Source organism: Sturnira hondurensis, unplaced genomic scaffold (genome assembly GCF_014824575.4).
Source record: "Sturnira hondurensis isolate 20B ecotype Veracruz unplaced genomic scaffold, ASM1482457v3 Scaffold0020489, whole genome shotgun sequence".
NCBI lineage: Eukaryota > Metazoa > Chordata > Mammalia > Chiroptera > Phyllostomidae > Sturnira > Sturnira hondurensis.
The window spans coordinates 7,154,293-7,226,381 of NW_028093120.1; the positions used below are offsets into that span (position 1 = coordinate 7,154,293).

The window sequence follows — 72,089 nt, forward strand, 5'->3', positions numbered from 1 at the left end:
AATTGCCTTGGCTCACTTATCAAAATCAGGTGGCTATTGATGAAAGAAACTGAGTAAAAAAAGATGTCCTTTGCTCGGAATAATTAATATTGGTAAAATGACCATGTTGGGAACCACTCTGCCTGGTTTCAGGAGTTGTAACTACCCCCCATGGCTAAGGCTGAGTGAACAACCTCTGGATTATGAGCCACAGGGAAACAAAAGCTTGTCTCTGGTAGCAAATGCTGCCTCTACTTACTCCCCTGCCCCGAATGCATGGTCAGATAGTCAGAGACTGGTATGACTCCTCAGAGGAGGGGCAACCTAAGCCAGACCATGGAAGGACTCACTTGGGGGCCTGTAACAAAGAGGGAGTGATGGGCCCTCACCCCCTGGCTATTCTGACATAGCCCGAGTCCCCATGTCCTCTGGGAGAAGCACTCCCTGGCTCTAATCCACTTAAGCCTGAAAACCTGTGATGGGGAAGGCGGTGGAGCCCCTTGCCGGTCAGAGCGGGATGCTAGAGTGGGATCTGGGGTAATCAGGCATAAGAAAGAATTCCTAAAAGTCCTGTGAAGCCTGCTTTGCTAAGAGTGTTTTCATTCATATGTTAAGGGTCCGAGCAGGAAATGAGTATGTTTCCCAAAGTTTCTGCAAACCCCCTTTCCTGACAGACACTGACTCAGACTAAGCCCTCAGATTTCTTTGAAATGTTATCTACTGTTTGATCCTTACTGCCTGTATTCCTGTGTATTACAACCCAATAAAAGCCATTGAGGAAGGGGCTCCTGGCCTTTTTCCTTTGAGAAATCGGCCACCTCTCCCCCAAGGAGATTATGTCGTGGTAGTGTTACTTTCATCCGTGGCGGACGGGGTTGGGGGACTTGCGGGCAAAGTTGCCCCCATATGACCATACTACCCAAAGCAGTATGCATAGATTCAATGCAGTCCCTAGCAAAATTTAATAGCATTTTTCACAGAAATAGAAAAAACATTCTAAAATTTGTATGGAACCACAAAAGACCTCTAATTGCCAAATCAATTTTGAGAAAGAACAGATTGGAGGCATCACACTTCTGATTTCAAATTATATCACAAAGCTATAGTAAAATAATATGGTAGTGGTGTGAAAAACACATAGATCAGTGGAACAGAATAGAGAACCTAGAAATAAACCCAAGCATATATGGTCAACTAATTTTCAAGAAGGGTATCAAGAATACATAATGGGCCCTGGCTGGTGTGGCTCGGTGGATTGAGCACGGGCCTGTGAACCAGAGGATCGAGGTTCGATTCCCAGTCAGGACACATGCCTGGGTTGCAGGCCAGTTCCCGGTAGAGGACACAGGATACATTGTGTGTCCTTGGCAGAGGCAACCATACATGGATATTTCTCTCCCTCCTTCCCTTCCCCTCTAAAAGATAAATAAATAAAATATTTTTAAAAAGAAAGAATACATAATGGGAAAAGGATAGTCTCTTCAATAAATAGTGTTGAGAAAACTGGACAGCCAACATGCAAAAAATGAAACTGAACCCTTATCATACACCATATATAAAAATTGCTCAAAATGGATTGAAGACTTAAATGTAAGACCTGAAATCATAAACCTAAAGGAAAAAAAACATGGGAAAAGCTCTGCAACACTGGCCTTGGCTATGATTTTTTTGGATATGACACACAAAGCTCAGGTAACAAGCAAAAATAAACAAGTGGGACAACATCAAACTAAAAAGCTTCTGTAGAGAAAAAAATAAATAAAATGACAACTTACAGAATGGGAACATTTGCAAACAATATATCTGATGAGGTTAATATGGAAAAAATGTAAGGAACTCACCATACACTTCAATAGCAAAACAAACGAACAACAGAAAATTCCCCAAACAACCCAATCAAAAAATGGGCAGAGGACCTGGAAAAACATTTTTCAAGATGACATATAAATAACAGAAATTATAAAAAGGTACTCAACATCACTAATCAAAGAAATTCAAATCAAAATCACAATGAGATACTACCTCACACGTGTTAAGATAGCTATTATCAAAAAGACAAGAGGTAAAACAAGTGTGGGAGAGGATATGGTGGAAAGGGTGGGGTTGGAAACTGGTATAACAATACCCAGAGGGATTGCTGAATCACATGGTAGTCTTCATACCGTTTTTCATAATTGTTATACCAATTTATACCCATATACCAATTTTTATTCCAAAGGATTTGAGATCAGTACCTTAAAGATACTGTGTTCCCCCATTTTTACAGCATTATTAACAATACGTAAGATATGGAAACTATGCAGTTGGAGAATGATTAAAAAACACGTATCTGTGTGTGTGTGTGTATGTACACACAAGTATATCTATATCTGTATCGTATGTGAGTACTTAGTCTTGGGGAAAAGAAAAGAAATCCTGCCAATCTGACATGTATGAACTTGGAGGACATTAAGCTAAGTGAAATAAGCCAGATGCAGAACGAAAAAACAAAAAGCATGCTCTCACTTTTATGTGGAATTTAAAAGAATAAAATATATAGAAGTAGAGAATAGAACTTAACCAATTAAGAAATTGGTTAAAATGACTATGATATTTTGTTAGTAATAATAGGAAAGGTCTTTGAGTAGTTGGAAATGATAAATTTAGACACTTGGGGGCAGAATCCCATCTCTCCCTCAAATGCTAGGCAAAGGGTGAGGATGGGTAAGTGTGTGTAGAGTGTGGTGCTGGTGCAGGAAAAGGGTCAGGATGCTGAGTACTTTCTGTTCACAGTAGAAATCTTCCAGGACCTAACTGGAGCTCTCCAATTAATTTATTTCTTAGTTGTTAGCTATTAAAATCCAGAGGTGTCTACTAAATTGTATTCTTTCCTTTAGTATCAACCTACTTGAGATCATGTAAGAGCAGAGCACATATAAAATGTTTGTATTTTATCAAATGTTTCTTATTATGTGTATTTCTTAGATTAATGTAGTCTGTTTTGTTGCTTGAGTTTTAGGTGTCATACCCAAAAATTCATTGCCAAGACCCATTGTCAAGTTTTCCTGTTTTCCTCTAGAAGTTTTATGGTGGCTAGTCTTACATTTAAGTCTTGAATCCATTTAGAGTTTTTTGTGAGTGGTATAAGATAGGGGCCTAGTTTCATTATTTTATATGTGATTATCCAGTTTTCCCAGCACCATTTACTGAGGAGACTGTCTTTTCTCCACTAAGCACTGATTGACTCACTTGTCAGATGTTAGTCACTGGTTATATGCATTGGTTGATTTCTGGGCTCTTGATTCCTTTCCACTGGTCTCTTTTTATGCTAGTACCATAGTGTTCTGATTACTGTAGCTTTTACTTTATTTAAATTGATTTTCCCCATCTTCCCACCATCGGCAATCACATGAAGCTTTATATTACAGCTTGAAGTCAGAAAGTGTAACGCCTCCCACTGTTCTTTTTTTTAAAAATATATTTTATTGATTATACCATTACAGTTGTTCTATTCCCCCCCTTCATTCCCCTCCACCCACACACTCCCTCCCCCACCATTCTCCCCCCTCTTAGTTTATAACCATGTGTCTCAAGTTTAGATTCTATATTTCCCCCGCTATTCTTGCCCTCCCCCCTATTTTCTACCTACCCTCTATGCTATTTTTCTGTGCCTTCTCCCACCTTCTCCTCCTCCCACTCCTGTTGCTAACCCTCCATGTGTTCTTCATTTCTGTGGTTCCACTCCTGTTCTAGCTGTCCTCTTGGTTTGCCTTTGTTTCAGGTGTGGTTGTTAATAACTGTGAGTTTGCTGTCCTTTCACTGTTCATATTTTTACCTTCTTTTTCTTAGATAAGTTCCTTTAACATTTCATATAATAAGGGCTTGGTGATGATGAACTCCTTGAATTTGACCTTATCTGAGAAGCACTTTATCTGTCCTTCCATTCTAAATGAAAGTTTTGCTGGATAGAGCAATCTTGGCTGTAGGTCTTTGGATTTCATGACTTGGAATACTTCTTTCCAGCCCCTTCTTGCCTCTAAGGTCTCTTTTGAGAAATCTCCTGACAGTCTGATGGGCACTCCTTTGTAGGTGCTGTCCCCTTCTCTCTTGCTGCTTCTAGGATTCTCTCCTTCATTTTAATCTTGGCTAATGTAATTATGATGTGCCTTGGTGTGTCCCTTCTTGGGTCCAACTTCTTTGGGACTCTCTGAGCTTCTTGGATTTCCTGGAAGTCTATTTCCTTTACCAGACTGGGGAAGTTCTCCTTTATTATTTGTTCAAATAATCTTTTCACTCGTGGCTGTTTCTTTCCCCCTTCTGGTACCCCTGTAATTCGGATGTTGGAACGTTTAAAGATGCCCTGAAGGTTCCTAAGCCTCTCCTCATTTTTTTGAATTCTCATTTCTTCATTCCTTTCTGGTGGGATGTTTTGTTCTTCCTTCTGGCCCACTCCATTGATTTGAGTCCGTTTCCTTTCCATCACTATTGGTTTCCTGGACATCTCCCTTCATTTCAATTAGTTTAGCCTTCATATGTTCCTCTAATTTGTGACTATAATCAACCAGTTCTGTTAGCATCCTGATAAACAGTATATCTTGAATTGTGCTTCTGGGAGGCTGGCAATTTCTCGGTCACTTAGAGTTATCGGCTCTGGGACTTTGAGTTCTTCTTGTGCCATCTTTTGGGCTGTTCGTGCCTGTTCCGTAGCAAGATCGGAAGTTGCTCTCGACTTAGCCCAGAGCAACTAAGTCGCTGGGTTGTGACGCTGTATGTGGGGGGGGGTCAAAGAGGAACAATGGCGTGCCTCCTGCCACCTGGGCCCCCACCGGTGCCGCAGCTGCTGCCGTCACTGGGCCCAGGCGTTTCGTCCCACTGCACTCAAGTGTGTCACCGCTGTCAGCCCTCGCCCCCTGGGGCCTGCATGGTCCGTCTCACTGGGCGCGAATGTGCGACCACGGTCAGTCTGCCCCACACCCTGAGTCCGGGCCACTTGCACACCTAGGTCTGGGGACCTGTCCTGCCCGACTCTGCTGGCTCCGCCCCTCTTACCTTCCCCGTTGAACGGTTAGATGTAGTCGGACTTCCATATAATTCAATTTTCTGTCCTTTGGCTGTGTCTTTGTTTCTCCAAATCTTTGTTGTATTCAAACTTGGTTGTTGGAGAAGGCACAGTGTTTCCACCTATGCCTCCATCTTGGCGGAAGTCCCCCGCCTCCCACTGTTCTTCTGAAAATTGCTTTGGCTATTTGGGGTATGCTGTGGTTCCATATAAATTTTAGTTTTTTCTACTTCTGTAAAAAAAATGCCCTTGGAATCTTGACAGAGATTGCATTGAGTCTGTAGGTAACTTTTGGTAGTACTGACATTTTAACAAAATTAATTATTCTACTCCATGAACTTGGGATATCTTTCCATTTGTATGATTTCGCTTTCATTAGTCTCTTGTAGGTTTCAGAATAGAGTTCACCTTCTATGTATTCCTATGCATTTTGTTTTTGATGCTATTATAAATGGAACTGTTTTTTTCAGGTAATTCTTTAGTGTATAGAAATGCTATTGCTTTTCGTACATTTTGTATCTTGACGCTTTACTGAATGTTATTACAGTACTTTTGTGGAATCTTTAAGATTTTCTATATGTACAATCATGTCATCTCCAAAGAGACAATTTTACTTTTTCCTTTCCAATGCTGATGACTTTTATTTCTCCCTGCTCGATTGCTCTTACTTCAATACATCTTCAATACTATGTTGAATAGGATGAGACTGGGCACCCTTGTGAGGGGAAGCAAAGTCAGGAAGGACCCATGTTTTATCTTAGTGATGTCATTCTCATTTTTTTGAGTATGCATAATGTACTTTAATTTAAAAAATAATTAGCTGAAACTTACACAGTTTCTGGACAGACGTGCTGTTTATTACAGGTACTCTCCTATACCATTAGGTCAAAAGCGAGACACGTGCCATACCCAGAGTGAAGCCGAGGAAGGGTGGGGAGGGAGAAAGAACTGGGTACAAACACTGTAACAGGGCACTTCATTACAGAGAGGATTTCCTGCGGACCGCACCCTACTGATTACCTTATATACAAATGTCTGTTACTCTCAGTTAAGTTATATCCAGTTTTAAAGAATAGAAATCCTTGAATACTATATCTTAATGCACCTGCAGTTGATTTATCATGGTAGTTTTTTTATTTCTACTGTGAATGTACCTATTTTTAAAAATTTACCCAGCAGAATTAAGTGGCTTCAAATGAAAATTTTCTGACCAGTGCTTCTCAAACTTTGGTATTCGTCAGAATCACCTGGTAGGATTGTTAAAACATTTGATTGCTGGGCTCCACCCCAGAGTTTCAGTGGGTCTTGGGTGGGAGACTCAAGAATTTGCACTCCTAGCCCTGGCTGGCGTAGCTCAGTGGATTGAGCATGGGTCTGTGAACCACACGATCACAGTTCGATTCCCAGTCAGGGCACATGCCTGGGTTGCAGACCACTTCCCAGCAGGGGACTCACGAGAGGCAACCATACATTGATACTTCTCTCCTTCCCTTCCCCTCTAAAAATAAATAATTTTTTTTAAAAATTTAAAAAAAAAAAGAATTTGCACTCCTAACAAGTTTCCAGGGGATGCTACTGGTGGCTCAGATAACAATGCTTACAGTGTCAACAATCTGACATTTTATTTTGGGGTTTTCCTATTTTGTTAATTTCTCATGAGTTTGATGAAATGAAGCAAAACCACACACATAAAACTCTTGGCGAACAAAAATTTTATTCTAAAAATAGATCTTAGATTTTAGTTAACAATGAAATATCCAAAGCTGGTCATTATAATAAAAAGAAAAAACAGGATTCACTTTAAATTTTTTTCTGAAAAATACAAAATTATCACTGTAATATACTGCCAACTGTCATGTATCTGTATTTGAATTATTTATTTTACGAATTATTCAAGGAAATTTTAAAATCACCAATTGGACTGTACCTGATAATATACATCTGAATTGCTTTTATCTTCAAGTAAATACATTCTCAAGGAATGCAAACAAAATGGAATGTTTGCTTTAAGTCAATATAATTAGGAAAAAATTAGAAAATATGCTCCAAGGCAAAATATTGGTTTGCCTCCCTGGGTCCCTCAATTTTTGCACATAACCAAAAATACCTGACTGTATAGAAATACTGGTACTTAAAAGTAGCAAATTATACAACTTATATACAGAGAAAAGACATAACTAAATTATTTCAAACCCAAAGCACAGAAAACTTTAAAGGCATATGATGACATTTAGTATTTAAAAGTGGTTTTTTACCTTCAAAGTGCTAAAGAAAGAAGTACGCAAGAAAATTTCAGGCCTGTCTACAAAGTTCTGACTTATTTGAGGTACTGAAACAGCAAGAATGTAGGGTACAAAACAACTTAAATATCAAAGACCCCATGGCTATAAAAGACTGGTTTTATAATATTTTCTCCACACAGTATGTGTCGCATCCGTTCCGTCATGTCCGTATCTGGGATAACTTCTATCATCCATGTGCATCCCATCACTGGCCACAATGCACAGTGAGTAGAAATGATTCTTTTAAATCAAACTGCTTGATGTAGTCTCCATTAACCAAAAGCTGATCACAAACGTTACATTTAATTCCTATTAAGGTAGCTGCATGTTTACTAGAATGTCTTAGCTCATTTTTAGACTATTCGAAATATGGTGTGATTTACTCTGACTAATCTAAGACAGAAATACCATCTCAGTATGATGCAATACCTCTTTTGTCAAAACTTGACCCTGAGTTTTGAGTGCTGGGATATAAACTGTGAAACTGAAAACACTCCAAAATGTGTTGGCTAATATCACTGTCCCTGTAAGTACTATGCTTTTTCTCTCTGCTAACCACACATGTGAAAGTACCTCCTCTTCAGCAAGAGAGGAATGGTGGGAAGAATACCCAGATAAGGAACTCTTGTCCTAAATCTTCGTAAGAATTTATTTCAAAATATGCTGGTATCTTATAAATGCTGCTTCCCCACCTTTTGGGTAAAATCAACAGTGCAGAGAAATGCAGTATTTGCACCTTGTGGGTCTAGCAGCATGAGGGGAGTGCTGCAGTCCGTGGCTGGAGGAACAGAGCATTCCTCCACAGTTCTGACTGTACAGAGTCCTGAACGTTGTGCTGGAAGTCAAGTAAGGGGCTTTTTTAAAAGTTAGTTGTGTTTACGCTGCATTCAACATTTCTATATACTGAAAGCAGCTCTACATCTCTTAAAACATTCACTAAACAAGATAATAGCTGAATATGAAACAAAGCAATTTCCAGTGGTGACGATATTCTCACAGTAGCATATAATCTAACTTCTTATTTAACACTAAAAACTAAGTCTTTAAAACACTATCCTGTTAGACACTGCCATTTACTGAAATTACAGAGGGAAGAAAAGATAATTATATCTACTGCCATTAAAGCTCAAAGGAAGTTATTAATAAAAATACAGGCTCTCACAGGGCTCAACTCCAGTATTGTTTCTGCTTTTATTTGTTTTTTTGTTTGTTTTGTTTGGGGAGGAGGGGATGCATGTTGTTTCTAAACCTAGTACTAAAACATAAAATATTCATGCTTTCTGAAGACACACTTAAACTAAAATTATGCTTAAGGTCTGGTTTACTCATCAAATCCCTGCCATGTGACATCAGTAAACCAGCACACACCCAGCTCTGTGCAGCACTAAGTTCTCTGCATGAGCAGGAAAGACAACCCACATCCTGAGTGCGGTGATGAGCTCCCTATTTGTCCAGATGGCAGTGTGCCCTTCCGAGATGATGTCTTCCAATCACTGGCCCTATGTGACCAATGCCACGAGAAAATGGGACAGGACTTGCCTCACCATCTATTTCCTAATAGTGAATATAACTACTGCATTAACTGTACGTCCCAAATGAAACCCCAAAAACCCCTTTTACCTTTAGTAATCATGAGAAGTCTTTACATATTTATATGATGTATTGTACATTATATGCACGGCCTGTTTACACTGTTTTCAAAAAGAGAGGATGGTCTTAAACTAATCGATAGGGGTGCATCGATCTTCTTTCCAATGGTCCTCATATTTCCTTAAATGATGGCATCATGTTCATCACTGTAATATATCAAAGGTTAAAATTACTTCGTTTTGTATTTGTATCAAGCCTACTTATATATTCATGTTTTAAAGTAACAAATAATTTCAAGTTTCAGAATTAAGTGGTTAAGGATTGGAACGATGGTTCAGGCTGTCAAACCTAGACTGAAATCTCTGCTCTGCCTCTCGGGGCTGCTGTGTGACTCTTCACAATTAGCGATTATAACCCTCTTTAAAAAAGAAAACTACCACCATTTCTTGAGTGTTGACTATGTGTCGGATGTTATACTCCAGACTTTACACCCAGAACTCATGTAATCACCACAGTCACCCCGTGCAGAGGACACTTTCATTTACTTGATTTATTCATTCTCCCATTTGCACAGGATCTGAAGCTAAGCAAGCATGTGAACTCCCATCCTGACCACTGGGCACTACGTTGCCTCGTTTACATAAGCATGGGAAGGCACTCTGCTAGTCAGCAGTCAAGCAGGCCTAACACTATTGGGTTGGCCAAAAAAGTCCATCTAGGTTTATTTTCACCAATACCTTCATTGATCTGGATCTTTTGGCTATGTCTTGCTATTGGCTTCTAGTGGATAGAGGCCAGGGGTGCTGCTGAACCTCTTCCAATGCATAAGACAGCCCCACAGCAAAGAATTATTTGGTTAAAATGTCAATAGTACCAAGAAACTTCACAAACCACTTGACAAGTTCGGTCAGTGACAGCACCTTCTCCATACACTGCACAAATCTTTTTGGCATTTCAGGTGCGTTTTTACCTCTCTTGAAATAATAAAGCAAAATATGCAGAAAATGTTGCATATTTTCTTCCATCTTCAATATTAAAAGTTTTGATAACAAAACCAGTTTTGGTAAGTTTTTAAAATGTGCATGCTCTTATGACAGCTGTCACAACACAATCTAACAAAACTATTTCAAATGAAGTTAAAGCCAACTAAGCACAAGAGCCATCATAGAGAAAAAAACAAACTTCCCAGCCAACCCAATAAGTCTGCCCCAAGCCCTATGTCTTTAGGGACTTCCCCAAACCCTATGTCTTAGCCATTTAATTCCACTGTCTCTCCATGTAACTCTAAGAAACATAGGAGCTAACATTTTAATCAGTATTTTAATCAGTTAATATCCAACAAGTGAAAACTAGAAATGTTCATTGTTACTGGATATAGAGGGTTCTCAGTTTCTTTCTTTTTTAATTTTTTTAAAAAGATTTTTTATTTATTTCCAGAGAGAGGGGAAGGGAGAAAGAAACATCAATGTGCAAGAGATACATTGATTATTTGCCTCTCACATGCCCCCAAACAGGGACCTGGCCCACAACCCGGGCATGTGCCCTGACTGGGAAGTGAACTGACGACCCTTTGGTTCAGAGGCTGGCACTCAATCCACTGAGCCACAGCAGCCAGAATGAAGGTCTCAGTTTCTTTACTGGGACAAACATTAAGTCCTTACTTATGGAACACCATTTTTTATAATTTCAAAGGAACTACTGGCTTTAAAATGCACATTTTTAAAAATATAGCACTAAGAAAAGTACAGCCAATTAAACTAAAACACAGTGCTTTCACATCCCACGGACTGTAAGATATATCCTAATTTCAGAGGTGTTAAAACATGGAAAAAACCAAAAATGTTTACTTAGACTCAACTAAATAGGGTATTTTTACCACCTACTGTTTCCTACATGAAAATAAAACTCCTTTTAGAGTCGAAGTGCTCCTGCCACCAGTTTCCTCCCATCAAGGGGGAGTCTGGACCCTGACTCCACAGGGCATGCGGCACTGTGCGGTCATGTATGTCTAAGGGAAAAATTAGCCCAGAAGCTGAGATTGCATACTTCCTGGTTAAGGCAGTTTAAAAGGAAAATGCATATTTTAATTTAACTGCTACGCTATTTTATAGCCTCAACTCTATGAATACATATTGACATTTGAAATGAATACTTATAGATATGTGAAATACAACTGGCATTTAATTTACTATAATCAAAATGTGCCTTCTGTTTAACTGATTAAATTTACTAAGGAAACAGATGATAAATATTTCTAGAGAGAGTGATTTTTAAAAATTACTGCAAATTTTAAAGGCTCAATCAGTATTCCTCAAATGTTTCTTACATGGGAAGTCTGTGTGGGATGTGTATGTTTAAAACCACTTACAACAAACAAGTTTTGGAGAACGATCATCTACTCTATGGTATTATACATGAACATCAAAAGAAGGAATTGGTACGTGTACATATAAGACCCAAATCTAACAGGATTCTGTTGGTGTAACAAAAGCTGGGAGGTGCTACCTCCAGAAATCGTGAGGCCTGTACAATTTATGAAGGGGGAACATGGTTTGGTGATCAGGACTTGACGTAAAGCTCATCTAAAAAGTAGTGTTACTACAGATAAAATGATAATGTATATTATACTAACAAGTCATCTGATATAGTAAATTATCAGGGAAAACGTGGCTGTCAGAAGAATTTCTTTGGTAGCTTTGCCTTCGCCATAGGAAGCAAAAACCATGTTTTTACCAAGGATGTTATTTTAGTGCTACCGATCAACACAAGACGTGCTAGGCCACACGAAGCCTGATCCCGTGTTCCTCATGATTAATTACAGCTACAGGCAAGTAAAAAGGGTTGGCTTAACTTGGGCCTGCGGTAAAAAATGGGTAACATTAAAAAATACAAACACATTTACATACCTCTATTTCTCTTTGTCAATATTTGTAATCAGACGTTGTACATAAATAATTTACTTTGGGCATAGAAGATTAATGGGAACATAACTCATAAATCTATAAATTACTCATCTCTGAGAAGAATATCGCCCCCACTACTCTGATATTTTGTCATGATATTTAAATAAAGAAATACAGAAATAGTTAAAATTAAAGTCCTGGGCAACCAAAACTCACATGGTTCTGTACTGAATGCCTCTTCTTGAATAATATACTTTGCATCCAATGTAAAGAATAGATAAAATTCCCAGTGTTAATGCAATACCACCAACAAAGCTGCCAATATCAAATTTTGAGCCTTTGTTTTCTTTAGAATTTATAGTTGCTGTGACTGAAAGAAAACAAAACAAAACAGGGTTTAGTACTTTTTAAAACCATTGTAATAACCTAACATTTTCTGAATCTCTATATAAATGAACATGGAACTGGGACAAGGGGGCCTGTAAACATACAAAGGTGCTCTCCAGCATTGCCAGAGACTTGCCTGGATCTAGTTTTCTTCAGCTTATCCAACACCTCTCTCACCGGAAAACCCCTAGTGCCTGCAGCCCCAGGATCTGAAGGTGTCTGATGGTGCTGGACTTTGACAGTCTCTTACCAAAACCTCAGAGGCAGCAAGACTTCATGTTGGTTTTTTTTTTTCCTTATAAATCCTCTTAAGATTTTATGCCTTAACAAAAGAAGTCTGGGTAACACAACTATTATGTTGAAATTGGGTCCAATTTGAATAAATGTTTCCAACGGAAATTTCTCCTTTTGAATAATTTGGAGATCTAAACTATTTTGGTTTGAATCATGGCAAAAGCCCCTGAGACATTATGTTTCATTTCAATAAATAAATTCTAGTGATAAAGAAACTAAACTAGATGGAGTAAAATATATAAAAACACACAAAAGAAACCATAAAGTCTGCTATCTGTTCTCATGAATGTACTAGCTCTTAAAAAGAACACCAATGTCGGATAACTTGATCTTCTTAAGGGTTTTTAAACTCATGGTTTCACAAACATCGTGTTTTTAAAAATGCAAAAAGAGTGCTGAGACTCTGAAACTACATACATGATCATATCTAATACAATTTTAAAATATCTTTATGGCACAAATGAATGAAAATCAAAGTTGACTGTGATTTTTGCTTTGGAAATCATGTAGACTGAGCCTTCGTAATTCCTTCCTACAATGAGGAAAAGCATTAAAGGTATGACAAATTTTCAAACCATAAAATAAAGTCCCCTGTTAGGATAAGTTACTTATTCTCAAATGGGTCTTATATAGTCATTATTTGGTATGATTCAGTTGGAAAACCACTTTTTTTAAAGGGACAAGAACACTAAGTCAATCAGCTCTTTTCCTGATTTCTACAACAAATTTATTTAATAGGAAATCACTGCCTAAATTTCTGTTATTTATTTTTGCAGAATGGAATGATCATCTAAATGTGGCACTTAAATTAACAACTATTTTCAGCATAGGAAAAGTAGATAATTTTTAATACATACTTGTTACTGATGAAGAAACAGATGTCACCGAGCTGTTGTGGCTCGTGGCCATCGTGGTTGTTGACACCTGTGATGCGTTTTGTGAAACACTTGTTATTTTGGGTGTAGACTTTAAGGTGGTAGACGTTGTATGTGTTGAGACCCCTGGTGTTGTTGTCACTTGGGAAGTTGTTGTGGATTTCAAGGTGGTTACTGTCACACTTTTTGTGGTTGTAGTAACTGAAGTTGTTGGTGGTTTCACTGTGGATTTCAAGGTGCTGACTGACGCTGCAAAAACTGAAGTTGTAGGTGGTTTCATGGTTGTGCTGGAAGATCCATTCCTATTGTTAGCAGGTACAGGTGGGACACTCCCTGTAAGGACATCAAAAAACATTAAAACTGGACTTCCAGCCAAGATGGAGGTGTAGGTAGATAAACTTTGCTTCCTTGTACAATGAAAAAGGACAACAAATTTATAAACAAAAAATAACCAAAACTGACAGAAAATCAAACTGTATGGGAGTCCGACAACCAAAGAGTTAAAGAACATTCATCCAGACCAGTAGGAGGGTTGGAGACAGGCAGTGAGGGTGGAGAGGACACACAGCAAGGCAGTGGCTGGAGGACTGGGCGGGTGAGGCAGTGGCTGGTGGTCCCACATGTGTGTGCAGATAAACAGGGAGGAACAACTGGGGAGTGAAACAGACTGCATAAGCCAGGGTTCCAGTGCAGAGAAATAAAGCCTCACAACCTCTAGCTGTAAAAATCTGTAGAGGTTGTAGTGGCAGGAGAAACCCCCAGCCTCATAAGAGTTCATTGGAGAGATCCACAGGGTTCTAGAACATACACAAACCCACCCACCTGCGAATCGGCACAAAAGGGCCCTATTTGCTTGTGGGTAGTGAGGGAAGTGAATGAAAGCTAGTAGACAGCCGAGCAAATGGCATTGTTCCCTCTAGGATACCTCCCCCACAAACAGCAATGCAATGAAGCAATGTGAATTCCCAGACCCTGGTGAATACCTAAGGCTCTACACTTTACAATGTAACAGGTGTGCTGAGAAAAAGACATATGGCCCAAATGAAAGAACAGATCAAAAATCTAGAAAAACGAAGCAATGAAGAGATAGCCAACCTATTAGATGCACAGTTCAAAAACACTGGCAATGAGGATGCTCCCAGAAATGGTTGAGTATGGTCACGAAATAAGAGGAAAAAGTGAAGGCTATGCCAAATGAAATAAAGAAAAATATCCAAGGAACCAACAGTGAAGGAAAGGAAACCAGGACCCAAATCAACAATTTAGAGAAGGAAGAAATAACAGAACAGAATGAAGAAACAGGAATTCAAAAAAAAATGAGGAGAGGCTGAAGAATGTCCGGGGCAACTTTAAATGTTCCAACATCTGAATCATTGGGGTGCCAGAAGAAGAGCAATAAATTGAAAACTTACTTAAAAAAATAACAGAGGAGAACTTTCCCAATCTGGCGAAGGAAACAGACTTCCAGGAAGTCTAGGAAGCCCAGAGAGTCCCAAAGAAGTTGGACCCAAGGAAGTACACACCAAGGCAGATCATAATTACACTACCCAAGATTAAAAATAAGGAGAGAATTTTAGAAGCAGCAAGAGAAAAGGAGACAGTCACCTACAAAGGAGTTCCCATCAGACTGTCAGCTGATTTCTCAAAAGAAACATTACAAGCAAGAAGGGGCTGGAAAGAAGCATTCCAAGTGATGAAAGGCAAGGACCTACATCCATGATTACTCTATCCAGCAAAGCTTTCATTCAGAATGGAAAGGCAGATAAAGTGCTTCCCAGATAAGGTCAAGTTAAAGGAGTTCATCATCACCAAGCTCTTATTATATAAAACGTTAAAGGGACTTATCTAAGAGACAGATGATCAAAAACTATGAACAGTAAAATGACCACAAACTCACAACTGTCAACCACTGACCCAAACCGCGCCCCTCCCCAACTAAGCAAACAACTAGACCAGGAACAGAATTACAGAAATGAAGATCACTGGAGGGTTATCAGCAGGGCGGGGGGGGGGGGGCAGAGGGGGAAAAGGTACAGAGAATAAGTAGCGTAGATGGTAGGTACAAAATAGACAGGGGGAGGTTAAGACTAGTATAGGAAGTAGAGAAGCAAAGAACTTATATGTACGACTCATGGATGTGAACTAAGGGGGAGGAATGCTGGTGGGAAGGATGTGCAGGGGAATAAAGGGGAGAATAAAAATTGGACAACTACAATAGCATAATCAATAAAATATGCTTAAAAGAACCTTTAAAACTGGAGCTATGACCCGGGGAAACTAAGACCCCCACGTCACTATGACTTTCATGGTTCCACAGAAACAGGTCTAACAAGTACGGCAGTGTGAGAGATACTTAGTCCACTAATAAATACTCAACAGAAACCAAGCCTACATTTAAGAATTTCTGTGAAGATATGAAAAAAAGGACTGAGTCCCTTCAATACAGGGACAATGTCTTAACCATTTCTAACTGAGGATCTTACCATACTTCCTGTCACAAATATTAGTTGAATAGATGAGTAAATTAATAGATATGAGAAGGGTTTTTAAAATTAAAAGTTTAATGTTTCTCTGCCACATCCTTCCAATGAGCTTCGAGGACGGTCAGTAGTTGCATGTTTCAAATTCCTCTTACGTTTTCTCCACTTTGGGTCTCTGTGTGTGTTGTCTTCCACTGAGTATGATCTAATATTTTTTAAAGGCCTAAGAAATTACTTTTGTGCCAAAAATACCACTAAGTTATAATGTTCTAGCATACGATACAAATGCTATGAACTTAAACTAATCTTTTACTATTAAATTCTGAATACTTTATATAGATAAAATATGATTTAACATTGAAATAATCACATTTTATTTTAAACTAGTGGGTGAATTCTATTGCAGTGAAATTAAATACAGCAAATAACTAGCATTCATATCATATCTTTAGAACAAAATGATCTTTGCAGAGTAAATCAATTAAAACAGTGCTGCTTTTGGATTCAACACACAAACACAGCCCAATCCCCACTCCCTGCCAAAATAAAAAATTTATGCAAAGTCACACGGGCAAAAATAGGGACCTACTTTAAGTTCTACACTAAGAAAATCCAAATGTGTTGAAGAAACAACTAAGCAGCCAAAACTGCAAATTGACAAAACAGGCAAGTATGTTTTGTATCAAACTGTGTTTCATGATTAAATGTGCAAACTGCAATGCTCGGATTTGCTCCTCAAGGTTGGAACTCATATCCAGTATTCCTTCTCCCCTGTCTGTAATATAAGTAAGTGCTCCACTACGAATGACCCTATGCCACCAAGGAAGTCTGGATGTCTTCCCTTTCCCTTAACTGTCCAGCTACTGACCAGCACCTCCAGGGGGTGGCTGAGTTAGCACCTGCAGAGACACCTACAGAGGAGACCGCCCAGGGCTTGCAGAGGATTAGGTCCTATCCAACTTTGCCAGTCTTAGCCATTCAGTCTCCTGCAGCCTCTGAGAAGCACAAGCTGTAAAGGCTTTTGGGGTGAGGGTTGAGCAAAGAGATGAAGGGGTTCAAAAGGTATAGACTTCCAGTTATAAAATAAATAAGTCATAGAAATATAATGTACAGATGGCGACTATAATTGATGATACTATATTGTATGTTTGAAAGTTGCTAAGAGAGTAGATCTTCCAAGTTTTCATCACAAGGAAGAAAGTTTGTAACTGTGTATGGTGATGGATTTTAACTAAACTTAACTGTGGTTGATCATTTTGCAAATCACTAGGTTGTACACCTGAATCTAATATGTTATATGTCAATTATACCTTAATAAAGTTAAAAAGTACTAAAAACAAAATAAATACAAAAAAAAAAAAAACAAAAGAAGGTAAGTTATTGGAGGGCGTCCCTGTGCTATGTGTCTCCCCCCACCTCTGCCCCTGGAGAGAAAAAGGAGGACGCTACCCTTCGTCTCAAACAACACTGGAAAGGCAGTCAACTCTTTGACACTGATTGGTCTTAGTTTCTTCNAGTTAAAAAGTACTAAAAACAAAATAAATACAAAAAAAAAAAAAAAAACAAAAGAAGGTAAGTTATTGGAGGGCGTCCCTGTGCTATGTGTCTCCCCCCACCTCTGCCCCTGGAGAGAAAAAGGAGGACGCTACCCTTCGTCTCAAACAACACTGGAAAGGCAGTCAACTCTTTGACACTGATTGGTCTTAGTTTCTTCCTGGATAGGTCTCCTTGGGCAAGGGCAACAAAAGAAAAAAAAACAAATAAATGGGGCTACATCAAAGTAAAGAGCTTTTGCACAGTGAAGGACACCAACAACAAAAATCTCAGAAACTGTGGACACTTCCTGCACATCCCCCCAGACTCCTCCCTTCCTCATCCCACCAGCTCTCTGACCTGAGGAAGAACCCTTACGAATTGTATCCATAGGCTACCTTACCACCTATGCCTCCGGTTTGGTTCAGCCAAAGAGAAAGCATCATTTGTTAATGCTTTACAGTCTGCCTTGTTTTTATTAGCTTGTATAACCGATGTGACTGAAAACACAGTGTCCTTTACTGCTTGGGACTAGATCCAACCAGGAACAGGCTGGTTAACCTGGAACCAGGAACAGCGTTAAGCCCAGTTCTGTGTGCCCTAAAGCTATCTGTCTGTCCACATGTACTGGGCTGGCCAAAAGTCCAGTATGTCTTTTTCTGTGTGATGGCTCTAGTATTGCTCATTTGTCTTCAACTTTATTCCAAACAATTTCATTAGATTGTATTGTGACAGCTGTCATAGTAGCATGCATTTAAAAAAAAACAACTTATCAAAATCAGTGAATTTTTGCATAGCCATTTTAATATTGAAAATGGAAGAAAATACACAACATTTTTGGCATATTAAGCTTTATTATTTTGAGGAAGGTAAAAATTCAACTGAAATGCAAAAAGAAAAAGATCTGTGCAGTGTATGGAGAAGGTGCTGCGACTGGATCAAATGTGTCAAAAGTGGTTTGCGAAGTTTCTTGGTACCCATGACATTTTGGCCCAATAATTCTTTGCTGTGGGGCTGTTTCATGCCTTAGAAGATGTTTAGCAGCAACCCTGCCTCTACCCACTGGAAGCCAATAGCAGGAGATAGCTTACATACTCAAAATATCCAAATCAATCAAGTTACTGGTAAAAATGAAAAATGTGCGATTTTTTGGCCAACCCAATATTTACTTAATGAATACTTAAACAGTATTCATTCTGAACCAGACACAACTGTAAATACTTTCAAAATATGACAATCTTCATAATTACCCAGGAGGTAATGTGATGGTCAGTGATCCCCATTTTACAGATGAAACTGAGGTAGAGAGGTTGAGTAACTTGAGCACAAAGCAGTAAGGGGAGCTGCCAAGATCTGAATTTAGGTGGTCTGGTTCAAGAGTCGCTGTTCTTGATCACTATGTTAAGTCACAGAAAGCAGTGCCATCCAGGGGAAAAGCTTTGGTTGGGGTGGGTGACTGTGTTACTGCCCCTCTGCTGACCTTCAACATTCTAAGTAGAAGCTAATAATAGATTTTAGGCAGAAAAAAATCACAATATAAACATTCTCACAATAACTCTAAGTAATTAATAAGCCTCAGCAGGGTATGTAGCAAATACTCTTGACGTTACGTGTTCTACAAACCTACATACGGAAAACACTACCTTCCGGTCTGTCTGCATTGTAAAACACCCATAAAACAGCAACAACTTCTCATCCCCTGACGCATTTCACTGTCCTGACAGGGCTAAGACGTGTGGGAAAATAGGTCTGAAATATTTCGAAATAACATTAGAACTACAGTTGCCACCTCAAAAGGCTGTGCAGGTGATGCTGTCACTCAGCTGCAGGAGATCTATGGCCTCCACACGGAGAATAAGCACGTGTCAGGTGCAGCTGCCACATAAGAATTTGGTCATTAACAGCACAAAGCACCACAACAAAGAAATTTTCAGTCAGCAGAAAAGGTCTGCTCCAATGTCAGCAAAAAGAAATCCCTAGAGATGACAACTGTACAGCTTCGTATCCACCAGTGAATAATTTTAATTCATTGTGTAAAGACATTAGAAAATCTGACATTCAATACTGAACAATTTTCTTGCACAACAACATCAAAAAGGCAAAACTTGGCAATTACTAAAAAACACATACTTGCTTAAATGCTAGAAATGGTACCAGAGTCAAGAGTGGGTCTGCTCCCTGTGACATACAGATAAGAAAACTGTGACTCGGAAGCTTAAGTAAATTCCCTAAATCGCTCACTGTCAGATGAGGTGGTGAACACAGGTCATCTCCTCTGGGCCCGCTGAACTTTTCGAGGGTTTCCTCATTATTCCTGCTGAAAATCCACCTGAATTCCAGAGCCTGCTGTATCTATTTTAGGTACTAGTTTTATCATTGACTGTCTTCACTGCACTAAAAGCACCTTCAATAAACAAATGTATACACTTACACAAAACTTTGCCAGTTAAGAAACCCCCAAAAGGTGTGTCCCTCCTCAACTGCAATTCTGTCAGAAGAACCACTATCCTGAGTCTATTTACATTTCTTTATCTTTTTACTTCACACTATTTCTAAGCAATATAGTACTGTTTTTCACGTTTAAATTTTGTATAACTAGCATAATGTTAAATGTAATTTTCTGTTCTTGCTTTTTTGTACTCAACATAATGTTAATTAATTTCATTCATGTTAACATTGACTCCTCTGGTTCATTTATTTCTCATAGTATAAATATTTAAATTTTTTTATACTCAGAATTATGTTTTGAGATGTTTTCTGTTTCTATGAGACTGATGATACAACTAACTCAAATACCTTTCTGAATAATCTACCCAAAACACAAATGAAAGGCAAAACGTGTTTGTGTACAATCAGGCTCTTCAGATAAAAGAGATCTATCCCCTGAGCCCTCACTCAAACCCCGACCACTACTGACCCAACAATCCCACTTCTAAGAATCTAGCTAAATCCTAGCTCAAGCCTGTACAAGGACACTTGTGTGTTCACTGTAGCACTGTTTAGGAGAGTGACAACATCCACAAACTGGGGCACAGTCAAGGAAATTATGGGGCATCTGTATTATAAAACATAGCAAACATCAAAATCCATCAGACAGAGCTATACATACTGTGGTGGTTTTAAAATACGCCCACAGATTCTTTGATATTCCTCACTTCAAAAGGTGAAGCCTAATTCCACTTCCCTTGTACGTGGACCTCACTTAAGAGTCTTGCTTTTAACAAAGGAAATGGTGGAAATTATGCTATGTGACTTCTGAGGCTAGGTCCAAAAAAGAGAGAAATAGCTTCCATCTGGCTTTCTCTAGGACCTAGGAACCTCTAGGGTTGCTCACTCTTGGGGAATTCCGCATTCCACCACAGTGAAGATACTCAACCAGCCCTATCCTACAAAAGGAGAAGAAGTGAGGCCTGCTGACAGCCAGCCTATAACTTAGTTCACCTCAAAAGTGAGTCCTTTGTGACTGCAACCTCAAATCTGACCCCAGCTAAACGTGTAGCTAAATCACTACTTAACTCCTAGCCCAGAGGAAGCGTGAAATAATAAATATAATAAACCACTAAGAAGCCCTGGCTGGCATAGCTCAGTGGATCGAGCGCGGGCCTGCGAACCAGACGATTCGCGGTTCGATTCCCAGTCAGGGCACATTCCTGGGTTGCAGGCTGGTTCCTTGCAGGCTAACTACCAGCAGGGGGCGCACAAAAGGCAACCATACATTGATGTTTCTTTCCCTCTCTCCTTCCCCTCTAAAGATAAATAAATAAATAAAATCTTAAAAAAACAAAAACACTAAGTTCTGGGGTTCTGTTATGTAGCAATAACCAGTAATATAATAATACAAAAATATCAGTATTTCACAGTTGAGTCAAAAATCAACTTGCAGAATGTTATGTACATGCCTATTTTGTATATTCATAGCAGCAAACAGTGATTAATCTAGGGAGTTCCTGGGAAGGAAAAGGGAGGGAGGGACCAGATTCTTACTCTGTATGCTTTTGCATTGCTTAAAAGATTAAGTGCATGCATTATTAACCTCTACAATTTTTAGACTATAAAGATTGAAATAATACAAAAGAATTCTAAACCAATAAAGATTAAAAACTCTCCCCCTTTGTACAAGAAAAGAGCAAATTACCTTAATTTCAGACACACTGCTAACAAATTCTATTTTGTGGTTTCCTAATCGACTGCTGATTAAAAGCAGCAAATTGGGGGAGAAGTGGGCCAATAAAGGGAGGGAAGACATAACGCCAATACAAAGACATGACGGTTGGGTTCGTTAGAAAAAGGAGTCAAGATAAAATAAGCCATCTGAAACCACTCAAATGTAGAAACAAAGACCCTTATTTATCTAGAAGCCTTCCAGGATGTATCTCACAAGACTATAATCATAAAAACAATATTTATATATCAGTAAATAGTTTATAAAGTATGCCACATACAGAATTTTGTTTTCTCCCATAGTAAGCCTTGAGACACACAGAAGCGTTTTTACTGCCATTTTACTGATTTGGAAACAAACCCAGGGAGCAAGTGGAGTCAAGGCACAGAGCACCCTGAATTTCATGCTAGAAGTTCAAACTTGATCATATAGACAATACCATTTATCTCATACTGAAAACAGAGAGCCAAGATTACAGATGTGGGTCCTCTCGCCACTACAGCCAGGATGAGCGTTCCTCCTCGCCACTCAACTCTGCACAACTATGGGCTCAGAAGCAACCTTTTCAGAAACAGTCTTGGTGCAAGACAAACAGCTGTTCTTACCAGGGGTTTCTGGGAGATATTGGAGGCGGCAGGAATTCTTTGTTGAAAATGTAGAAGTGAGAATGCCGAAAATTCTAATTTGTATCAGTTTCTAGTCTCCAGATAATAGCGTATGTGTCTAATAACCTCACTTGAGTGCAATCACTTGCGTTTCTGAAGAGGCAGCCAAGTGTATTAGCAAGAAAGGGAGGGTCAACCACTCCTGTGCTTAAATGGCTACAAAGTCACTTTCTGTCTGTACGACTTTTCCTCATCTCTAAAAAAGGGAAAACAATAATTAACTCGTTTGGTTATTTTGTGGAATTAAAAACCAAGGGTGAAATACCTAAGTAATGTTTGTCAAAGGCATTATGTTCAACAAGGGTTATCATCAGTATCATTACCCCCACCCCCACCCCCACCATCATTTTACAATAGGGCAAACTTGCAAATAGAGATGCCTGGGCTTTCTGCACAGCACACACCATCTCCTTCCCCCACACCTCCCCTCATGCTGTGTCTGCCAATGGTTTCCTTCATTCCACCTCTGAATGCCACATCAACTCAGACCTGGTTCACGCTATTTCCTCTCAGATTTTTCCCAAGTGAAAAGTGATCTCTCCTTCTCGAGTGCTCATTTGTTTTTTTGCACATTTATTACTATACTTAGCATATGGATCTTTTACTACAGCTATTTTTATTCTTTTCAATTAAATCATAAGCATCCTAAGGGCAGTATCTATGTGCAATTAATTCTCTGTAGGTCCCACAGTACCTGGCATACTCCCAAAACATACTGGGTTCAAAATGAACATCTGTTGAGTGAATACAACACAGGAATATCAGAGGCTTATATAGCAGAATTATCACTAAACTCCTATAGGAAGATCAGCAGGATATTTGTAGCTTTGAATCTAAATAACTATAGTAACCTATTACAACTCTGACTTCTCCACTCTTGACCACTATACTTGGATCATCATTAACAGTAATTGCTAACACATACATAGCACTTATTATGTGCCAGGCACTAAGTGCTTTACATATATGTACTTACTTCATCCTTACGCAACACTATAAAGTAGTACTAGAAGGAAACTAAGGCACAGATTTTAAGTGCCTCTTTTCCTCTAACTGTATAAGAGAAAGGAGGGCTAATGAGGCTAATGCAAACACAAATTAGTCAAAATAGAAGTCAACAATTTTTAAAGCTATAATGGCCAAAAAGAACTTATTAAGCATTGGAACACTCTATAGTTTACTTCAATCAGTCTTGAAAAACCCTGTGGATTGGAATCAGATGTGTTTTATTTTCCATTCTTTCCCTATTCATATTTCAATGCTTATTAATGACTGCTTTTTTCTCAAGTAAAATAAGGTTCTACTATTTATTGTCTATAATCAATTTCCACTGATCTGCAGGAACACTTTTAGTTACCTCTATCTAACTAGTATAAAAGTCAAGGAGAATAATCTCTAGGCCCTGGACTTCCACAGAAACTTACCTTGCCTGAGGTCAACCGCTTTGCAACTATTTAGTACATTGACAAAACATGTATAAGATATTTGTAAAAGTAAAACAAAAAAAAGCTAAACAAACCCTTATCTTGAGTGCAAAATTACCTAGGATAAGTTTCATTACAATAATTCACCTCTCTGTAATGAGGGTGCTATTTAAGTTTTAGCTATCTCCAGGAAGCTATAAAAATTGTCTTTGACTTCATAATAGAAAAACTCAGAAAGTTTACAATCAAACAGGTGTGCAAAGTTCTCCAGTATCCCTTTTGTTGCTGTTGTTTAATAGTGAAAACAAATTTACTTACTAGAATATGAAGATAATGATTGAATAAGCATGTGGCTTATGTTTAAAAAGGCTGTTTTATTCCCCGCTTACTGATCAAATCCATGACTGCCTAGTACTTTCACAATGAGAAGATTTCTACTTGATTTGATGGCACCCTGACTACTATAGGACATCAAAATAACTAACTGATGTATGCGCCCAGACACGAACCTTTTTATTTACTGAATAGCCTGTTATGGATAAACTTTGGGGTCTGGGCATATACCAGATTTTTCGGAAGATAAGACACAACCCCCATTTGGGAGGAAAGTGGGGTCCGTTGGTGGCCTAAGTTATTTATGTTATTAAATATTTTACCACATTTTTTGCTTCAAAAATTTCCCCCTATTTCCCCCCTCTAAAACCTAGGTGCATCTCATGGTCCTAAAAATATAGGACATCAGTTATTGTACTCAAGAGAGGTCCCTACTTTAATAGGCACTTTAAATTAAAAGCTAGATACGATTAAGCTTAATGAAGAAGGCATGTCAAAGTGGAGAAAGGCCCAAAACTAGTAGGCCTCTTGCAGCAAGCTTGCAGTCAGCCAAGTTGTAAATGCGAAGGAAATTAAAGTGCTATTCCAGTGAACACACAAATGATAAGAAAGTAAAACCACCTTATTGTTGATCTGGATAAATTTCTAGTGGTCTGAATAGAAGATCAAATCAGTCACAACATTCCCTTAAGCCAAAGCCCAATCCAGAGCAACTCCCTAACTCTCTTCAGGTCTACGAAGGCTGAGAGGGGAGAGGAAACTGCAGAGAAAAAGTTTGAAACTGGAAGTTGGTTCATGAGTTTTAAGAAAAGAAGCCTTCTCCAAAACAAAAGTGCAAGGTGAAGCAACAAGTGCTGCTATAGAAGCTGCAATGAGTTACCCAAAAGATCTATTAATGAAAGTGGCTACATTAAACAATACATATTCAGTGTAGATGAAACAGCCTCACACTGGAAGATGCCATATACACAGGACTTTCATAGCAAGAGAGGAGAAGTCAATGTCTGGCTCCAAAGTTTTCAAAGACAGGCTGACTGACTCTCTCTACTCTGTCTGCGCTTTATAAATGGAACAACGAAGCCTGAATAACAGCACATCTGTTTACAACATGGTTTGCTGAAAATTTTAAGTCCGCTGTTGAAACCTACTGGTCAGAAAAAAATCCTTTCAAAAATATTACTGTTCTCTGACAAAGCGCAGGGCCACCTGAGAGCTCTGATGGAGATGTACAGTGAGATTAATGTTGTTTTCATACCTGCTAACACCACATCCATCTTGTAGCCCATGGATCAAGAGGTAATTTTGACTTTCAGGTTTTATTATTTAAGAAATACACTACCTAAGACTACAGCTGCCATGACAGTGACTCCTCTGACGCATCTGGGCAAAGCAAATCGAAAACCTTCTGAAAGGGTTCACCATCCTAGGCATAATTAAGCACTGTGAATGTAAACTGTCACGACAGTCACTCACCTCATGGGAACTGAAATGAAGCCAGGAGGTAACGAAGAGGTTGTCTTATGCTCACCCTACCTGTGAATTTTTGAGACCACATCCTGAACTTCACTTACACTTCACCATGGCAACGGGACTACCCTGAAAGGAGCCAATGCAGCTCACCAGTCTGTACCTTTCATTTGCATAGAGGATCTAAATGAGGTTTGAATTCTTGGACTTGCCTGCTTACCACAGAGCAGTGATTTTTCAACCAGGGTGCCCCAAGACTTTTTAAAACATGTGATATCTGACTATTTAGTCACAGGCGTTGACCACTTTTCCCTTCTGTGAAATAAAAAAAATGACAACGGGCAACACAATAGCTATCTGGTGTAAATGAATCAAAATGACACTTATTTTTTGTAGCAGTAGTTAAAAAATACATTGTTAGGTGTGCCGGAGAATTTTAGTAATTGGTTTGTGTGCCATGAGATAAAAAAGGTTGCAAATCGCTGCCCAAGCGGCCAGTCCTGGAAGCAGCTTACCCCAGAATCTCACCACCTGGACGCCCCCTATCCTTTTCAACTCGTCATCACACCGTGTCAGACAGCCAGCAGGAAAGCTGCCTCTGTTACAAACGTGTGGGTTTTGCCTTTATCAACCCTGTCTTTGTTCTCTCTGGAGTTCCGTTTGGGTTGCTACCTAAATCTGTGCCTCCTGGATGGCAATTCTTTTTACTCAGTTAAAGCTTTTGCTCTTCATTATGGCCTAAACTTAGTCTTCGGTTAACACTTCTTATAGATGGACAAAGAGAGTGGTTTCTTCAGAGGAAATCTACTCCTGGTGAAGAAGCTGTGAAGACTGTTGAAATGACAAAGGATTTATATACCATGTACATTTAGTGGACAAGGCGGTGGCAGGGTGTGAGAGGATTGACTCCAACTTTCAAAAAAGTTCTACTGCAGATGAAATGTTATCAAACAGCATCTCATACTACAGTGAAGTTGTTTGTGAAAGAAAGTGTAATCCAGTGTGGCAAATTTCATTACTGTCTTATTTTAAGAAATTGCCACAGCCACCTGAGCCTTCAGCAACCACCACCCTATCAGTCAGCAGCGGTCAACATCAAGGCAGGACCCTCCACCTGCAAAAGTGCTAGGATTTCCTGAAGGCTCAGATGATGGTTAGCCTTTCTTAAGCAATAAATTATTTTAAAATTAAGGTATGTACTTTTTTTTAGACAATGCTATTACACATTTAATAGACCGCGGCATAGTATAAAGACTTTTATATGCACTTGGAAACCAAAAAATTCGTGACTCACTCTTTCATGGTGGTCTGGAACTGAACCCACAGTACCTCCAAGGTATGCCTGTATATGTTGATGAAAAATAATTCAAAAAGCAGTGACTGCGCATTTGCATATATTAAGAAGTTATGGGACTGATCTCACCAACATGGTGACATACGGCATTCCTGACTTTGTTCCCCCACAAGATCAATTAACAAGTATTCATGGATGAGACATCACTGAAAGAATCCTAGAACACAGGCGTGCAGTGGGGATGGTGTGGGTGGTGTGTATGTGTGACTGTCCGTCTGTCTGACCTACTCCTTGCACCAGAGACCAAGACAGACCGCATTAGAAGAGTAGTAAGCTACATGTTGGCTGCATGCCCCACCCCCAGTATGGCACAGAGCCAGGCTGAGAGGTCTCCCCTGTACCCATGGTTCATTCAACAGGAAAAGAGAGTCCAGGGTGGACGTTCAGCTCCCCCAGCACTGTGGGTTGCATCTTGGGAGCCCTACTTTTGTCCTGCCCCATGGGGATTTCCCAGGAATCTGTGGAGCTCAACCACTGGAAATCTGATTGGATGGGGGAGGGGGTGGGGCTTGCAATGACTAGCACTTGGATCTTGGCAGACAGAGTTCCTACCTGCAGTATCCAAGTAGTAATCCAAACAAGCAGCTTTGCTCATTTGCAGAAACAAGTCAGTGTGGTACTGCCTTACTAGGGAACTGAACAGGGTGCATGTCTACCTGATTCAGGTCTTAAAATGAAGGATTTCCTAGTCCTGGAGCCTAATCTGCCTTGCCGAGGGCAGGGGAGCTGAGTCATAGCCCTTCCCACTGCTGAGTGAAACTTCCCACCCTGCCCGACCAGAAAGAAGGGCAAGAACACCTACAAGCTGGACAGCCAGCAATGCTTCAGCAGAGTCCAAAAGGCAGAGCTGACAGTCTGCAGAGTAAAGCCAGTGGCCCTAACTGGCCAGTGAGGTTGGGACACTAGTTGGCTAGAGTCTTACTCGCCTTGGAGTTGGTTCTCCCACTTCGACTTACAGGGAAACTAATTCATGGCCCTGCCCATAGACCCTCAGCCCACCCAACCAGGGAACCTAAACTGAGCACATGCAAAGCTGTGTAACCATCTGACAGCCAGGCTTACATCGACTCTTGAACAGAGAGCACAGTTGGTGGCTTTCACTGTTTGTGGAGCAAAAGCAGTGGCTCTTTCTGGTCAGGGACTTAGGTGAACAGTCTTGCCTGATTTGCGTCCCCAAACAACAAGTTGTGGGGGCTCCAGGGCTTATCCTGCTGCCCCATTAGGGCAGAGAAACTAATTCACAGCCCCACCTATTGCTACATATAGTTCCCAGTCCTGACCACGAAGAAACCCTGACCAGAGAACCCAAGCTACCGTGCAGCCCATCATACGGCCTCACCTGGGCAGGGAACCAAGCCAGCAGTGCCAACTGGCTGTTCTCAGCCAGCAGCACCCGACTCTGTCCATTGACCTCCAAGCCCAGACAGTGACCTCACCCGAAACAGACCCTGAGAGCAAGGCCCACGTGCTGAAAGGTGTTAGCAGCACACATGTCTAGAAACCCAAACTGAGCTGACTGATAAAGAACTGTCTCCACCACAGCAAACCTGTGAAGGCTGGAAGAGGAGACTGCTTACTCAAATGCAGATACCAACAGAAGTAATCATGGATCCCCCAAAACCTAGTAATGATGACACACCCCCTAAAACCTAATAAAGTGCTAATAAATCATTCTAGAAAAAGGGAGATCTATGAAGTATCAAATAATTCAGAACAATCCCCCCAAAATTTAATGAGCAAGAACACAGAGAGACAACAAAATCAGGAAAACAGTCATGAACAAAAAGAAAAGTTCAACAAAGAAATAGTCCCTGTGTTTTTCAGCTGTAGGGTTTGTGTTTATTGTAATAAACACAAACCCTACAGCTGAAAAACACAGGGACTATAGTGAAGAATGCAATATATAACTTCAAAAGCAGATGACAATGCAAAAGAACTGGTAATGTAGAAGACAGAACATTTGAAATTACCCAGTTAGAGGAGCAGTAAGAAGAAATGATTATTATTGAAAGGTACTTATTCATTGCCATTTATNCCAAAATTTAATGAGTAAGAACATAGAGAGACAACAAAATCAGGAACAGTCATGAACAAAAAGAAAAGTTCAACAAAGAAATAGTCCCTGTGTTTTTCAGCTGTAGGGTTTGTGTTTATTGTACTATGTACAGCACATAGTACTTGATTGTGACAATAAATGACTGTTACTAGTGTATTTACTGCAGTGTACTTACTGCTATTTTAGAGTGTACTCTTCCTACTTATAAAAAAGTTTGCTCTAAAACGTGTGCTCCGTTATGCTGGCAGCAGCTTCATGTATCTCATGTTTACTGTCTCTTGGCCACATAATTTTCTCCAGTGTTTGATTTACTCTCATGTTTATTGTAATAAACACAAACCCTACAGCTGAAAAACACAGGGACTATAGTGAAGAATGCAATATATAACTTCAAAAGCAGATGACAATGCAAAAGAACTGGTAATGTAGAAGACAGAACATTTGAAATTACCCAGTTAGAGGAGCAGTAAGAAGAAATGATTATTATTGAAAGGTACTTATTCATTGCCATTTATGTATCTGTGCTCCTCTCCATCTCTCTCTTTTCCTTCCTTTCCTTAAAGCAGCCCTTTTAGTAATTCTTGTAGAGCTGGTTTGGTGGAGGCATATTCTTTTAGACTTCTTTGTCTTAGAAGCTCTTTATTTGGCTTTCTATCTTGATTGAGAGCTGTGCTGGGTAAAGTAGCCTTGGTTGTAGGCCTCTGTTTCTCATTACTTGGAATATTTCCTGCCATTCTCTTCTTGCTTGGAATGTTTCCATTGAGAAGTCAGTAGCCAATCTTTTTGGGACTCCCTTGTATGTTACTTCCTTTTTCTCCCTTGCTGCCTTTAGGATTCTCTCTTTGTCTTGGAGTTTTGCCACTTTAATGATGATGTGTCTTGCAGTAGGCCTCTTTGGGTTCCACCTGCTTGGGACTCTGCGATTCCTGGATTCGTGTGACTTTATCTCTCTTCAACTTAGGAAAATTTTCTGTTGTTACTCTTTCTATAGAAAGAGTTAAGAAAACAAGGTTTTCTATCCCTTCTTCTCCTTCTGGTATTCCTATTATTCGGATATTATTATGTTTCATATTGTCTTGCATTTCTCTTAAACTCTCATTTTTTCTGATTCTCTTTTCCATTACTTGGTCCGTCTAGGAGATTCTTTCTACCCTGTCTTCGATCTCTGTTGGTGGGATTGCAGACTGGTACAACCACTATGGAAAACAGTATGGAATTTTCTAAGAAAACTAAAAATGAACGTGCCTTTTGACTCAGCAATTCCACTACTAGGAGTATATCCTAAGAACCCTGAAACACCAATCCAAAAGAACCTATGCACCCCGATGTTCATAGCAGCACAATTTACAATAGCCAGGAGTTGGAAGCAACCTAGATGCCCATTGGTCAATGACTGGATCAAAATGCTATGGAATTTACATTTACACAATGGAATTCTATGCTGCAGAAAGGAAGAAGGAACTCCTACCCTTTGCAATATCATGGATGGAACTGGAAAGCATTATGCTGAGTGAAATAAGCCAGGCAGTGAAAGACAAATACCATATGATATCACCGTTAACAGGAATCTAAACAACAAAACAAACTAGCAAGCAAAATATGACCAATGACACTCAAATATGGAACAGGCTGACAGGGTCCAGAGGGGAGAGGGGAGAGAATCACAGGGGAAAAGGGGATGGACTCACATGAACAAGTATAAAGGACACATGGACAATAACTAAGGTGGGGGTCGGAAATGGGAGGGAGGTGGGGAGTACTGGGAGGGGCAGGGCTTGGAATATAAGACAGAAAACTGTACTTGAACAAGAATTAAACTTAAAAAAAGAAGAAATGAGAGAGTGAAGAAAGCCTACAGGATTCATGGGACACAATCAAAAGAAACAATATCCACATCATATGGATTCCAGAAAAAGAAGAGAGGATCAAATAAAAAAACACCCATTTAAAGCAATAATGGCTTCAAATGTCCCAATCCTGGGGGTGGAAATGGACATCTGGTTTCACGAGGCCCAAAAGACCCCAAATATTTAGTTTGTACTCCAACAGTCACACTGAGACACGTCACAGTTAAGAACTGTTTAATGATGGGGATGCATTCTAAGAAATGTGTCATTAGGCACTTTCATTGTGGTGTGAACATCATAGCTGCCCTTCCACCTAGTAGGCTGTAACATCTTGTAGCCTAGATGTTACAGCCTACTACACACCTACACCATAAGGTAGAGCTTACTGCTCCTAGGCTACAAGCCTATACAGCACGTTACTGTTACAAAACATGAGAGTAAATCAAACACTGGAGAAAATTATGTGGCCAAGAGACAGTAAACATGAGATACATGAAGCTGCTGCCAGCATAACGGAGCACACGTTTTAGAGCAAACTTTTTTATAAGTAGGAAGAGTACACTCTAAAATAGCAGTAAGTACACTGCAGTAAATACACTAGTAACAGTCATTTATGGTCACAATCAAGTACTATGTGCTGTACATAATTGGAAGGAGTACATTTTATACAGCTGGCACTGCAATGGATTTGTTTATAGCAGCATCACCACAAACACATGAGTAGCACATATGTTGTGCTATAATGTCATGATGGCTATGACATCACCAAACAACAGGAATTTTTCGGCTCCATTATAATGTCACAGGACCACCATTGTATATGTAGTACGTTGTTGATTGAAATGTTGCTATGTAGCTTATGACTCTAATTAAATTGTCAAAAGTCAAAGAAAGACTTTTGAAAGCAGTAAGAAAAAGGAGAGAAATGACATACAAGGGAACACCTCCCCGCCCCCTTGAGACTATCAGAGGATTTCTCAACGGAAATGTTTCAAGCCAGGTGACGACAGTATCATAGACTCAAAATACTGAGGGTGGGAAACATCTGCCAGCTGTGACTTCTGTACCTGGCAAAGCTGGTTCTTTAGAGAGACAGGCTTTCCTGAAAAAGAACTGGAAGAGTTCGTCACCACTAGACATGCCTTACAAAGAAAGCTAAAGGAAATTAATCGACTTACAGGTAAAGAATGTTAATTGACATCATGAAAACATAAGAAGGTAATATAAAACCCACTGGTAATGGTAAAATATGATTTGTACTACAAAGCTACAGTAACCAAAACAGTATGATACTGGCATAAAAGCAGACACATAGACCAATGGGACAGAATAGAGAGCCCAGAAATAAATCTGTGCATATACAGTCAACTGATACTGACAAGCAGGCCAAGAATACAAATGGAGAAAAGATAGTCTCTTCAATAAATGGTGCTGGGAAAATTGGATATTCACTTGCAAAAAAATGAAACTAGACACCTATTTTATACCATTCACAAAATTTAACTCAAAATGAATTAAACTCTTAAATTTAAGACCAGAAACCATAAAACTAATAGAAGGTGGTCAAAAGGTACAAGCTTCCAATTATAAGATAAATTAAGTACTAGGAATATAACATAATATGATGATTATGGTTAACACTGCTGTACAGTATATATGAAAGTGAAAAAAGTAAATAAATCCTAAAAGTGCTGTCACAAGTAAAAATATTCACTATTTTTTGGTTTTGTTTTCTGTGTATGTTTTTGTAACTATATGAAATGACGGATGTAACTAAACTCAATTTGGCAATCATTTCATGATATATGTTAAGTCAAATCATTATGCTGTACACTCTAAATTTATACAGTGCTATATGTAAATTATACCTCAATGAAACTATAAAATACTAATTTTAGGCATAATGGCATTATTATGTTTAAAAAATTGTCCTCGTGCTCATATGTGAAATACACAATCTCAATATGCACATCTTTATGAGAAAGATGCTACCTAAGTATTCCTTAAAGCCAAGTTTTAATCCAAATTACTCTAGAGAAAGGCATAAATGACTCTCATTCCATTATTTGTAAAGTTACTGCTATTTGTTTTCTCCTTTTTGGTCACACTGTGATGTTAAAGAGTTAATGGAACGAGTTAACCTGGAATGAAAGTCAGCTTTAATGTTATAGAAAATTTTCACAAATAATCCAAGAACAATTGTTCATACATAAATTGTGTAAAGTGTAATAAAGTCTCATATAAGTAGAACAAAGTCTTATAAATGGAATTCTCAACTATTTTCTATAGCTTTTCATGTCAATAATTATTATTCTTGTTTCTGTAACTTCCCAAGGAAACTACATTTTGGAGGGTTAGTCCCATTCTCCTTGTCAGCTAATGAAATGGGCTTTCTAGCATATTTACACAATGTTATTCACTGTAACAAAAACACGGTACTACTAAAGTAACTGCTATTGCTGTGTCCCCCTGTTCGTCCCATATCTTTCCTTATTCTGACTGAATCTCCTGGAAAAAAACAAAAAAAAACAAACAAACAACAACAACAAGAAAACCCCTGTTCTCTGGATCACTGCAGTACTTTGTTTTGGGCGGGGAGGGGGGGGACATCCCAAGATAAGCAGAATCACTATTTTCTGCATATCCCCACTAGTTAAGATTTTATAATTCTTACAAAAAATAAAAACAAAATACACAAACTGTTATTGCAAAAGCATCCATGTTTTTCACATACTCGGCAAAGGCTAATTAGGGAGAGCAGCCTCCTTCAGCCATTCTCAAAGTCAGCGATTCCCAACCTTAGCTATACAAGGGGTGACAGAAAAAAACCAGAATTCATTTAAAAAATTGTGTACTTATTCTCACATGTTTAAACTTCAGTTACCTTCAAAGTACTCTCCATTTCATGCAACACACCTATTGAGATGTTTTTTCCACTGCTCAAAAACAGTTTTTGAACTCATTGATTTTTAGGCCTTTTAGGGCTTCTGCCATTTTTTGTTTCACCTTTTCCACACTGGCGAAATGTTTCCCTTTGGGAATTTCTTCCACTTGGGGAAACAAAAATGTTGCTTGGGGCAAAATCAGGTGAATAGAGATGGTGGAACATAGGGGTCATGCCATGTTTGGTCAAAAACTGAACATTCAGCACACTGTGGGCAGGTATGCTTTAAATCAGCCATCATGAAACCGGTAAATGCATGGAAAGTCTTCAAAAAAATTCACTGAAGCCGAGTGCAGCCTCTCACAACACCACCAGCTGGTACACTGCTACAGACTGGTTCCAAGAACACTCACCTAGTGGGGAAGCCTGTCCTACAAGGCACCTGCCCTCCAGAAGATAATTCTGGGTTTTTTGGTCTCACCCCTTGTATATCAAAATCACTTGGGCATGTTTTCATGCTATTTCCCACTCCAGATTTAACTGGTCTTAAATGGAATCAACACCAGCATTTTTAACATTCCAGGTAATTCTAAGGTGCTACTAAATTTGAGAAACATTGCTATAAGGTTTCTTGCAGTTCAAGGTTTTATCATTTTTTAAATTAAAATGGAATAACTACAAGATGATAGTTTCTGAGATTTATCTTGCCAGAAACCTCTTTAATAACTGGATTGGGAAGGAAGTTAAAACCACTAGCTTTAGCATTGTCAATGTCCCTCCCCCCAATCCTCTTCAAAGACAAAAAAGCATATAAAGAGGGATTCTCTTCCCTTCCTACTTTATCTAACCCCCAAATCTTTGTCCTTACTTTGTCATCTTTCTTCATGAGACTTTCCTGCTTCAGACACGGATCAACCCACTCTCCCCTTCCAGCCTGCTGGGAGCTCCCACCTGTTCTCATTCTTAACTTCTCCCCACCCCCATAGTAATCCCCCAGATAAGGTGTCTGATTTTGACGGGACAATAAAACACTTGATTTGAGCTCAAATTCAAACACACAGCCACACCCAATCCATCAGCAAAATCTCTCATCATCTCCACTGCTACCACCCTGGCCCACCATCCACTTGGACTGATTTGTTTAAAATCCTGTAATGGCTTCCCACTACATTTCTATCAACCCAAACTCCCAGAAGGACTGCAGCAATCCCCAACATACCTTTCTCTGGCTACCTTCATTACCTCTTTTACATCAGTGCACGGCACAGTTGTCCCTGCCTTGCCAAAATGTCACGTGGACCAAACATCTGAGGCATCTCCTCCTCAACAGGGGGAGTGACCACAGCACAGGCCTGATGAGTCAGGCAAATTCATCTGTGTCTTCTGAGACCTGAATGTCCGGTCTATCCCCTTGCACACATCCCTCCTGGCATCTGGGCCTGGCTGGAGGGGCTTTATCAGAACAGAGAAAAAGAAAACAGAATTGCCCAGGGACACAGTACAGGCACGTCACAGAGATACTGAGTGTTCAGTTTCAAACAACCACAACAAAGAGAGTTATAATAATCTTTTCACTGGTGGAGCATCTTACCTTCAATTTGTTAAAAAAAAAAAAAACTAACACCTGTGAAGGACAAGAAAGCTAAATGCAATAAAACGATATGCAACTTCTGGTCAAGATGGAGCCATAGGTAAACATACTTTGCCTCCTTGTACAACCACAGCAAAAATTACAACTACACCTCAAAAACAAGTAACACCCAGAACTGTCAGAAAATCAAGCTGTATGGAAGGCCGACAACCAAGGATTTAAAGTAGCCACATTCATCCAGACCAGTAGGAAGGGTGGAGGGGTGTGAAGCCATGGTGTGGAGCAGAAGGGTGGCAGTATGGGTGGTCCAACGTTCACATGTGGTGGATAAAAATCAGGAGGGATACCAGGGGAGCAAGTATCTTTTCTTATTCTTTTATCTTTTATTTTTTTTCACCAAAAAATGTGTGCAAGGTCCTTGGGATGTGGTGGTGGTGAAGTCAGCACTGCCCAAGAAGCTGACTTTTTCTGCTCAAGAAGGGAGGGAGGCTTACATAAAACACCAGGCAAACAGACATGGTCTTCCGAAGGCCTGTAACTAGAGGTCAAGAACTGCCCCCAAAGAAGCACGGCTAGAGCGGAGATCTAAAGGCTAAATGGGTGTTAACACGGGAAAGGCAAGGATAGGAGGGAACAGCTCTTCAGGGAGCGAGAATAGTACAGGTGTACCTCAAAGACACTGCAGATTCGGTTCCAGATCAGTGCAATAGAACAATTCATCATCTTTTTGCTGGTGGAGGACTTGCTTTCAATTTGCTTAAAAAAAAAGCAACATCAGTGAAGTGCAATCTGGTGAAGCACAATAAAACAAGGCCAGCCTCCTGGCTGGCATAGCTCAGTGGATTGAGCATGGTCTTGCAAACCGAAAGGCTGCTGGTTCCATTTCCATGTCTAGGGCACATTCCTGGGTTGCAGGCCAGGTCCCCAGGAAGGGGACACATGGCAGGCAACCACACGCTGATGTTTCTCTCCCTCTCTTCCTCTCTCCCTTCCCTTCTCTAAAATTAAATAAATAAAATCTTACAAAAAAAACCCAAGGCAGGCCTGTGTATAAAGCCCTGTAGCAGAGAGCTTCACAGAAGGGATCGAACACAGGGTCACTGTGAATGGAGAACGATGAGAAACACATTTAATTTTAATTTGTGCCAGGTGCTTTACATGTATCTCATTTATCCTGTGAGATCGCTATATTTCATCAGCTCAATTTTAGAGGAAACTGAGGCACAGAGAGGTTCAGTAACTTGCCCAAAGTTTCTGAACTTATTCTTAATTATTCTCCCTTAATAATTATTCTCTCTCTTAATAATTCTTAATTATTCTCCCCTTTGTATCTTCCCCAAAATACAACAGAGCACATATACTGGAGGGAAAGTACTAGACCTAGTGAATCAAATTTTTACTTCAAATTTACTTTTTTGAAGTAAAGACAAAAAAAGTCATCAAACCAGTTCTTACCGAACAGTCAGGTAACACATTAAAATTGTCATTTTTCAACTAGTTGTCTCCTGTCATAAGATGTATCCATAATCACAATGTTTTGTAAGGGTGGGTTAATTCTCATTTTAAGAAACTGTACCTATGAAATTATGTTTGAGATTAAAACAAACAAACAAAACCCTAAAAATACTTTGTGAAAGTAATTTGAATAATCATTAAAAAAAAGCTTGACCTGGCAAGTGTGGCTCAGTGAACTGAGCACCAGCCTGCAAACCGAAAGGTTGCTGGTTCAATTCCCAGTCAGGGCACATGCCTGGGTTGCAGGCCAGGGCCCCAGTCGGGGGTGTGAGAGAGGCAACTGGTGAATGTATTTCTCTCATATCAATGCTTCTCTTCCTCCCTTCCCACCTCTCTACAAATAAATAATAAGTAAAATCTTAAAAAAAAGTCTTGCCCTGGCTGGTGTAGCTCAGTGGATTGAGCGCGGGCCTGCAAACCACATGATCGTGGTTCGATTCCCAGTCAGGGCACATGCCAGGGTTGCAGGCCAGTTCCCAGGAGGGAACTCAGGAGAGGCAACCATACATTGATATTTCTCTCCTTCTCTCCTTCCCTTCCCCTCTAAAGATAAATAAATAAAATATAAAAATAAAAAGTCTTGGTGCAACAGTGTGGTGACTGCTGCGGGGAGAAGTGTATACAGGAACTCAATGGTAATGGAAAGAAATATAAAAAAGACTAAATAAAAACATAAAAATGCTTTGCTGTAGTTTCCAAAATTTCCATAAAATGATATATAAGTATTTATAATCAGAAAAGAAATTAATAAAGACACAGACAAGCTAACAAAATGACAAGTTAAAAATGACAACCTACCCCGTATTTTGCCACATATAATGCACACTTTTTTGCCCAAATTTTTGAGGGAAAAATAAGGATGCATATTATATATGGGTAGTACTAATTCTGTATCTATATAAATGTTTTTAATTCTTTTATTTATGCATATGCTTTAAAAGTATAACTCTAGAAAGCAATAATAATATCCACATGCAACATAATATTCTGGAATATGGTCATTGGTTTTGTTCCTAAATATAAATAAAAAATTGAGTTAAACAATTAAAACAAAATTTTTTCCCTGAAAGTTTGAGCCAAAAACGTGGCTGCACATTTATACAAGGCAAAATATGGTAATTGATAAATGAGCAAAGGATGTGAACAGACATTTCTCACAAGAAGACATACAAATGATATAAATATGAATGTATATGAATGTAGTAGAGAATTACTAGGGAAGGAATATATATATGTACGTACACACACACACACACACACACACACACACAATCCTGTTTACTTTTTTAAATCACAATTCCAAACCATCTTCTTTGGTTGTTTCTCTGCTCGTAGTCTGCATCTCTCCACCTGGATATATGCTTCATAGAGCATGGGCTTTTCTGTCTTACTTTCCACTAGATGCCTGTGCTTAAAACAGCGACTAACAGAACAGGCAATCAAAACAAACACCTGTTCCCTAAATAAGTGAACATAATATTGCACGATTTTCCTACTCTATATTCCTTGAGACAACATCTGATGATGTTAAAAATTACCAATAATTTTCACATGCAATCTCAAAAACATGAGTTGAACACAGACCTGCTATCCATCCTGAACCACGTCACACTCTCTTGTATCCTTGTCCAAATTCCTGCTACTAAAAATCATCCAGGCATGTGTCTTCCTTGCACCATAAAGAATAAATTCATCCACACAGAGACCCTAAAATATAAACCCTCTAACTATACATAAAATGGGGGAAATTATTTTCTTCGTCCCTGCAGAAAAGAATGTTCAAAGTATGGCCGTCCTTGAGTAACAATTAGGGCAGCTGAAAAGTATAAGAACTGCTACACATAATTCAGTGGTACAACTGGAAAGCAACCTTAATTCCTGTTTCTCTGACCTCAAGTATCTATCTTACTCTATAAAGAAGAACCCTACCCCCGGCTATAATAATGGGTAAGATTAGAGCAGGGACCACTCATGTTTACAAGATGTATACAGTGGTTCTTTGATAAAGTCAAGTCAGCAATTACAAAGTCTGTATTTTGTTCAATAATTCAGTTCAACCAACATGTGTGCATACCTACAATGTACTGGGCATACTCTTAGGAACTAGGATAAATAAATCATAGATACCACTTTCAAGGAAGTTAGGTGGAGACTGAAAAACAAAAGAGAAAAAGACTTATTGAATCCAATGTGATAAGTCCTATAAAAGTGATAGGCACCTAATGTGGTAATATTGCTGGCAGTCTCCACTTTTTCATAGAACACACATCATATAAGAGTCTGCCAAAGAAAGATGCTATGTTCCTTTTGGGATTGGTACCAAATAAACTGGGCTAAATAAATAGCACCAAATAAAATGGTGATGGTGTGTTCAAAAAAGCAATGTTTCAACAATTAGAAGCACCCATGTTACCACAAAATAAAACATTAAGCATCAGGTCCTATAAAAATTCAACATGTTACATAAGCGTTTTCAAGATTCAAAGAGAATAGGAGGAATAATAAGTTCAGGGAAGTGTTACACATTGAACAACAAAAATTGTTTATAATAACTGTATTATCTGATTCCTTTGGAAAAAATTTGAGGCAATGCTTTCTTTTTTTTTCTCAATAAATTTCCCTGGGCTAGAAAGGACATTTGAAATCATCCCACTGACTCTGGAGCTGTTCTCAAAGTATTGCATTGTTCACCGTCAACATCAGCTGTATACCTTGGTATTTCCTGGCTGGAAAAAAAATGTTTTTAAAGATTTTATTTATTTTATTTTTAGACAGAGGGCAATAGAGGGAGTAGGAAAGGGAAACATCAATGTGTGGTTGCCTCTTAGGCACTCCCTACTGGGGACCTGGCCCGCAACAAAGGCATGTGCCCTGACTGGGAATCGAACCAGTGACCCTTTGGTTCACAAACTGGCACTCAATCCACTGAGCCACACCAGCCACGGCAAGTTTTTTAAAGTTAAGGCCGCACCACAGTTTCAGGATGTTCAGCAGTACAGAATTAGAGTTAATAAAGGTCAACAGGAAGAGACACCTAAGAATTTAATGAAATATTTTGAGAAAACCCTCCCACAATTGCCCAACAATAATCATTATTACATTTTGAGGTAATCTATCCAGTCTTCCCCCCTCAATAATAACTTTTCTATAGAATTACTAAAACTAAAATAAAAGTATACCCTGGTTATGTTCAGCCAGCAACCAGTAGGAAAAAGGCATAGATAAGGAAAAGCACAGAGATAATCTAAGAATATGAACCACGTGGGACACTGGGACACCCATGAGAATAAAAACTCTACAAAGTTGCACAACAATGTGAATGTACCTAATGCCACTGAATTGTGCACTTAAAAATGGCTCATATCATAAATAGTATGTTATTTATATTTTCCCACAATGAAAACAAAACAAAACATCTTCCACCCCCCTACCCAAAAAACAAATCTCCAAGAAGCCAGGGCTTAGTCCATTTTGTATCCTTAGCATCTAGAACATGGCAGTACATTAGACACACTCAATAAATATTTGTTAATAAAGCTAGAGAAAATGGGTCTAGTGATAGGGTCTGTGTACTTTTCCCCTCTAGTTTCTACTTTAGTCAACTCTGAAGAATAAGGATAATAAAAAGATAACCTACATACTGCTTATAAAAAACACACCCTAATGGTTTACTACTGATATTTATGACATCAACCTGGTTCCTATATCTATTTTTCCATGTTAGTGAACTCAGAATTCCAAGAAAGAAATCCATTTCTCCCAAACTGAAAGCACAGGGAAAATGTCTCAATAACTGTTTCTACAGGGAAGCAAGATGCGCGTGTGTGTGGCAGGCGGTGGATGGGCAGGGGAGGGCAGTGCTGAAGTCCAATGGCTGAAATGCAAGCAGGGTCCTATTTAGAGTCTATCACGGCAAATATAAGGCTGCCCCGGCTGACCAGCGTAAAGTGACTTGTTTCACCAGCAAAACAAGCAGACTTATGTATTCACATTTCACATCTGCAAGCAGAGTGCAAAAACTTCACAACTAAAAATGTTCTTCAAAACACAACACGGCCCTGACTGGGTAGCTCAGTTGGTTAGCGCATCAACCTGATATGCCAAGGTTGCCTATCGGCCTGCCTCTTTCTCTCTCCAAAGTCAATAAACCCACACAGTATGAAATTCTAATATGCTTTTAGTTTTAGAATTTATTCACATCTTTGCTAGACTGAGAAAGACTATTCATCTGGTGGACTATCATTTATTGATGCCTACTAAGGGTAGCCCTTGAGGCAGGCTGTAGGGATTCATGAATAAATGGTAGTTGAAATAGGTCAGTATACCAGATTTCCTGTATATACTTTCCTGGCTGACAGTTCTTTGTGTATTCTAGACAGATGAAAATCCATTTCCTGAACCTTTCTAAACTCATCTGTTGACTTAGTGGTGGAGCTTTTTGAGAAGAATGGAAAATTTCCATCCTGGAGATCCTATAAAAATAAATAGCCTGTGATTAATGGGCACTTAGTATTTAACTGAGAACACTGGTAATATATTGTGATGGTGGTGTGAGGAGGGTAGGTTATTCCACACCAAGTTCTAATGTCTACTTTTGCCACTGTTGCAATGAAACATACTGTCAGTAAATCTGGAACTGTATCACTGGCTTTTCATGAAGAAAACATACAGCCTATGTAAAAATTACATAGTACTTACTATGTACCAGCCACTGGCTAACTGTGTAATGGCTCTGCTGAAGCTCATTCATCCACATGAGAGGACACAGTGGTAAGAGAGAAACTGATTTCTGCTACTGCACCCCTGCTGTTCTGAGCGGAGTGGGCGTCATGGGAGCAGCCCTTTCTATTCATGGGTGCCCCGAGGTCTTGTACCACCAATATTCTCTACATGGTATGAAGTTACCAACATTGTGACTTCATACAGTGTAGATAGAGAAGACAAATTCACTTTTAATCGGAAGCCTTCTCAGTATGACTCTTAATTTTTAATTAGCAACTTAAAGATTTGGAAAAGGTTTAGGGGGATTCTATGTCCCAAGTAAGCAACTTTTTCTCTTGGTTTATTCATCTTGTGTCTTTATGTAATGGGAAATTAAATATATATATATATACCACATAGGAAGAGAGCAAGTGCATTACTGTGTACTTTTCACCAAGGTAGCCTTCCTCAAAGAAAACACCTCAGAGTACAAACAAGGTAAGCAATAACAAGTTTGAAGGATCTTTATTACATGTGCAAATTTCTTCCTCTCCATGGAGCTATAATCCACAAAAACATTTGGTGTGAAGATTCAACGCGAAAAAGATCAACGTCAGTAGACTATACAGACGTATATAGCAGTGGGTATCAAACAAATACCAATGTTATGAAAAGATTAGAACATGCCAAGCCTCCCCGGGGAGCATGTAACTTGAATTAGCTCATTTAATGCTCTCAACAATTCTGAGACAGGAATATTGTTTTGCAGTGACAGGAAGTGAGGCCCAGAGAAGGCCACCCAGCTAGTGAGTGGCAGAGTCTGGATTTGGACCAGGCTGTTTAATTCCAAAGCCTGTGTTATGTGAATGCTGAAATGGAACTGTTGATTTTCCACTACAAACCTGTTCTCCCCCAGTCTTCCCAGTTGGTGCATTATCAGTTGTTTGATCCCCAAACCAAAATGTCATCCTTCAATGCCTCCCTCTTCCTCACTCCAAAATCCAATCCATTAGCAAGTGACTTCAGTTCAGTTCCACCTCCTGAGTAGATCTAGAATTCATCCACTTAATCTCCACCATTGCATGCCATCCATCATCTTTGGTCTGGACTACTGCAAGAATCTCCTGTATTTGTCTCCAAGCTATTGTCACTCTTATGAGAGATGATTTCCCGGCAACCCATTTTTAATTTTTTTTGCTTGAGAAAGAAGACTGAATCTCTGTAGCTTTCCTAATGTTTCTCCTTTTTTCAATAAACACACATGAAGTATTTGCTGTGGGCAGGCACTGTTTTTGCACCCAAGAGACAACCCTCAGTACAAGAAGTCTGAAGCTTTACCTGACAAAAAGACCAAGTATTCGATTGAATGATGCGCTGAATGGGAAAAAAAGAAAAACAAAAAACCCCAAAAAGTTAAATTCATGAAGTGGCATAGACTCACTATGGATTTATTTCATTTCCTAATTTGGTAAACATTATGGTGGCTTTTGAAGCCTGCGACCCACTTGAGAAAGTCCCTGTTATTTGAAATGCCATGTTCTCCCCATACCCCCACTCACCACCAGTCTGAGAACAGTTCACCTATGGCTTGCCTGAGAACTGATACATGTAATTAAAAGAGGTAGAAACAGTAATCTCCTCCTGACAATCTATTTGAACTCCTTGGACTTTTCCATTAAAGTCCTTGGACTTTTCCACTGAAGACTCAATAAAATCTCTTCTTTCCCCTAAGGTTGCTCAGGGTGTGTTTCTGTCACTTGCCATCAAGAGTCCTAGTAACAGCCTCTCTCTTCTCTCTTCCCTTAATGTTTCTCATTGCACTACCACGATCTATCCTGTTTGCTAATGTGTTCATCCTTTCCCCCATCCACCAACTAAAGATATTTACGAAGCTGTGCAAAGACTATGAAGGACATTTTTTAAAGTTTTTTAAAAAGACTTTATTTATTTAACTTTAGCGGGGAAGGGAAGGAGAGAGGGAGAGAAATATCAAAATATGGTCGCCTCTCCTGTGTACCCTGACTGGGAATTGAACCTTGATCCTTTGGTTTGCAGCCCCGTGCTCAATCCACTGAGCTACACCAGCCAGGGCGGAAGGACATTTTAAAAGAAGAATTTCAGTAATGTTTTTTATCCTCTCCCACAATATTCTGGGCATGGCTGTATTGTGGATTTAAGCAGTATCATCTTGGTAAGCCAGTATCACCTAATGGGGCAAAATGGTTAACTGAGAGTTTGGATTCCAGTCTGTTAGGACAAACATGTAAAACAAACAACACAGAATAAGTTAGGTAACTTTTAAGTCTCAGTTTTATCTATAAAGTGGGGATAATGCTGTGAGGATTCCATGGGATGTGGTATGGACCCCAATTAGCATAATGTAAAGTACATAAAAAAACGTGTAGTACAAATTAGCTCTATCACTGTATTTCATAATGACACTTTATCAAATTATACACTGTATATGAAGACTAGAACATTTATTTCTTTTGTGAGATATCCTCTACAGAGCCTTTCTTTAGTTTCAAAGTAACATTATTCTCTGTAAAAAATGGATTCCAGTTTATGTTGGTTATACTAGTGCATGAAAAAAAGGCTTTCATATGGTTCAGTACTCATTCCAAGTTTTCCAAATAGCACTAACCTCTTGTGAGACTTTGAGTAATAAACACAACAAGCAGCAAACGTTAAAATAGGGCAAAAAAATCTGTTGTGAAGGCAAAAGAAAAAGAGTAAGGACCCTCAGTTTCTTTAATCAGCAATTCATTAGAGAAACAAAAAAGATTACTGTCACAAAGTAACAAATACAAAATTATTGGTATAAACTTAGCACCAAGATACACTGTTTCATCCTAGATGAAAACTTTACACTTTTACAATAAAACATCTCATAATATTGAAAATATGAGATGAACATGACTTACTGATCCTTTTCTTAAATGATCTCAAAATGAGATCTGCAAAGCCAGTTTGTCACATGCACAATTCAACAAAGCAAACCAAAAAATCGGCAAACAAAAAAAATTGGCAAAACAAACAAAAGTTGGTACTCTCTCACTCAGATTACTCTAGCAAAAGCAGGTGTTGTGCCTGAACTGTCTGGTTTTGCAAGTTGTCCTCTTTATCTAGATAAAACTAATGTTAGGCTAAACATACAGTAGGTGAACAGAATTTAAATCCATGAAAACCTGACTCCCTTAGAGTAACTTCCTTTGGTTTACTGACCATTACCCTAACTTCTATAATAGGGCACAAATAAAATGTAATTTACACAGCAAATCCCAGTTTTCTGGTCTTTTCCAAATAGAACATCTTAAAGTCCCCAAAGGGAAAAGGCCTAAAGGAAAAGCCCTTTTCCACAAGAAAAGTTCTGCCCTCACTGACGACGTCACGGAGTCCTGACCATACTCAGCAAGGATAGTAAGGCTGCACAGCTGATGCACCGATGCGCGCCTCGGCTGGTTTACGGCACACGAGGGGCAGGAGGCGCCCTTCCCACCCGGGCATAAGCCTCACCAGCGCCCGGAAGGGCAGGGTGCGCTTCCTAAAAGCTCCGAACCCGCCACATTAGCCCCAAAGTCTTAACTTGAAAGGTGTGGGGCCATGAGACTATAAATCATTTGTTCGACACTACATAATTAGACAATAAAACGCCACGGAGACTCCCGAAAAGTTCCCCAACGAACTGGTAGACATGTTTCCACAGGAACCGGTAGACATGTTTCTAGCCCACCTACTCTTGAGTACAAAAGAAAGCACTAGATAAAGGGAAAGGTTGGAACAACTAATGTAACACCAAGGGAAGGCTGGTAGACCAACTTGAGCCCTTCGCTGAAGGTCCGTCCTTCGGGTAACTCAACAGGTTATACGCATTCCTCCAGGTTTGCAAACTCGGTTCGCAGAAAAACCGAAGGGATGGTCCAATCTGTTCAGCAGGCGGCTCCGGGGCAAGGGGCAGGCCTGCCGGAGCCTCAGTTTCCCCTAGCCCTGTCCAGTGGCCTCCAGCTTGGACCCGTGCATTCCGCGTAAGACACGCAGAACTTTTCCCCACAACCACATCCCAACTTGGAAACTCCCGCTGGGCAGTGCGCCTCCTCTCCAGATGCGGCCTGGCGCGCAGCCACTTACCCGCCGAGTCTCCACCTTCCACGGCGACCTTCAGCAGCGCCAGCACCAGCAGCGCCCCCACGAACAACAGGGCCCAGCTACCTCTCGTGCCGAGTCCCATTGTTCTCTAGGCAGGACGCAGCGGCCTCGTGGGTCCTCAACCACGGTGGCAGTGGCGCGAGCTAGTGCCTCTACACACCCGAGCCTGTTCCGCGTCCGCCTCCGCCGCGCACGCCTGCCCTCCCGCCACCTGCCCTGCAGTGGCTCAATAGGGTGCCGCAGCAGGGCCTGAAGCTAGCGCAGGGAACCCAGCCCAAGGGGTGGGATGGTGCCCGCGGGGAAGCTCGGGGGCGGGGCCGGTATGCGGGGGGCGGGGTTTGCGATGGTTGGCGCCCTGATTCAGCTCCCGGCGTCCCCCTCTGAGGTGCGCCTGAGAGCCGGAACGCTCGAGCAAGTTTCCTTTCTTGTCGGAAATGGCAAGTTTTGTTCTCTCCGATAAAAGCGAGCACCGCTGCCTCTCCGGATGCTGGGCCCACCAGCCTTCCCTGGGCCCGGAAGGATGTCTGTGAAGCGTAGCTTTCGGGTGGGGGCACTGGGGAGCGTGCAGCTGACAGGGAAAATTTGCAGGCGAGGGCAGCAGAGGAGGTGAGGGAGAGAAACTCGTGGTAGGATGGGGGTGGGATTCCTTCTGAGAGGTCCCGAGCTGTTGGCGCTTTCCTTTCTTGACCCAGCCTAAGTTGGGTAGGGAGGGGGTGGCGATGACAGACACATTTCATTGCTTAAGTTCATCTGTAAAAAAGCCATGATCCTATATCACAAATTGTACCTCATCCTCTTCCACAGGTTCCCTGCATCTCTGGGTAACGATACATTCTGTGCAAAAAAAAAAAAAATTAGTGGAGTGGGGAGGGATAGATGGGAACAGAAGAATTGGTAACATTTCATAGGCAAGTATAGCCAGCCACCAAGGCTGAGGTTGCACAAATCCCACCTAGTCCCTTCTCTCCTTGGTATCTGTTGTCCCAGTTCAGATGGAATACATGTTTTGAATAGTTTTTGGATAAAGCCCTTGGAACCAGTTCCACTAATTTGTCTTGACTTGCAGTGCTTCTAAAGTGTGCATCTTCTTTTTGCTGAGAACTGAGAAGTGACCTGTAGCAACCTGTGGCTGATGCAGGAGAAACACTGGTTTGAGTCCTGGTTTGGGTGGGAAACCATCAGTGAGGATGAAAGACAGAAGAATCCAGGGCACTTAAAATCATGGCGAATCCCCCATCTGCAAAGCTCTAAATGCTGCAGGTCTTTGGCATTTGATCCAAATCTTATGAAATAAAGGCCACATCACATTTAACTCCCCAAAATATGTTATGGGAGATAGTGCTTTCTGATTTCAGGTAAATCTATCCATATGGAGATGACCTCTCGTAGAGATTAGCACGGGCAAGCTCTCCTAAATATACAGGCTTCCACCTGTTGATTCAACCCAACCTGGCATCCAAAATGGGCAAAAAGCAAGCTCTGCACATTTAGCTTTTGGTTATTCCACTTAATTGGGGAGTCTGATGTAGGGATCAATTGTTTTGATGACTGAGTACTTGTCCTGGTGTCCAAGCATTTCACAATCCAAGCTAAACCAGTCTTTCCAGCCTTGGTTTGGCTGCCCATGGGCAATGGTGCTTTCCTGTTGCTGGCATTTGCATACATTGTTCTTTCTTTCTGAAATGCCCTCCTCCTTTTCCATTCTCTTCACCAATCCACATCTAACACTTTCTTTAAGGCTCAATGTACATCTGTCTGGGGTGGAATATGAGATGATTGCAGAAGTGAAATGAGAAAGTATGAAATACAAGATGTCTACTTGACAATTTCTCCTGGGATTGACCTTGATGGAGAAGCACTCAGATGTTCTCTGTGGTCTGATTTCTGTACCTCAGATATATGTGGGTGTGAGCACAGAACTGTGGGTTGGCTGTGTGTTTTTTTTCTGGTCTGAGGAGAGGTGAAAAGGGCAAGAAACTGTGTTCTTTCTGCCATCTTAGAAACTCCCATGAGAGATCTGAATTCTATGAGGGAAAATCTAGACCCAGTTTTGTCTCAGGCTCTGCTCACATCACTGCACCAACGTTTTACTTTAGTGACATGAAATGTTAATATAACAGCCTGGAAGCCCTTGGCAGTCTTTGTCTCCTCTACTCTTCCAGTCTTGTGTCTGAATCCCTCTCTGTAACCTCACCAGTGTCCTCAAAGTTCTGCAAATATGCCAGGGCCTTCCATGCCCTGTGTCTTTGCTCCTGCTCTTCCCTTTGCCTAAAGATGCCTTCTGACCTCTTCTCCTGGGCAGTTTTCCCTCATCTCTCATGATTCCCTTCTTATGTCACCCTCTGCCCAGCCATCTGGGCAGATTTTAGTGCTCTAATCCCTCTGCTCATACTTTATCAGTTTGGTCTCCCTGCATCCACCCTCCATCCCTCTAATCTGTTCTTCACACAGTAGCCAGTGGGATCCGTGTACAGATTCCAGATCATGCTACTGCCCTGCCACCTTCCCCAGTCCAAAGCCAGGGCCTGTGTCTTCATGACCTGCCAGGGCCTACACGACATAGTCCTTGGCTACTAGTCAGTTTCCATCTCAGAGCCTTTGTGCTAGTAGCTCCCTTACATCATTTAGGTCTTTGCTCATCTCAGAAAAGCTTAAATTTCTTTAAATTTATTGATATGAAAGAGAGAGGAACATTAATTCATTCTTCTACTTATTTATGCATTCATTGGTTGATTTTTGTATGTGTCCTGATGGAGGATTGAAACAGCAACCTTGGTATATCTGGATACTCTCCAACTGACTGAGGTACCCAGCCAGGGCCAGAAAAGCTTGTCTTGAATACTCTACCTCACAGGGTTTTTTTTTTTTTTTTTAAATATTTATTTATTTATCTTTAGAGGGGAAGGGAAGGAGAGAGGAAGAGAAACATCAATGTATGGTTGCTTCTCGTGCATCCCTTGCTGGGAACTGGCTCCTGCCGGGAACTAGCCTGCAACCCAGGCATGTGCCCTGACTGGGAATCGAACCTCGATCGTCTGGTTCACAGGCCCGCGCTCAATCCACTGAACTACACCAGCCAGAGGCCTCTACCTCACAGTTTTATTTGTGTTTGTAGCATCTAGTGCTCCATCATATATAGGACAGCAGACATCAATGCATACATCATTATGCTCATTTATATGTTTCTTGTTTGTCTCTCCTACAAGGGTGTAAGTTCTACTGATACAAGTAGATGCCCTGGGCAGGCCCCAGAGTGAGGGAAGGGTTGCAGGAAACACTGGAGGCGGTGGGGATGAAGCTGAGCCTGGTGATTGGGGACAGATTTCCCTACCCTGGGACTGAGACCCAGCAAAAGTGGGGAAGGGAGCAGTGGAGGCTGCACAGGTTGGAGAGGGTGATTGATGGAGGGAAAGCCCTCCTACTCCCTTCTTGATCATGGCAGGAGGGGGAGGTGCTGACCAGCCAGTATAACTTGGAAAAAAAGGAATGGATTTCAGAGCACACAGAATTGGGGCTGGGAAATTTAAATGTAGGGTTGGGAAAAGCATGCAGCTTCTTCCCCTCACCCTGTCGGAAGCCAGCTGGGCCATGTCCCAAGAATGCATTGCCAGGCTGTGGCTGAGGGACACTGTGGTGTCCCCCATGCTGCATGGATGGTCCTGGACCAGGCCCTTTTCTTTCTCTGAGGTCAGTGCACAGATACGCAGGCCAGAGCACTCTGGCTCTGGGGGCTGGAGCAGCCACAGGTGCCGCACCCCACAGATGGAACCCATGTATGACCAGCTGTAATAGTTGGCTGCGGCCCAGGCCCCCCGGGGTGAGAAGCAGCTGCGGTGTGGCAGTGGCAGCACCAGCCCCACACACCTGACTCGCACACCCGACTCCCCAGAGTGAGCCTGATGCTGGAGAGTCACCACATAGCAGCCCTGTGCTCTGTGGGGCAGATAAGAATGGAACAGGATTTCTGGGCTTGGTTTGGGGTTTCAGTCTTTGGGGGAACAAAGGGGGTTTTTTCCTCTGTTTTGCAGAAGAGAGGAACCTGGGGTCAGGGAGTCTCTTGCTCCCCCAAATTGTGCAACATTTTAATAAAAACCATTTTCATCCCCCACCAACCTTTGTTTTCTGCCTGTGTTTGGAGGCAGGCAGCTGCACACCACTTTTGTTCAGTAACACTATGAGAACAAAAGTCTGTATCTGAATGTGTAACTCTAGTTTAACTCCTATCACACATTGTATAGGACAGTGGACATCTGTCATATTTATGGATACCTATCATCTTTTGACTAGCTTTCCTTTATTTAGAGCTTAAATCCCCAACCTCCCTTGCAATTGGGCTCAAAAATGTGATCGAGACTCTGCCAATCAGGCTCATTCATGTGAAACTTAAATTCGAGTATGAGCAACCAAAGGCAGCCAGGCTCTGCATGGCACTTCCAGTCTTGCTGAAATGAGTAGCAGCAGAGGTGGCTGGCTTTGTTGGCGGCACAGTAGCACCAGCAGTTTCTCTGGGGCTGCAAGACTGAGTAGCTCATGCAGAAGTGACAATGGTAGGGAGCTGCAGTGAAGTAGTTTCCTCACAGGACTAGTTCTGTACCTGTTTTTGTTTTGTTTTGTTTTGCTTTGCTTTACTCTCGGATGCTTAGCTTTAGTTATGATTCTCTACACTGTCCAACAATTCTGAGACCTACCCAGTATCTTCAACATATGCCTTTTCTGCTAAATCAGCAAGAGTCAGCTTTTCTTGCTCACAACTAAGGATCCTGACTTTATATAGTTGATTATGTCTTTTCCCCGCCATGAGGCTAAGGTCTTCCTTAGATGATTTACCAACTATTTGTTGAGTGCTTACTGTGTGGTAGACAATGATTTCCCAGACCTCCCAGTCTAGTGGGAAGGGTATGAGGCCATAAGGTTTGATCAGGGAAAAGTATGCATTGAAGCCAGGGTTTGTGTCTTCATGTTTGTGTGCAAGGATCTAACACACTTCCCATCAAATAGAAAGCATTTCCTATAAATTTTGGAGGAAGACAGAGAAGAGCAAAACTCTGGTACTCCACTCCCTTAATGATGTTCTTTTGTTTCATCCATCCTGTATTTCTCATATGTCTGTGTCTTTGACTTGAGGTCATGTGAGGATGGACCAGAATTTGGAACCATGGCCCATTTATTCATTCAATCACTCAACATCTAAAAATCTATTAAAACATGACATGCTGAGAAACAGCAGTGAATAACACAGATCTACCTGCTTCATAAAGTGATAGACCCCTGCCCCCGCCACCCCCGAGAATGTTTTTAAAGTGAGTTGTTTTCTAGATAGGAATGGCAGAAGCTGCTTCTGTTATAACTATACAGAAGATACAGAGATGTCATGTTTTCCCACTGACACTTACTTATATCCCACAGTAAATTTTTATTCATTTAAAATGGAAGAGGTGATAAAGGAAAGCCCATCTCGCTTGATGTCCACAGCTGTGTATAAGCCAATCTGTTGATAAATCAATATTTGCATGAGGAATGAATCATAATCCTACTGACGTTGAGTCTGTGAGGCAGCTGCAAATAAGGCAAAGCGGTGGAGAACTTTAACCAAAAATTATAAATTGGCCTGTGGCCACGTCCCTGTTTCTGCCAATTTCCTGTTAAGTTTCATTTTAGCAGATTGACAGCGTGTTATAAACTGTGATTAAGTCTTCACAATGAAGTTCATTTATTGTGTTTCTTCCCAATCCTTTCTTCCAACCTCTACTTCCTTTCCCCTGTATGCTAGATTCCCTGTTTTTCTTGTACCTTCTTACTTTTCCTTTTTATTTTTACTTCTTTGTCTTCCCTCAGAGTGTGACTCTATTTAATAAAACCCCAAAATTATGGTGTATCTATTCTGTGTTCAATGCTACATAGGATTTTCAGATTAGGACAAAAACAAAAAGAAACTTTAAATTGGGAAATGTTTCAACCCCCATACCCATATAAGAATTTAATCAGTGTAACTTGCAAAATGCATAAACATCTGACCATGTGAATTTAGAGTGTTGATGGAAGAAATCATTTTAATATGTATAGAAAATTTGGAATACTCAGGAGCTGAGTGCATATATTTGTTGCTACTTAAAATCCTGACCTTTTAGTCCCATTGGACCTGGCAGTTTTGTTTTAGCCCAGTCTTTTCAACTCTGTTTCCTGGTTAACCACCACCAACTTCTGTTGTAGACTCACAAGTTTGATGTTATATTATAACAGTATTATATGTCAACTGTGTGGTTATAAACTTTATTTACATAAAAATACAGTAAAAAGCCCTGGCTGGTGTAGCTCAGTGGATTGAGCACGGGCCTGCGACTCAGACGATCGTGGTTCGATTCCCAGTCAGGGCACATGCCTGGGTTGCAGGCCAGGTCCCCAGCAGGGGACACACGAGAGGCAACTATACATTGATATTTCTCTCCCTCTCTCCTCCCCTTCCCCTCTAAAGGTAAATAAATAAAATCAAAAGAAAAAAGAAAAAAAAGGTGTCCTTCCTTAAAAAATACAGTAAAAAAAAAAATAAAAGCAAAAGTAAAAATAAAACAAGTAAAAAAACAAGTAAAGGTAAAGAATTAACAAAAATAGAACCATGAACTCTTACACAGTTGGATTTTTTCTCTTGAAACAAGGAGTTCAGAGAAGAAAGGTTCCAGGTAGACTAAAGTTTTTAAGGAATAACTTCTCAAAATGGGAGTGAGGAGCTGTGTCTGAATGTGAAGAATCTGCTTGGGAGGGAGGTGGTGATGGTGAGTCTTCAGTATGAGTTCTGGGCAGAATTATGTTGTTCTGTGAAGACAGTAAGAAGATGGGATATGAGTTCAGAGACTTTGAGGGTGGGCGCAAGGAAGCCCCAGGGGCCTCTCCATTGTTAAGTCCTAGGTTGTTTATTGCTCCTACTTTGACTATTTTTGTTTCTTTTCTGTAGGCTACACAGATTCCAGATTCAGCCTCCCTCCCTTTCCTGTTTGAAGTCACTGCCTATTCCATCCTTTGGTGTTATTTCCTCAAGTCTTTATACAAGATAGTTCTAAGTCCCCAAGCTATTTTTCCTAGCTGCCCCAGAATATAAGTGCTTTCTATAGAAAGAGTTTCATTGCTAGTCACTACCAAGAAATTGAAAAAGATAAAATAGCTGTTGTGAGGAAGTTAAAAAATAACCTGAAATAAAATTCTCAAGGTCTTGTTTCCTACTTACTGTTTCTTCCATACAGGAAATAAAGAAGTAGGGCTGACCATTTACTCATTCCAAAATATTTTGAGCAATTGAAAATACACATATACATATATAAAAACAATTACAAACAAATTCTGCAGAGAAAACAGCAATGTAATGGAGAACAACTGAGTGATTACTTTAGCATAACTAATCAGAGAAGTCCTCTTTAAGAAGGTAAAAGTTAAACTGAGTCTTTAAAAGGAGCTGTGTAAAAACCAGGGGGGAAGTACATTTCAACCAAGCTTGGTTCGTTTGGAGAACAGAAAGAAAACCAGTGTGGCTGAGGCTTAATGAGTAAGGACAGAGAAGTACAGGGCTTTTCGGGTGAGGAATTTGGATTTTAATTCAAATATGATTGAAAGCCATTCAAGAGTTGGTGAGTGACATGTTATGATTTACATATTTTTAAAAAGGTTATACTAACAGCTATAGAGAGGAACAAGAATAGAAACCAGTTAGGAGGAACCAGAATAGAAATAGGGAGTCCAGTTAGGAGGCCAGGGTATGGTGGCTTGAACTAGGCTTGAAGTAGCAAAAATGGAAGAAGTGAATGGATTTTGGATGTTGATTGAGTGTGGAGTCAATTGGATGTAGTGGTGGAAGGAAAGCGACCCTAAGGTTTGTGGCTTGTGTACTGGGTGAGTGGTGGCTCCACATTCCATATCCTGGAATGCTCACACACTTCCTGAATTCTGTCCCACTGTCCTGTCATTTCTAAGACTCTTCTAGTGGCCTCTATCGAGAGTGCATACAGAAATAGCCAAGGCAGAACAGAGTGTTGTAATCTCCTGTTGGTATCTACATAGGCGAAGGGGTACTAAGCAGTACTGGGTGTTACTGAATTCTACTGCCACCCAGGAGCAGTGCTCTTTGGGTATTACCTGGATTGGAGGAGGACAGGAAATAAGAAATATAGTTCAATAGATGAAACCATTTTTATAGAGTGATCCTAGTGCTGGGGAAGTAAAACAAAAAAATCCAACAAAAGATCTCCCTGTAGCAATATAGAAGAGAGAGAGAATAGAATAGAATATTGGGTAAGCATTATCAGTAATAGCATGCATGCAAGATAACATAAAAGTGCCTAAAAGTTTGGAGAGCTTTTTCACACAAATTTATACAAAAAGGTAGAAGAGATAAATGAAAGTGTATCTCCATGAGAGACAAGAGGATATACCTTGTGATTGTCCCATTATGCTCATGAGAGATGTCTGAACTAAATTCAGTTAAGCATTTACAGTTTCAAGGGTCAGAAGGCAAAAGGTCAGAACATTCGTATCAGGCCTATTATGTCCTCAAGGTAAAGAGGAGTGGGTGGAGAGGCAGTGATCACCTTCCTAAAAGATGTCATCATTTTACCTTTACAATTTGCCACATATTTTTTTCCAAAGGCCTTCCATGTAGCCCACCCTGAATAAATAATATATGAGAATTTTACTGTGCAATGAGAACAAAGGAAAGGACCATATGTTGTAAACATTTGTGATTTCTCTCACCTCCTCCCCTTTGTTCTCACCCCAGTTCAAACTCCTGTGTCTCCTTCCAAGAGAGGGGCTAAGTATGCCAACTTCATTGGCAGTCATCACTCATTCATGAAAACGGAGCAGAATCAGAGACTGAGGAGAGAGGGGGTGATCTGAAGTAAGAATGAATGCCAAGCCCTGGCTGGTATAGCTCAGTGGATTGAGCACGGGCCTGTGAAGCAAAGGGTCACCTGTCCGATTCCCAGTCAGGGCACATGCCTGGGTTGCAGGCCAGGTCCCCGGTGGGGGACACATGAGAGGCAACCATACATTGATGTTTCTCTCCCTCTCTATCTCCTTCCTGTCCCCTCTCTCTAAAAATAAATAAATAAAACATTTTTTAAAAAGAGAACATTTAAAAAAAAAAGAATGAATGCCTAGATTATGTAAAGGGCTGTAATTTATTGGCTGGAAGGAGAAGGAAAAGAAAAGCAAAACCAAGAACCACAAGGAATAAAATTTAGGGAGAAATTTTGGTGATGATTTTGGAACTGGGGTTTTGAGTCAGCTGTGGACTTGCAGCATATTGAAGTGAGAGGAATGGAGCGTTTTAACAAATGCTGTTATGGGTTACAAGTTGAATTTCTTTTTATATTTTTCAAGTAATGGAAATAAAGGTTCAAATGGCTTTTAAATTACTTTTGATTACTGAGCCAATGTCTTAGAACGTAAAGCCTTGCCAAGAAACCCTGCAGGACCTGGGTTGGGTTACCTGTATGGAGACTCAGAGTATTAACCTTGAACCTTGAAAATGATAGGAAATCAGCAAAAATCATCCAGAGGTTCTTTACCGAGTGCCTGTGGTGCTTGTAGCAATCAATGAGGCATGGAGGAAGAAAGAAAATTGTATAACATGTAGCCAAGCCCCTGAAGCTCTTATATAAGCAAAATATTTCCGTGAGACAGGTAAGTAATAACATACCACCAAAGGGATGTCATAAAACAATGTGGACTGCGTTGGTAGGAAAGAGCCCTAACTGTATGTTAGGGCCTTTCCTAGAACTTACTGTCTGTTTTCCTTATACTAGTTTTTAAGCTTGCCCTCCAAATTGGAATAATTTTCTTAAGCTGTGAGATTCTATAATTTCAACCATGTATACCAAACAAAACCCCAATTCTTAGGGAAAACGCCTGGGAAAAACACAGTGGTTAATGGTTAGTTTTCTGGTTGATAGTTCCCCAGGTGATCTTACTTCCTTTATCCTCTCCAGTTTTCCGAATGCTCAAGTTTTTCTAAAACAAGTACTTACTGCCTTTCAAGAATTTTTTAAAGCCCTACTTTTAGAATTGTTAGTGTCATCATGATTAAAAAATGTCTGACTATTCCACAATTAAGTACTAGGCTAAAGACAAGTATTATTTAATATTGTCTGAGAGCTTCAACCTGAGGAAGAAAAAAAATAAAACAAAATTCTTGCCATGATGGAGAGCAATATCCAGAACTTACTCAAATTCTTTCTTCCAAATATATCAAATGAACTATTTCCAATGGCCTCATCTTTCTGTAGACATAACTGCCACTTGCCCAGTCATCTGAACTAAATCTTAGTGGAGTTAAGCTTGGAAGGAGGCTGTACTGGGAGTCAAGATGCTGTTTCTGAGAGGAGCTCTAGAGTTGACCGAGTACAAGGTTAAGCTATCCAACCGGTTTTATCCTTCATTCTTCATCTTAAAAATGAGGATTTCGTAGCTCAGTGGATTGAGCGCGGGCCTGTGAACCAGACAATCATGGTTCAATTCCCAGTCAGGGCACATTCCTGGGTTGCAGGCCAGTTCCCAGCAGGGGCCAGTTCCCAGCGGGGGATGCATGAGAGGCAACCATACATTGATGTTTCTCTTCCTCTCTCCTTCCCTTCCCCTCTAAGGATAAATGAATAAAATATTTTTTAAAAAGTGAGGATTTACATACACGCATTGCTGATGGGAATGTAAAATGGTGCTGCTGTGTAGGAAACAAGCTGGCAATTCCTCAAAACATTAAATATAGAATTATCGTATTACCTAGCCATTCTACTCCTAGGGGTAGGATAAAAATAAAAGAATAAAATTTGGACTCAAATGGCTATGTTTTTTTAATTAGATAGTGGAGTGATTATATAATTCCATAAATATACTTAAGTCCACTGAATTTTATTTTTTGTTATTTAAAAAATATTTATTTATTTCTAGAGAGGGGGAAGGGAGGAGGAAAGAGGAGAGAAACACTGATAAGCGAGAGCAACATCAGTAAGTTGCCTCTTGCATGTGCCCCAACTGGAGATCAAACCCGAAACCCAGGTGGGACGAAGCCCAACCAATTGAGCCATGCTTGCCAGAGCTCAAACAGATATTTTTTTTACACTAATGTTCATAACAGCATTATTCACAGTATCCAAAAAGTAGTAACAATTCAAATGTCCATCAACAGGGGAATGGATAAAGAAAATATAGTATGCACTTATGAAAGGCTGCGCACCCATTTCCACGTGGGTCAGGGGTTCCCCACAAAAACGCAATGTTCTGACACCAGCTGGGTGTCCTACGATTTAATTCAATTCTGACATGTTCCACCTGGAGCAACAGGTTCCACAGGTTAAGGGTTCAGTCCTGCAAGACATTCCTCCCTGCTTCAGATGCTAATTGCAGGCTCTTTGTTTTAAGTATTCTTCAGAACTCTAGCCTCAAATTATCACATACATTTATGTGGGTTACAGGAACCTGAAACCTTATGTGGTAGCATACAACAGCCATTTCCATGTTGTGAATGAGGTAGAAGAGGTACTAATAGAAAAAGAAATTTCTTTACCACTTTTCTTTAAAGAAACTGGCAGCCCAGGCATGCGACTCTCAGAAACAATTCACCTGCTCATTGATTTCGGCGAGGGGCCACAAGTTCAAATGCCACAGGAGGGTAAAGTAACAGAGATTAATGAGGTCAGCTGGGAATAAGACCAAGAGGACCTGAGAGACTGTGGGAGAGTGTGCATGGCCTGAGGGAAGCCGCTGTGGCATAACTCCAGCCACAGGACAGCATGGGTCTGGTGTTACTAGATGTTTCAATATTTCAAGAAATCAGAATTTTTCATAGCAATTCTCCAGATTTTGTTTTACCCAAATAATTTTTTTAAATCTTAAATACTGTGTTGGTAAACACTGCAAAGGCCAAACAAAACACATCTCCCAGCTGGGTTTGGCCTGTAGCTTCCCATTTGCCATCTTTGGTTTTACTGTCTTTACCACGTCCCAGTGGACTCATTCCAACATGTCTTTCCTGCCCTGCATCAGTTTCCCCTTCTTCCATTAGCCAGTCTAGGACATTACAGTTCAAAGACATTTTTAAAATATCCCATGAAAATCTCTAATTTTTTATNCACATTTATGTGGGTTACAGGAACCTGAAACCTTATGTGGTAGCATACAACAGCCATTTCCATGTTGTGAATGAGGTAGGAACAGAAAAAGAAATTTCTTTACCACTTTTCTTTAAAGAAACTGGCAGCCCAGGCATGCGACTCTCAGAAACAATTCACCTGCTCATTGATTTCGGCTAGGGGCCACAAGTTCAAATGCCACAGGAGGGCAAAGTAACAGAGATTAATGAGGTCAGCTGGGAATAAGACCAAGAGGACCTGAGAGACTGTGGGAGAGTGTGCATGGCCCGAGGGAAGCCGCTGTGGCATAACTCCAGCCACAGGACAGCATGGGTCTGGTGTTAGTAGATGTTTCAATATTTCAAGAAATCAGAATTTTTCATAGCAATTCTCCAGATTTTGTTTTACCCAAATAATTTTTTTAAATCTTAAATACTGTGTTGGTAAACACTGCAAAGGCCAAACAAAACACATCTCCCAGCTGGGTTTGGCCTGTAGCTTCCCATTTGCCATCTTTGGTTTTACTGTCTTTACCACGTCCCAGTGGATTCATTCCAACATGTCTTTCCTGCCCTGCATCAGTTTCCCCTTCTTCCATTAGCCAGTCTAGGACATTACAGTTCAAAGACATTTTTAAAATATCCCATGAAAATCTCTAATTTTTTATTGTAGTAAAATATGAATGCAGTACAGCATGTATGTAGTACAGCATTGCATTTACATAATGCTGTATGTAGTACAGCATTGCATTTACAATGTTGTACAACCATCACCACTAGCTAGTTTCAAAATTTTCATCACCCCAGACAGAAACTGTGTACCCATTAAACTGTAACTTACCACTCCCTTGTCCTCCAGTCTCTAGTGACTCCAATCTACTTCTTGGCTCTATGAATTTGCCTGTTTTATGAGTTAAATCATACAATATTTGTTCTTCTGTGTCTGGCTTACTTAGCGAAATGTATTTAAATTTCATCCATGTCATGGCAAGTATCAGAACCCCACTCTTGTTTATGGCTAAACAATATTCCCCCATATATTGTAATATTGTTTATAATAAGAAATACATATTTGGCTTTGACCCTATTTCTAGTACAAGAGCTTGCCTCTAAAACTCTTGGAATTTCCTAAGCGAGGAGAGAGATAAAGGTTTCTTTTCTTATGTTAATGAGTGACTTTTGAAAAGTAGCTACCTAAATCACCTGAGGGTGAGAGCTCGTTGCTCGGGGAACCAGTCATGTGATTGGAGTGCTGGAAATTTCAGTCCCCTCTCCCTGACCTCCAGGGAGAGAAAAGAGGCCAGTGGTGGACAATTTACTCAATAATGCCTATTTCATGAAACCACCAAAAAACCCCCAAAGGATGGAAATCGGAGAGCTTTCCAGTGGGTGAAAACTTGGAGTTTTAAGAGTCGCCTACCTAGAGAGAACATGGAAGGCCCACGCCCTTAACGCATACCTTGCCCTCTGCATCTCTTCTCTCTGGCCGTCTCTTGAGTTACAGCCTTTCACAATACACTAGTAATCTAGTGAGCAAATAGGTTTCCTGAGTTCTGCGAGTTGCTCTAGCAAATCAATCAAATGCAAGGAGGGAGTCATGGGAACCTCTGACTTGTAGCCAGTTGGTCAGAAGCACCGGGAACAGCAGACCCATGCTGTGTTCTGGCTGGAGTTATGCCACAGCGGCTTCCCTCAGGCCATGCACACTCTCCCACAGTCCCTCAGGTCCTCTTGGTCTTATTCCCAGCTGACCTCATTAATCTGTTACTTTACCCTCCTGTGGCATTTGAACTTGTAGCCCCTAGCTGAAATCAATGAGCAGGTGAATTGTTTCTGAGAGTCGCATGCCTGGGCTGCCAGTTTCTTTAAAGAAAAGTGGTAAAGAAATTTCTTTTTCTATTAGTACCTCTTCTACCTCATTCACAACATGGAAATGGCTGTTGTATGCTACCACATAAGGTTTCAGTTTCCTGTAACCCACATAAATGTGCATGATAATTTGAGCATAGAGTTCTGAAGAATTCTTAAGGAAATTATTCATGCATGTAGTTTCTGAAATTTGATTTTTGCTTCCGAGAATATTGAAATATTTTATAACTACTTATAAATTCTCTACTTGTATTTGTTTATGTTTTATTTCAAAAAAGTCAAAAATATTACATTAACGTTGAAAGAAAATTTGAACAATACACAGAAGTACATAAAAGTACTTCCTGTTTTACCTCCCCAGAGAGAACCACACTTCAAAGGGGGTTGTTATTCCTTTTAGACCTTTGTTTTTACTTGTGTGTTTGTTTTTGTACATACAGTTATGTAGAAATTCGTGTATTTATATGAACATAGGAACATATATGTCTTTTTCCCACAAAACTGAATTATGGTATTTACTGCTCTGTAACTTGCTTTTTTACAAAGAATATCCTTTAAAGTTTATATTTTATTTACTTTTATTTTAAAATTACAGTTGATATATAGTATTACATTAGTTTCAGGTGTATAGCATTGTGCTTAGATGAAGAGATTCCCCCAGTAGCTCTAGTACCCACCTGGCACTGTACATTGCCATTACAATGTTTTAGACTATGTTCCCTATGCTATATTTTAGCATGACTATTCTTTTTTTTAAATTTTATTTATTTATTTACTTTTAGAGGGGAAGGGGAGAGGGAGAGAAACATCAATGTATGGTTGCCTTTTGTGCGTCTCCTGCTGGGAGTTGGCCTGCAGGGGACCAGCCTGCAACCCAGGCATATGCCCTGACTGGGAATCGAACCGCAATCCTCCGGTTCGCAGGCCTGTGCTCAATCCACTGAGCTACACCAGCCAGGGCCTTACATAACTATTCTTTAGCTGCCAATCTGTGCTTCTTTATCCCTTCACCCTTTTTACTCAGTCCCCCAACCTCCTTCCCACCTGGCAATCGTCAGTTTGTTCTCTGTATCTGAGTTTGTTTCTATATTTTTAAAATTTATTTTGTTTTGTTTAAGTGGAATCATATGGTATTTGTCTTTGTCTGAGTTACTTCACTTTGCATAATGCTGTCTAGGTGCCCCCATGTTGTCGCAAAAGGTAAAATTTAATTCCTTTTTCATGGGCAAGTTAGCAACTTGGTTTTTTGTTTGTTTTCTTCTTCTTCTTCAAGTATTTCTTATTAGTTAAGCCATGTTTCCATTTTACAGGGTAGGATGTACCCAAGTCCCCATTTACCTCCCTGGGACAAAGATGGCAAACGGAGAAGACATGAGGTGCAGCCAGTTCCGATTTTCCCAGGGAAGGTGATTTCTGCCCCGCAGTCGTCCAGGCCAACACCCAGGACATGCGGCAGAGGGACCCGTGCATACTCTGGTACCATTCACACACGGAGATGTCATCTCCTTTAGCAGTCATTGCCTTCTCACAGTGGCAGAAGTCTAGGCAGTTCTGCCAATTTCTGGTCTGGTTCTGGTTGGGGACGCAGCTGTGAAAAGGGGCAGGTGTGATAATTCTTGATTTTGGTCTTGATGTTTTCTGCCATATCATTTACTCCCAAAGAGGCCTCTGAAGCAATCACAGCTGGATGTGACCCTCAGCAAAGACTGGACTGTTTCCTTTAAATATTTTGTCATCAGTTTTTTCTTTGTAACTCTAACCCTAAACCTATACTTAACCTTAACCCTAACCGTAGTTCAAATCCTAATTCTAGGCCTAACAGTAAGCCTACCTTCAAATCTAAACCTAACACTAGCCCTGGCTGGTGTGGCTCAGTGGATTGAGCCCGGGCCTGTGAAACGGAGGGTCGCTGGTTCAATTCCCAGTCAGGGCACATGCCTGGGTTGCAGGCTGGTTCCCAGTAGGGGACACATGAGAGGCAACCACACAATGATGTTTTTCTCCCACGCTTTCTCCTTCCCTTCCCCTCTCTCTAAAAATAAGTAAATAAAATGTTTAAAAATAAATAAATAAACCTAACACTAACACTAATTCTAAATCTATGAAGGGGGGGACCCCAAACCCAGCATTTATTTATAAAAATTGTATATTAATTCTTACATGTTGAAACTTCAGTCACCTTTAAGTACTCTTCATTTGATGCAATCCACCTACTGAGACATTTTTTTGCTGCTCAAAACAGTTTTTGAACTTGTCCATTTCAATGCCTTTTAATGCTTCTGCCATTTCTTGTTTCGCCTCTTCTACATTGGCAAAATGTTTCCCTTTGAGTACTTTTTTTCACCTGGAGAGAACAAAAAACATCTTGGGGTGTGATTGGGTAAATGCAGTGGGGTCATGCCATTTTAGGTCAAAAACTGCTGAACACTCTGTGTTGTATAACAGTTGTGCTCGTAAAGCTGCCATCATGAAATGGGCAAATGCACTGAGTCTTCAAAAAACTTCACAGAAGCCAAATGCAGGCACTCACAACAACATCAGCTGGTGCACTGATACAGAAGGGTCCCTGGAACACTTACCTAGTAGGGGAAGCCTACGCAAGGGGCCTGCCCTCCAGAAGATAATTCTAGTTTTTTGGGGTTCCCCCATATGTAACTAACCTTAAACTTAATTCTAAACCCTAAAATTAATTTTAACCTCAACTCTAACTCTAAACTTAACACTAACCCTAATCTGATCCTTAACTCTAAACATAAAACTAACCCTAAAACTAATCTTCACCCTAATCTCAACCCTAAACCTACCTTTAACCTAACCCTCATCCTAAAACTAATCTTTAACCTCAAACCAGACCCTAATCTAACACAAATCTTAAACCCAACACCAACTGTAACATTAATCTTATCCTAATAAATAAATTTACCCCAACCCTTACTATAATCCTAAATTTAACTGTATCATTAACCCTATCCTTAATCTAACATTAACTGAATCCTAACCCTAAGCCTAACCATATTTTAACCCTACTCCTAAACTCAACCTTAACTGTAACCCTAAACTTAACCCTAACCCTATACCTAACTAACATCGACTGTAATTATAACACTAACCCTTGTTGGGAACTGCCCTGCCTGGTTTCAGAAACTGTAACCCTTTGTGGCTAAGGCTGAGTAAAAAGACCTTGGGACCATAAGCCACTTAGGAGACAAAGCTTATCTTCCTTGTAGGGGCACTGCCTCTGCCCCCTTTCACCTCACCCTGCTTGGACCCAGGAGGATGACTGGTTAGCCAATGATGGGTAAGAGTCCTTAAAGAAGGGACCACTTAAGACAGTCATGGTTGCAAAAGGGCCCTCAGGGAAGGACTTGGGGGGGCTATAGAAAAAGGGAGTGATGGACCCTCGCCCCTCAGCTTTGAAATAGCCTCAGTCCTCATCCTGTCTGCAAGAAGTCTCCTATTCTCTTGGCTGCCTTCCTTCCCCTGCCTGATTTAAGCCTAAAACAATGCCTTAAGCCTGAAACAATGCCGGAGGTGGGTGCAGCCCTGTGCTGGAAAGGGCAGATCCCCTGGGGCAATCAGGCCTCAGAGAGAAAGCATAAAATTTTATGAAACCTACTTTGCTAATACCCTCAGTTTAAATGATAAGGGTCCAAGCATGAAGTGAGTTTGTTTCCCAAAGTTTTATGGCCCTTTAACTATCTGACCCTGACTCAGAATAAGCCCTCAGAGTTCTTTGAATGTTATCTATTTACTCATTGCTGTCTGAAAATGATTGATGAGCTTTCCATATATGCCCTGTATTCCTGTGCAAGTTAAACCTAATAAAAGCCTGTCTAGACAAGGGACAAGGCCAACCCTCTCTTTCACTGAGAGAGCAGCCATGTCATCCCTTTTTCTCCACAGGATTTCTGTAGTCCACGTGAATTTGTCTCGTCTCATCTATAATGCCGTGGACACTGCAGGCCAGTGTCCGCATCAAACCTTTACCCTAACTTCAAGTCTAAACCCAACTCTAACTCAAACCCTAACCTTCACCCTAACCCTGTACCTAACTTCAAACTTAACTTTAACCCCAACCATAACCCTGTACCTAACTCTCTACAAAATCCTAACAGTAGACTTACCCCTAAACCTGCACCTAATCCTTACCCTAACACTAACACTTTGTACTTAACCTCAATGGTTAACCATAACCCTAACTCTAAACTCAACCCTATACTTAACCTCAAGTGTATCCCCAAATCAAACATAACCCTAAACCTGTAACTAAACTCAACCCAACCCTAACACTAACCCAAACCCTAATCTTATACCTAAACTCAATTCTCTTATTTATTTATTTTTTGAGATTCAGTATTATTTTGTATTGGCTTTAGGTGTATAGCATAGTGGTTAGACAATCATATACTTTTTTAAAAAATTGATTTTATTCATTTATCTTTAGAGGGGAAGGGAAGAAGAAAAGGAAAGAAATATCAAGTATGGTTGCCTCTCGTGCGTCCCCTGCTGGGAACTGGCCTGCAACCCAGGCATGTGCCCTGACTGGGAACTGAACCGAGATCATGTGGTTCGCAGGCCCACGCTCAATCCACTGAGCTACACCAACCAGGGCTCCCTTTACCTTTTTTACCCAGCTCCCTAATCTCCTTCCCATCTGACAACCCTTAGTTGGTTCTCTGTATCTATGAGTCTGTTTCTGTTTCATTTGTTCTTTTATTTTGTTCTTTAGATCCCATATTTAAGTGAAATCATATAGCATTTGTCTTTCTCTGACTGACTTATTTCACTTGGCATAATACCCTTTAGGTCCATCCTCACTGTTGGCAAATGGTAAGATTTCATTCTTCGTTATGGCCATGTAAGACTTACATTTTTATTTTACAATATCTTGCGGTCATTTGTTTTATCTGCACGTATAGGTATGCTTCAATCTTTGTGATGGCTACATAGCATCAGACTGTAGATGTAATTTATTTAAACATCTCATTTTTGATAGATATTTAGATTATCTCTAACTTTTACTCACATAAATTTATGGCACTGTGAACATCCTTTAGCCAAGCTCCTGGCAGTATGAAAAAAATAATTCTGAAGAGTAGATTTTTTAGTCAAGGAATATGTGTTTTACAAGTTTTGATTAGTATTGTAAAGAGCCCTTTAAAATGTACGTCCCCACTCTAGTTGACATTAACTCTCAGGAGCATTAACTCTTTGGCTTTTGCTAATGTGATAGGCAAATGGCAGTGTCTTATTTTGTTCAGTTTGCATTTTTCTTTTTATTATATGGGATGATGTATCTTTGCCCACTTTATTAGTCATTTGTATTTCTTCTTCTGGGAATTATCTGTTTATATCAAGTTGCTTAACTCTTATTTGAGCTCTGTACCTGGAATAGATAGTCAGGGAACATAGCTGCATATCTGTAGTACTAAGAAGTGTTTCAAAAGCTAGCTTGTGGCTGGGAGTGTCTGTACATTCCTTGCTAGTGTGTCAGGTTCCTCTTGTTGGGGCTTGTAGAGAGATATTTGAGTTAACCATCGAATAAGCAATGCTTCTTTTTTTTTCTTTTCTTTTCTAGTTTTTTTTGTTCAGAGGAACTAGCTAGGTACAGTGCGTAATTTAAAAGGAAATAAAAGAAATGGCAAGGGTCTGTTACTGGCCTTTAGAAGTTCATAATCTGATAGATATGAAATGTGCAACAAAAATAATGACAACCATTTGCCTTTGATCAGTGCTTTGAAGTTTATATTATTTTGATAAAGAACACATGTGTATAAATTATAAAAGGGGTTTGGTGGAAGTAAATATAAGTTAGGAGTGTGGGCACTGGCGTAGAACAGAAAAAGAATTCCAAGAAGGACAAAGGAGAGATGAAGAATGAGGTGGAAAAGCTTTTTATTGGTGGAAGAAACTCATGTGACAAGACAGGACCAAAGGGTGAGATTCTGTCTTGGAAGGAAAGATCGTTTCCCTTTGGATTGAGCACAGCAGTCGGAGTGCTCGGGAAGTGACCATGGGAGTGAAGATCTCATATTAATTTTCTTTCTTCTGAGCACCATATTCTAGTTCACTCAATCTCAAGGTTATATCATAATTTTGTTTTTCTATCAGCCACACTCTCCCTACTGGTTTATATTGAATTAGGGTGAACTTAAATATTCTGATATTTTCATGTAGACCTTGTTTGTGACCACAGAAGAGACATGCCACATCTGAACGATCCTGTCCCTGACCTTCAGTCACAGTGACATCCATTAATTCATTGATTCCTGAATTTATCTGTTACAACATTCCAAAGACAGGTATTGCCCACCCACTATGCATTAGAACCATGCTAGGTGCTGGGGAAACAAAGATAAACATGTCAAGTTCCCTTCCTCGTGGAACAAAGTTTCTTGCAGGCTAGGGTAAGTGAAGCACTTGGATACTTTGCACATTGAGCATCCCAGTCTCAGCGACAGCAGGTCCAGATCTGATCTGCATGCCTGTTAACGAGGGCTCGCCTTGCTGAGGGGGGCTGCCACGTGGCTTGCTTGTGCCTGAGACTTAGGGAATGGTGAAGTGTTAATTCACATTCTCATTCAGGACATCACTGGCTTTCATTTATACTGTGTTTTTGCTGTATCTGTTCACAGAAGGTGACTATGCTTCAGCAGAAGGAGGAAGTTTACTGAGCCTTAAAATATCTTTTTCTTCTTAACAACCAGTTGGTTTACACGATCCTCTAGTATATTAGAAAGGTGGTGTGGCTCAGTGACAGTGGCATTATTATCTAACCCAGTTAAACACCTGTCACTCCTTTGAAATTACGTGTGTTCAAATTGCTTGGTGTTGTATTATCTTGTTTTATTGCTAGCTGTAAATTATACATGTAACTGTAATAAACTTATCTAGGTGAAAATGTTTCAACCTGCTGGATTTCTATATATTAATAAAATAATTTGTATTTCTTTCATATCAAATAATTCAGATGGTTTATTTGTAAAAAACAAGTTATTTTTTTAGAAAAGGCTGACTTGAGGATTAAGGAAGGTATCATGAATGAACACTGTAAGTGTTAGAAGATAGAGCTTCTGGCCTTATTTCTACCATTTTTAACTGTGGAGCCCTAGTCACAAACTTGTAGCCCCAGTTTCCTCTCATGTAAAATGGAGAGCCTTCATTTGACTAAGGGGTCTTTAATGTCCCATGCAGCTGCCACAGCCAATAGCAACATGGAACCAAATCCATGAATTCAAGGGACACAGGCGGGTGCTGAAGCCAGAGACACATGACTGCCCACGTTTCTGGTCAAACATGCTCACTGTGCTGCCTGACAGCCTGCCTTTGACTCTGTTCCTTCTTCCATCTACAAGCATAAGTCAGTCCTTTGGCTTCACAGAACTTCCATTTCTTCAATTGTAGTATGAGACTAATGGTAGTACCTATGTTATAGTGATGTTAGAAGAATAAGATGATTTATAGAAAATCCTTACTATTGTGCTCGGCACAGTAAGTGTTCAGTGTTAATTCTCTTTTCATGTAAAATACTTAGGTCCAGTTTTCTAACTTTTATATGGGCATGGCTTTCATATTATTTCTCCAGCCAATTAAGCTCATGTGAGTGAGTTACTAATCTATACATGTTGTCACTGACAGGTGCCAGGTAGCAATAATGTTTTTAACGATTTAATCACTGTATGATATGAACACAATATAGTACTTACTATGTGGTAGGTCATGCACTAAAAGCATTACGTATGTTAACTAATTCAGTCCCCAATACGAAGGGTACTATTATGATCACCCCCATTTCATACACGCGGAAGTTCAAGGCACAGGGTGTTTAACTAAGTGGCAATGAGTGTTTGAACTCAGGAAGTTGGCATCCAGAACTCATGCTCTTCACTTCTCTGCTTTACTGATTAGTTTATAAAATTATACATACGCCTCTGCTTGTGCAAAGATTAGAAAGTAAAAAGTCTGAAAAACCTTAAGTAAATTAGTCATGAAATATAAGAAAAAAGATCAGGTGCTACCCAGACTTCTGGCCAAGATGGAGGTGTAGGTGGAAACACTCTGCTTCCTCTCACAACCAAGTTTAAAGACAACAAAGTTTTAGTAACAAAAACGCAACCAAAACACAGAAAATTGAACTGTATGGAAGTCCGACAACAACGAATCGTTCAGCCAGACTGGTAAGAGGGGCGGAGTGAGCAGCTGGTGGAGCAGGGGCTTGCAGGAAAGAGCTGCTGGAGCAACCCAGGTGCGCAGGCAGCTGTTGGCAGATCCCAGGTGTGGGGTGGCAGTGGGAGTGCAAGGTGGCTGGCTGATCGAGGTCACACATTCACACTCAGATAAACCAGGTAAAGGAGCAAGCAGTGAGACAGATCACGCAGGGTAGGGCCCCAGCTATGGGAATTAAGCCTAAAAGTACCAATTGGAAAAACTTTTTGGGTCCAGGTGCTGGGAGAAGCTCCCATGCTTACAGAGAGTTTGTTGGAGAGACCCACAGGGTCCTGGTGGGTACACAGGCCCACACACCCGGGAACCAGCACCAGAGGGGCCCAATTTGCTTGTGTGAAGCAACAGAGGGGACAAGTCTGAGAGAGAGCAGAAAAAATGCCATTGTCCCTCTCTGATCCCGCCCCTACATACAGCATCACAACCCAGCAACCTGGGTTGCCCCGCCCTGGTGAACGCCTAAGGCTCCACACCTCATACATAACAGGCCCGAACAGACCAAAACATTATGGCTTAAGAAGAACAACTCAAAGCCCCGGAGCCAATACTTCTAAGCAACCAAGAGATAGCCAACCTATCAGATGCACAGTTCAAAATACTGGTGATCAGGATGCTCACAGAATTTGTTGATTTTAGTCACAAATTAGAGGAACATATGAAGGCTAAAGTAATTGAAATGAAGGGAGATGCACAGGAAACCAATAGTGATGGAAAGGAAACTGGGACTCAAATCAATGGAATGGACCAGAAGGAAGAATGAAACATCCAACCAGAAAGGAGTGAAGAAATGAGAATTCAAAAAAATGAGGAGAGGCTTAGGAACCTCCAGGACATCTTTAAACGTTCCAACATCTGAATTATAGGGGTACCAGAAGGGGAAGAGGAAGACCAACAAGTGGAAAACTTATTTGAACAGATAATAAAGGAGAACTTCCCCAGTCTGGCAAAGGCAATAGGCTTCCAGGAAATCCAGGAAGCTCAGAGAGTCCCAAAGAAGTTGGACCCAAGAAGGAACACACCAAGGCACATCATAATTACATTAGCCAAGATTAAAATGAAGAAGAGAATCCTAGAAGCAGCAAGAGATAAGGGGAAAGCACCTACAAAGGAGTGCCCATCAGACTGTCGGTGGATTTCTCAAAAGAGACCTTACAGGCAAGAAGGGGCTGGAAAGAAGTATTCCAAGTCATGAAATCCAAAGACCTACAGCCAAGATTGCTCTATCCAGCAAAGCTTTCATTTAGAATGGAAGGGCAAATAAAGTGCTTCTCAGATAAGGTCAAGTCCAAGGAGTTCATCATCACCAAGCCCTTATTATATGAAATGCTAAAGGGACTTATCTAAGAAAAAGAAGATGAAAAATATGAACAGTGAAAGGACAGCACACTTACAGTTATTAACAATCACACCTAAAACAAAAGCAAACTAAGAGGACAGCTAGATTGGGAGCAGAACCATAGAAATGGAGATCACATGGAGGGTTAGCAACAGGGGAGTGGGAGGAGGAGAAGGGGGGAGAAGGTACAGAAAATAAGTAGCATAGATGGTAGGTAGAAAATAGATAGGGGGGAGGAAAAGAATAGCAGGGAAAATATAGAATCTAAGGAACTTGTGACACATGGACATAAACGAAAGGGGGAGGGGATAGTGGGGGAGAGGGTGTGCAGGGTGGAGGGGAATGAAGGGAGAGGAAATGGGACAACTGTAATGGCATAATCAATAAAATATATTAAAAAGAAAAAAGATCAAATAGAGTAAACTATTTTAAAATACACTAGTGTAGAGAGAAAAAACACTAAGTAAAGAGAACATTTTTGAAATGAAAATATTAAAAGTATAGTAAATAGAACTACCAGCCATAGACTTGCATCTCTGACAATATGACAACCACTGTTGCCACCTCTGACAACAATATTTTGGTTGACTCAAGTGGTGAAAACACATAAAAATGCTGGGTAAAGGATAAAAAGACATTTAGAAAACAAGACTCCAATAAACTGATGAGGAAATTAGGAATTTTCAAAGGCTGAAAAGTAAGTAAAATCAGAAACACAGAAATGTCAAAATGGTGGCTTTCACCATAGATACATTTGCCAAAACAAGCTTTCATTTTCAAGTGATGAGGTTCAGTCTGTGACCATACCACCCTAAGTGTGCCTGATCTCCTCAAGTGATGGGGTTCGGGACAGGCTACCCTAAAATATAACATCTTGGCATAGTGAATATTTTCAGCTGAAGGAGTTTGAGAAAATGGAAGAAGCAGGAAGTTCTCTCTGACCTCCCCCTGGCTTGTCTTCCCTCAAGCAGGTCATGAGATCCTGAGAGGGGCCCTCTCTCTGCCTGGAGAAAGGAGCATCTTCATGTTCACAGTGAGAGGAGAAAAATCTGAATAAGTAGGTCTTGCTGAGTTTCCTCCAGTTCACTACACTTACCACACACCCTTTGTCCTGTCATACTTCTCCATGACTGTCTACTCTTCATCAAACCTTGCATAAAAACACTCCGGTTTAACCATTTCTTCTGGTCTTTACTTTTTTTTATGAAAGCTATCATGTCATGTAAAATTTATATTAAGTAAATTTGTATGTTTTGCTCCTGTTAATCTGTTTTAGTCAGTTTAATTTCCAGGTCCCGTTAAGGGACCCTATGAGGCTTGAGGAAAACTTTTTCCTCTCCTGGGACCGTGATCCAGGTAGCCAGGTGCCAGGGTTCATTTGTGATGAGGAGCCCAATAGCAGACCCCTGTGAGACCAAAGACAGGGAAATCCAGAAGCCCCCTCAGATTTCTTCCTCTCTCTTTCCTTTTGGAAGCCAGTCATTCACCAAGTCCTGTCCATTCTATATCCTAGTCATTGCTCCTTGCCTGCAACAATTGACTTCAGTCATTGACTCCATCACCAATAATCAAGTCAGCCTCCGGTCTCCCTCCCTCTAGCTGACACTGTGCTACAGCCTCCTCTCTCTGCCACCCATGCTCGCTGAACTCTGGCCACATCAGGCAGGCTCTGCCATGTCTCTTTGCCTTTTCGGCTGCTGCGTCTGTCCTGTGCCTGTGATGATCTTACCACTTCTGTTCTTTGAGTTCAGCTCAAAGGTTACCTCTTCCAGGATGCCTCCCTTGACTTAATTTATTCATTTGTTTATTAAGTACCCCCATTCAAGGCATTGTGCTATTGGGGAAAAATGGTAAATAAGACAGAGATTCTAGTAGAGTTAACTCATGAACAAATACTAGATAGAGAGAGATTCTTCTCTCTCTTCCCATGAAAAAGAAAGGTGAGCACAGACCACGTGCTATTCATCCTACTAGGAATATTAGAGTGATTTTATTTAACCTCCAATTCATTCTTTCATGTGTTGTTTTATTCAATAAATATTAAGTGCCTCATTTGTGCCAGGGACACAACAAGAAAGACAGACGTATTTTCTGCCTTTGCAAAGCTAGTAGTACAACTCTAAGTGTGGACTGTTTTTATTCCCAGATTGCAAACAAGGCAAATGAGAGAGGCTGAGTAACTAATTGTCATATAATTACTAAGTGGAAAAACTGTATTCATCTCAATCTTTAGCCCTTGTTCTTTCTACAGTACCACACCAGGCCACTTATTGAAGATTTGTGTTATGGAGGCTTTTGAGTTTTAAGTAAAAGGAAAAAAATGGAAACTACCTTAAATTAAAAAGGGAATTTTGTTGGTTTATGAAAGCAAGCTCTAGTTAGGGAAGAGGAGTGGGCTTCAGGGATGACTTAGCCCCAGGGAATTCCACAGTGCTGAGAGTTTCTCCTTTGGACTTTCGTTCTCAGTCTTGTTCTTTCTACTTCCACATCTCCCTGCATTTCAGATTGACGTTTTTCCTATATCAGATAGATTTTTCTCCACATAACTGGGAACATAGCTATGACAATCTGTACCATGTCCTAATGACTCACAACAAAGGAGAAAGGGCAACTTCCTTGCCTCCTGTAGATGGAAACTGATTTGGGGGAAAACGGATTAATTCTACGTGGGCTGTGAGCAAATCACTGTAGTCACTGAGGCCAGAGGGGTGAGATGTTCTGATTGGCTCTACCTATGTCACACTTCCTTCTATTGCCAAGGATGACAAAGCCTATATTATCATAAGAGGGAAGGTGGCACAAATGTGATCCCTGAAAGCACCATGAATGGTGCTAACGCTTAACAGTGAATACAGTAATTCTTCACTGACATCATTGATAGAGGCTGAAACTTGAAGTGAAACAATTTAAAACAAAACCAGTTTTGCCATAGGCTAGTTGATATTAATGAGTTAAGTTCCTTCGGCATCTCATCAACATTATAACAAAATGATGTTCAACCAAATGACATCATTCAAGGACCTGCTATACCTCACTGATGTTA

At 40.4% G+C, this 72,089-nt stretch overlaps 1 protein-coding gene across 1 annotated transcript; it reads right to left on the reverse strand.

Annotated features, from left to right (window-relative positions):
- Positions 1-7,963: 7,963 nt before the first annotated feature.
- Positions 7,964-45,802, reverse strand: TMEM123 (transmembrane protein 123). The gene is made up of 4 exons (XM_037029720.1): positions 45,489-45,802; positions 13,331-13,681; positions 12,009-12,162; positions 7,964-9,095 (listed from the first exon to the last, which is right to left on the reverse strand). The coding sequence occupies exons 1-4, from the start codon at positions 45,586-45,588 to the stop codon at positions 9,071-9,073; spliced, it is 630 nt and encodes a 209-aa protein (XP_036885615.1). The 5' UTR covers positions 45,589-45,802; the 3' UTR covers positions 7,964-9,070.
- Between the last annotated feature and the right edge of the window lie 26,287 nt (positions 45,803-72,089).

What these genes read in the sequence shown, in the direction of transcription:
- TMEM123 (XM_037029720.1), bottom strand. Translation starts at nt 45,588, where the DNA reads ATGGGACTCGGCACGAGAGGTAGCTGGGCCCTGTTGTTCGTGGGGGCG. An exon ending in TGTTTCTTCATCAGTAACAA is followed by an intron (nt 12,163 to 13,330) that starts GTATGTATTAAA and finishes GTTTTCTTTCAG; the next exon opens with TCACAGCAACTATAAATTCT. An exon ending in GGCATTCAGTACAGAACCAT is followed by an intron (nt 9,096 to 12,008) that starts GTGAGTTTTGGT and finishes GATATATTACAG; the next exon opens with TGATGAACATGATGCCATCA.